The sequence below is a fragment of the Phodopus roborovskii genome, unplaced genomic scaffold (genome assembly GCF_943737965.1).
Source record: "Phodopus roborovskii unplaced genomic scaffold, PHOROB, whole genome shotgun sequence".
NCBI lineage: Eukaryota > Metazoa > Chordata > Mammalia > Rodentia > Cricetidae > Phodopus > Phodopus roborovskii.
Window position 1 is genome coordinate 3,318,197 of NW_026125264.1, and position 68,794 is coordinate 3,386,990.

At 46.5% G+C, this 68,794-nt stretch overlaps 3 protein-coding genes across 8 annotated transcripts; 2 read left to right on the forward strand and 1 right to left on the reverse strand.

Annotated features, from left to right (window-relative positions):
• The first annotated feature begins 6,633 nt into the window (after positions 1-6,633).
• Positions 6,634-17,018, forward strand: Trib3 (tribbles pseudokinase 3). 2 transcript variants are annotated; one of them, XM_051193305.1, is made up of 4 exons: positions 6,634-6,774; positions 10,988-11,275; positions 13,864-14,156; positions 15,768-17,018. In XM_051193305.1, exons 1-4 carry the CDS (start codon positions 6,676-6,678, stop codon positions 16,246-16,248), a joined length of 1,161 nt encoding a protein of 386 aa, XP_051049262.1. In that variant the 5' UTR covers positions 6,634-6,675; the 3' UTR covers positions 16,249-17,018. The 2 variants fall into 2 exon arrangements, with proteins under 2 accessions (XP_051049262.1, XP_051049271.1); XM_051193314.1 differs by lacking the exon at positions 6,634-6,774 and adding an exon at positions 10,252-10,511.
• Positions 17,019-22,259: 5,241 nt separating this feature from the next.
• Positions 22,260-36,255, forward strand: Rbck1 (RANBP2-type and C3HC4-type zinc finger containing 1). Of its 3 annotated transcripts, none has more exons than XM_051193209.1 (12): positions 22,260-22,562; positions 23,427-23,568; positions 26,150-26,243; positions 27,036-27,234; positions 28,206-28,321; positions 28,394-28,567; positions 29,492-29,652; positions 30,649-30,760; positions 33,210-33,389; positions 33,746-33,844; positions 34,111-34,254; positions 35,643-36,255. In XM_051193209.1, the coding sequence occupies exons 1-12, from the start codon at positions 22,541-22,543 to the stop codon at positions 35,721-35,723; spliced, it is 1,524 nt and encodes a 507-aa protein (XP_051049166.1). In that variant the 5' UTR covers positions 22,260-22,540; the 3' UTR covers positions 35,724-36,255. The 3 variants fall into 3 exon arrangements, with proteins under 3 accessions (XP_051049166.1, XP_051049157.1, XP_051049173.1); XM_051193200.1 differs by having other exon boundaries at positions 22,262-22,562; positions 23,424-23,568; XM_051193216.1 differs by lacking the exon at positions 34,111-34,254 and having other exon boundaries at positions 22,262-22,562; positions 23,424-23,568.
• A 2,324-nt stretch (positions 36,256-38,579) lies between these two features.
• Positions 38,580-58,133, reverse strand: Tbc1d20 (TBC1 domain family member 20). 3 transcript variants are annotated; one of them, XM_051193621.1, is made up of 8 exons: positions 57,945-58,133; positions 50,565-50,750; positions 48,041-48,121; positions 45,206-45,392; positions 44,949-45,050; positions 41,972-42,113; positions 41,066-41,253; positions 38,580-40,832 (listed from the first exon to the last, which is right to left on the reverse strand). In XM_051193621.1, exons 1-8 carry the CDS (start codon positions 58,009-58,011, stop codon positions 40,577-40,579), a joined length of 1,209 nt encoding a protein of 402 aa, XP_051049578.1. In that variant the 5' UTR covers positions 58,012-58,133; the 3' UTR covers positions 38,580-40,576. The 3 variants fall into 3 exon arrangements, with proteins under 3 accessions (XP_051049578.1, XP_051049570.1, XP_051049562.1); XM_051193613.1 differs by lacking the exon at positions 57,945-58,133 and adding an exon at positions 57,472-57,637 and having other exon boundaries at positions 41,066-41,178; XM_051193605.1 differs by lacking the exon at positions 57,945-58,133 and adding an exon at positions 57,472-57,637.
• Between the last annotated feature and the right edge of the window lie 10,661 nt (positions 58,134-68,794).

Consider the following 68,794-nt stretch of genomic DNA (forward strand, 5'->3'; position numbering starts at 1 on the left):
ATGCACACACACACCACATGCACACTAAAAAGAGAAAGACGCCATCTAAAGGACAGTAATATGTGTCCATTATGTGTAAAAATACAAAACAAATAGAACTTATGCCAGGGATGGTGGTGCATGCCTTTAACCCCAGCACTCAGGTGGATCTCCATGAGTTTAAGGCCAGCCTGGTTTGTATAGTGAGACCCTGCCTTGAATAGCTGAAACAAAGGAAAACAGACAGAATGTATGTCATGAAGGAAACAGAAAGATGGTTTGCTTCCAGAATGAGAAGTAGTAGGAGCTGGGGACAGGACTAAGGGGGAGATCTTACAAGTCTTAACATTAGAATTTTAACTAAACTACAAAATTAAAATAATAATTAATATGATATTACTGCTACTATAAGAAATTGTTTTGAAGTCTGTACTTTTTTTAATTTTAAGATTTATTTATTATGTATACAGTGTTCTGCCTATGTGTGTGCCTCCACACCAGAAGAGGGCACCAGATCTCATCATAGATGGTTGTGAGCCACCATGTGGTTGCTGGGAATTGAACTCTGGAAGAGCAGCCAGTGCTCTTAACTTCTGAGCCATCTCTCCAGCCCTGAAACCTATACTCTTGAAAGTGCCATAGCCCCACATGTTTCTTACCCCAGCTAAGCTGTGTTCCCATAGGCAGAACATCCTGGAAAAGAAAAACAGAGATTCGAGCCCAGATGTGGCCGAGTCCAGATGTGGCCAATCCAGATATGGGTCCTAGACTCTGATCAACCACTGATCTACAGTGACGCCTCCAGACAACTCCCTCTCTCATATGCCAGGACAGCCCCTCCTTCTGGATCTCCCAGCTCCACTGAGCTTCCAGGGGGTGGGCATTTGTCTTCTAGCCTCTCCCAATACTAAGTACATGTGTATTTATATGAGTGAGTTCATGTGTGTGTGCATAGTGTGGGAGTACATGAGTGTGTGTGAGTTCATAAGTGTGTGAATGCAGGTGTGCTTGAATATACTTACACATGACTGTGGAGACCAGAGGACAACCTTGAAGTTATCTAAGTTGTCCTATTATTAATAAAAACTTGGGAGTCCAATATCAGGGTAAAAACCCCATAGGTTAAAAAAGCAGTGGAGGAACAGTACCAGCTGACCCTCTTCCCACACTTCCCAGATCAAAGAGTGAGCGCCAATTCCAAGTCTCTCCCTTTTCCTTCCTGTCTGTCTTCCCTATCCTTATTCCTGGCTTCTCTATGGTTAATTGCAGTCGGCTAGTCCCTGACTCTACCTCCTGATTCAAGGTTAACTTTATTGACAGTCGCGGAGTATCAGAGTGTGGCGGAGTATCAGAGTGTGATCAAATATCCCACAACACAACCTCAGAGAGCCATCTTCTCTTCCTCTGCAAACCAATGGCATGAACTCCTATGCCAGGCACTGGGATAGGGTATGGACAGCAAGATGGTAATTGGTACCAGAAGTGAGATTGTTGTTGTGATAAATCTGACTGTGTGGTTCTTGTGCCTTTGAAACTGGTTTGTGGAAGGTCTGTTGAAGATTTCAGAACATCATACAAACCCCAGCTGCCAGTCATAGAGTTGCAGGATTTGGTGGATTCCCTGCTGTGTTTTGGTCTGATTATTCCTTGCTGCTCCTTGATCAGCATTTCAGGGTAAGAAAGCTTACTTTGTGGCATTGTATTGTGAGAATATCTAATGGTTTGGGTGTTTTGTTTTGTTTTGTTTTAGGAGCTCACAGGTGAAAACTTTGGATTTTGAAAGTAGCAAAATTATTAAAGACTTCAGTTTAAAGTTGGACTGAATGCATGTTACATTATAATATGGTTGTGAGCCTAGTCCCATAGGCCAAATCTCACCAGGTCTCATATGTGTGACTTTCATCCCTGGACCTTCAGCAAAGACATCCTGAGCTCCAGGCCATTCATTCATCTAACCAGACAGCACTGGCTTCCCCAAACAGCTTGCTTCATCATCAAATGGCAAAGCTCTTGACTTGCTATTGTGGAATAAATAAGGATCTGGAAAACAGGCTGATAGATGTTTATTTAGGGAGAAATCACTTAAAACAGAGGCAGATGACCTCCAGCAGGTTCCCGTCCCAAGGATGCCTCTGGATGCTATCTGTCTCCGACCAGGAAGCAGGAGAGCGCATCTCTCGGGTCACCGACCCCAGACCTAGTTCTCCCAGGGCTTTGTTCAGGCCAGGAAACTGTCCTTTTCTCTCTCACCCCAGGTTTAAAACATCCGCAGAACCTGTAATCCCACTGCTCAGAGCACAGAGCACACACTTCCCATGCACAAGACTCTGTATCAGCCTCTGAGCACAATAAATAAATAAATAAATAAATGAAAATAAAGCTGCCACCCTCTTGGCTCCACCTTTAAACACAGCAGACCTTCACATCTAGCACTTGGGAGCCAAAGGCAGAAAACTCTCTTCAGGACCAGGTCAGGCAGGTCTACATAGTGAGCTTTACATAGAGAAACCCTGTCTCAAACAAACAAACAAAACATATGACCCCTAACTGATGATGATTTGACTTGTACAGTGGACAAGAAAAGGACACATATTGAAAAGGATATAAATTTAGTGGAAACTGTACTCAGAATTTGGAATTTTAATTTTTTTCCCCTGAGGTAGTAAAATGTTGGTCAGCAGCAAAAAAAAAAAAAAAAAAAAAAAAAAACCACACACACACACACACACACACACACACAGCCCCAGTAAGCCACCCACGTGATTATCATAGCACAGTTCGTGTGTGTGTTTGTGTTTGTGTGTGTGTGTGTGTGTGTGTTTGTGTGTGTGTGTGTGTGTGTTTGTGTGTGTGTGATCAGGCTTGCATTGTTGGGTGACATGACTTTCACCCTCTGAGTCATCTCACAGAGCCTATTAAAGAGCTTTTGGAGAAGTAACCCCATCTAAATGGAGTGTCCCTGTGTTGCCAGAGTCCAACAGAAACAGATGGAAGCAGATGCAGAAATCCATGGCTAACCATTGAGCCAAGCCCCTGGAGTACAGTCGAAGTGAGGGAGGAGTGATAATATCAACAAAGGAGTCAAGGCCATGATGTGGAAACTCACAGAATCAGCTGACCCCAGCTAGTGTCAGGTCTGACAAATGGGGAACCTGCATAAGCCCAAACTAGACTCCCTTAATATAGGTGACAATGGTGCAGCTGGGACAATATATGAGGCCACTGGTAGTGGGTCCAAGATATAACACTAACCCACAAACTGACTTAGTGGAGCCCATTCTATATGGAGAGATGCTCAGCCTAGGGATTGGGAGGGGGCGTGGTCCTGTCTCAACAAGATGATGGGACAAACTTAGACTTCCTAGTGGAGGTCTTACCCTCTCTGAGGAGCAGGTGGGAGCAGGGGAAAGTAGCGGGTAGCAGGAGGAGAGGAGGGAGGGCAAACTGGGCTGGGAATGTAAAAAATAAATGAATGAATGGAAATAAACTCCAGTTCCAGAGGATCTGACACTTTCACACAGACATGCATGCAGGAAAAACACCAATGTACACAGAATAAATTTTATATTAAAGAAAAATAGTGTCATTGTGGAAAAGAACAGGAGACTCTGGGGCTCGAGGAGAGGACACTGTGGATGAGTAATAGGAAATTACTATAAATGGGCAGGGACGTGGAGGTGAACAACAGCTCTGCAAGGGAGGGATGCTCTACTTTTTAAAGTTCAGGTTAAGTAGCTGGTGCATCTCTGATCTGAGAACTCAGGAGTCAGAGGCAGGAGAATCCCTGTTAGTTCAAGGACAGCCTGGTCTACAGAGTGAGCTCCTGACTCAAAACAGACAAACAAACAAACAAACAAACAAAACAACAGCAATAACCACAAACCCAGGAGAAACCCTTCCAGATGACTGCACGGTGACACTTCTAGACCAGGACTTGCCACACTCACCCCTAGCTCAGAGCTCCAGACAGGGCCTCCTGAATTGACTCAGCACCTACGCAGCCATCCCAGGGCCTCTGCCCGATTCCCTGCCACTTGGGCTTTGTTTAGTCGGGAACAGGCAGTATGTTCAATGCATGAGCTGGCCTGCACTGTGGGGAGAGACCAGAACACAGCAGGGCAGGGAGCAAGTGCCAAGCTCTTGATGCCTGTTCCTATGCCCTCTTGTCTGTAAGGAGGGTGACTAGCACTAGAGTTGGGTTTGTTTGGGGTTCAGTCTATGACCAGAGTCAAGGATTAGGGCTCAATCAATTCCTAAGACACTGGCCTAATTCGCTTTCTCCAGAAAAAGCATGGAGTGGGCTCTGGCTTTCCTGAGGAGTATCTTGCAATCACCAGGAAGTCTATGTCATCTTAGCACCAGCCCCAAACCCAGGCATCCATCCCTTCTGAAGGACTAGATTTCCCTTGGTCACTCTCTGAAGGCCACCTTGTCTTGAGGTCTACCAAGGGAGCTTGTAGTTCTCACTGGGGTCCAAGGGCAGCAGGGTCAGGTAGAGGCTGGAGGCAGGGCTGTGTCTATCCAGGAGAGTGTCTTGTGCAAGGCTTTCTGATGCAACTGGCGGAACACTCATTCCCCTTCCCCCAGCTTTTCTCAGAAAGGGAAGGGCTGGGCAGTGGCCAGGACCCAACACAGAATCCCTTTGCTTTTCTGGCCTCCCATGGCCTCCAGATAGGAAGAAAGGCTGAACAGGAGTCAGATGACTCAGCAGTGTGTTAGTTTAGGCCTAGGAGGGGCAAATGGTGGATGTGGCTGAGGAAATTTGGAGATCCCAATGTGCCCCTTCCTCAAATACCCCCCCAGAAACACACACACATACACACACATTCACTCTCACTCACCACACACCACACACACACACACCACACACATACACACACCACACACACACACCACACACACACACATACACCACACACACACCACACATATACCACACATACACACACACACTACACACAACCACACACACACACCACACACACACCACACACACACACCACACACACACATTCACTCTCACTCACCACACACCACACACACACACACACACACACCACACACACTCACCACACACACACACACACACCACACACACTCACCACACACACACCACACATATACCACACATACACACACACTATACACAACCACACACACACACCACACACATCACACACACACACACCACACACATCACACACACACACACACACACACACACACCACGTACACCACACACACACACACACACACCACGTACACCACACACACACCACACATATACCACACATACACACACACACTACACACAACCACACACACATACCACACACACCACACACACACCACACACACACACCACACACACATTCACTCTCACCACACACCACACACACACACACACACCACACACACACCACACATATACCACACATACATACACACTATACACAACCACACACACACACCACACACCACACACACAGCACACACACACACCACATAACACACACACACACCACACACACCACACACACACACCACACACACACCACACACATCACACACACACACACACACACACACACACACCACGTACACCACACACATCACAGACCCAGGATATAAGAAATAGTGTAGCTGAGTCTAGGGAGGGATTGGTAGTAATTCCAGGTCACCCAAAGCCAGACAAAATCAGTCAGGATCAGCTCCTCCCTGCAGCCTTCTAGCTTCTTCTCCTGCAGGGAAGGAAGGCAAAGCCCTTCCTTCATGCTTGCTGAGGGATGGGAGCTTCCCGGGCATCTTTCCCCGCCTCACTAGGCTCCTGAAATGGAAGATGCTTGTGGCTCTGGGACACACTGTCCTGGGTTCAGTCTCATCTGTTTCTTGTGTTTCCCTAGGCAGTTCCTTCTGCTCTCTGACACCAGTTTCCTCCCAGGAACACGGAGAGGAGGTGGAGGAAGGGACCAGCAGAGGCGTGCTATGGTGTGTCCCATGCCCCCTTAATCACTCCATGTGGCCATTGGGTCACTGGTGGTCTGGTCCTTGTCCTCTCCTGGATACAGCCCGTGCAGGCTGTGGGTGGTGACAGACCTGTGGGAAGAGCACAGGAGTCCCCGGAGAAAGGAAGATCTGCTAAAATTAGCCAGTCATGGTGGCACACGCCTTTAATCCCAGCACTCTGGAGGCAGAGGCAGGCAGATCTCTGTGAGTTTGAGGCCAGCCTGGTCTACAGATTGAGTTCCAAGATGGCCAAGGCTATGCAGAGAAACCTTGCCTCGAAAAAGCTAATAATAATAAGTCCATTTTAAGCTAGGCTTGGTGAACATGTCTATAATCCTATCTACTCCAGAGGCTGAGGCAGAAGAATAGTACATTCACGGTTGGCTTTGTCTATACAGTTGAGTTAGAGGCCAGTGTAGACAATTTAGTGAGATTGTGTCTCAATTTTTTTTTTTTTAATGTAGGAAAAGAGAGGCCTAGGCATACAGCTCACTGGCAAGATCTTGCCTGGATGCAGTCTCCTGTGGTTAGTGAAGAGCTCATGGGTGGGGCTCAGTGATTGAGCCCCTGTCTAATACGAAAAAGGCCTCAGCTTGGCCTCCAGCACTACAGAAAACAAAACAAAACCCCAAAAACTGATGGAGAAAGAGGTCACCACAAAATTAAACAGCAGCAGAACAAAACAAGATTATGCAATCCCAGCTCAATCCAGTTCTGACTGAAGCCTCAGACCTGAGTTGTGCTCTCCAGTTCTTCAGAGAGAGATGTGAAACACAGAGAAACTCTGAGGTAAGACTTCCTCCCTAAGGCACCGGGAGAGCAAGAGTCTCACATGGGAGGAGATGCCACGCCTCTGTAGTGAATCAGTTTTCCCACACAGCGATGCTGTGCTAGCACCGGACAGAGAATACAGTGACCTATTCCAACCTCCTCTTATTTTTCAGAAAACTCATCAGCTTTCATGTATGTTGTACATTTATAGATTTCTTCTCTGTGGGTATGTGTGTGCCACAGTTTGCTGAAGAAGTTGGATGACTTCTGTTTTCATCAGATGGGTTTTGAGGATCCGACTCATGTTGTCAGCCTTGGTGACAGGCACCTTTTGCACACTGAGCTATCTTGCCAGCCCACAAATTTGTTTTGTTTGTTGAGATAAGGACTCACTCAATAGGCTAGGCTGAATTTATGTTATGACAATCCTCCTGTCTTAGCCTCCTAAAGCCTGGTATCACAGGCATGGGCCACCATACCTGGCAGAACCATTAATAGCTTAGTTCCCATGATCCTTTGGATTCAAAAGAGGTGTAAACCATACAGGAGAACTGGGGGTTGGTGCTGTATGCCAGTAATCTCAGCACTCCAGAGAGTTAGACACCAGCCTAGTTATACAATGAGACCTTTGAATCAGGCCAAGTATGGTGGCATGCACATGTAATTTCAGCGTGTAAAAATAAGGCAGGAGGGTCAAGAGTTCCAGGCCAGCCTTGGCAGAACTGTGAATTTGAAGACTGAAGAGGCTACGTACGATCCTATCTTGATACCTTGCTCAGCCTAGACACAGGTGTGGGGGTGGAGAGGTGCCTTGGTCCTGCCTCAACTAGATGATGGGACAGACTTAGTAGACTTCCTAGGGAGGCCTTACCCTCTCCAAGGAGCAAAAGGGAGGAGGGGGAGCGGGAAAAGAGGAGGGAGGGGGAACTGCGATTGGAATGTAAGGAATAAATTAAAAAGTGAAAAAAGGGGGTAAAAGATCCTATCTCAACATATGAAAAAAAAAAAAGATGGAGGCTGACATAGTGCTTACAGTAAGGTGACATGTGGTACACACTTGTCATCAGAGCATTGGAGGCAGAGGCAGGGGGATCAGAAATCCAAGGCCAACTTCTGCTATATAACTCTATCTCAACAACACAACAACAAAACCCAAACCATACAAAATATAAAACAAAAGCAAAACAAAAGCGAAAACAATAAAACAGACTCTGAGAGAGTTTAATGCTGCTGGCAATTTTGTTGATTATTTGTTGAGATAACATGTTCAGGCTATACTAAATATGATAGATGAATAAAGTGAATTTCTTTTTAATCCCAGCACTCGGGAGGCAGAGGCAGGCAGATCTCTATGAGTTCAAGACCAGCCTGGTCTACAGAGGGAGTTCCAGGACAGGCTCCACAGAGCTACACAGAGAAACCCTGTCTTGAAAAAAAAAAATTTAAAGTTTTTGAGACAGGCAGGGTCTATGTAGCTTCAAACTTGCAACGTAGCAGGAGATGACTTTGAGCTACCACCTCCACTCCTGCTGGGGTTACCCTGGCAATATCACATCTTGAAAAGTTTGTTGGGCTTTTTGTTTGTATTTTGTTTTTTGTTTGTTTGTTTGTTTGTTGAGAGAGGGTTTCACTGTGTAGCCTTAGCTGTCCTGGAACTCACTCTGTGGACCAGACTGGCCTTGCCTCCCAAGTGCTGGGACTAATGCTGTGTACCACCATCACCCAGCACTGTGATCTACTTTAAATTACTGTGGTTATTATTATTGTTTGTTATTTATAAGGTCTGTGAGCCAGAATGGCAAGTGTAGTTAGTTACCTTGAGTCCATAGCATTTGAACAAGGGCCGGCAGAGCCAGCAAGCACTAGCTCAGGCCTGATGCTACGTGGGTGCACAGAAAACAGCCATCCCACCCTTCGTCTCTCACAGCCCTGGGGTCTTCGGCCTGTCTTGGGCTCTGAAAATAAGTTCATTTATCCCTCTCCAGCTTCCGGATGGACAGAATCAAATTAGATCCCAGAATCCTCTACTGTATGTGGATTTGGGGGAGGGAGACACAAGAGAGCTGGTTCTCTGACTTCCAGAACTAGAGAGACAAAGATGTCCTGGCCTGCCTCCCTCTAGCTCTTCCTGGAGGGATTTTTTTTCTTTTTTCCTTCTTTGATAGGAGCACTGGGCCTTTGGGGCTTTGCCAGGGTGGCTGAGTGGGGGCAGGTGTCACCGCCATGTCTAGCTTCAGCTGTGGCTGCATCTTGTTACATCCTTCCACCTCCGGTGTCCAGTGGCAACATCCCATTTACTGAGTGCCTTCCTGTCCCACACACCACTCTACGTTTCGTTTTGTTGCTGTTTATTGTTTTGTTTTTATTATTTTGTGTTCATTGGTGTTTTGCCTGTATGTATGTCTGTGTGAGGGTGCTGGATCCTCTGGAACTACAGTTATAGACAGGTGTGAGCTGCCATGTGGGTGCTGGCCATTGAACCCGGAAGAGCAGCCAGTGCTCTTAACCTGTGAGCCATCTCCCCAGCCCCAAGTTTTGTTGTTGTTGTTTTCCAAGGGTTTCTCTGTGTAGCTCTGTCTGTCCTGGAACTCACTCTGTGGACCAGGTTGGCCTGGAACTCACAGAGAGTGGCCTGCCTCTCCCTCCTAAGTGCTGGGATTTAAGGAGTACACCTGGCTAACTATTCTACATTTTGTTTGGTGTTATAGGGAATTGAACTCACTGCCTTGTGCGTGCATGCTAGACAAAAGTGCTGTGGCTGAGCTACAGCCCTCCTGCCCTCCCCCATTTCCACCCTTAAATTTCTTTTAGCTTGAAGAAGGCCTTTAGTTCTAGTACTGGGGACAGAGGCAGGTGCATCTCTATGATTTCGAGTTCAGCCTGGTCAACAGAGTGAATTCCAGGCAAGCTAGAGCTACACCGGTAAACAGACCATCCTCCTGCCTCAGGCTTTCGAGTAACTGAGGTTCTAGGTGTGTAACACACCCAGCTGGTCTAAGCGTTTTGAATTCACGAACTTACCACCGCTCACAGCAACTATATGTATGAAGTGAGCTCCGTCCCATTTTTTTTTTTTTTTTTTTTTTTTTTTTTATGGAGACGGTAACTGACGCTGTGTTTTCTTTGGTTGTTTTTGGTTTTGTTACAGAGCAAGGCCTTCTGCGTGTGCTCTCACAACCACACATCCCCAGCCAGCCAGGGCGCTAAGTGGCTTTTCTGAACTGCACTACTAGTCTGAGTAGAGCGGGTGCACCCTTGATAAGGTTGTTTTGGAATGGAGGTTCCCAGGATTCAGAACATGGGGCTTTTAGCCCAGGTCAAGCTAGGAGCTTGGTAGGTAGCACGCGATTTTTTTTTTTTTTTTCACTAGGATCTCATTCCCATTTCATAGATAGGGAAATAGGTGCAAAGAACTACGGTAAGGAGAGTTGGTGGTTTCGGGGACTACTTCGGGGGCTAAGCGGGGGTGGGGGGGGCGAGTGGCCCCGAAGGCGCAGGCGGAGCGCGCTCGGCTACAGGGGCGGGTCATGGATGGTGCAATCCAGTGCCGCAGGGCGTCAGCCGGAGATTAGCTCAGGTTTACATCAGCCAGGCGAGGATGGGAGCCCGTGTCCCCGTGCCGCACCACTTTAGCAGCGGAAGCCACCACTGCTGAATACTCGGAGGCTGAGGTCTGGCGGAGATCCGCTGGGTGAAGTGAGCTGCGGTGCACGTGCGCAGGCGGCTCTGAGAGCCGTGAGGAACCCTAGGTCAAGGTACCCGGTGGGGAATTGCAAATGGGGGGGGGCGGTGTTTCGCTGAGTGTGGCAAGGATATTGGGAGTCCCGACATATTTATGAGTATTCATGTATATTTTCTCCTGACTCTTTCTTTCGTTCTCTGTCACTCTCGCTTTCTCGCTCTCTAACTCCAGCGTCTGGGAGCGCCCTGGAACTGAGAGGTTACAGTAGGCTTATTATGCAGCCCAGGCAGGCCAGGAACTCGCCACCCTCCTGCCTTTGCTTCTCCGATGCTGGCAGTGTATGGGTGTGTCCGTATGACCAGCTTTCCTTATTGCATTATTATTATTAAGTCTTTCATTCGTAGCGGGTTCCTTCCCTCCCCAGCTGTCCTTGCATTTGAGAGCGCCATGCCTAGGGAGCTTCGGAAAACCCACAGTGATGATTATCTCTGTCCAGAGGGTCCTAGCAGGGAAGATGGGGACTACCAGTCATTCTTCCCTTCTCTCTAGATGCGAGCCACCCCTCTGGCTGCTTCTACTGGTGTCCCTCGCCAGAAGAAACCGTTGGAGTTCAATGACAACATTGACGCCGAATGTACAGTCCTAAAACGAGTGAGAGGACCCGAGCCTGGGCCACCCCCCTGCCTGCTATCCCTGAGTCCACCTCCTGCCTCAGAGTTGTCACCGGCTGTGGCCCCTGCAACCCGGCTGGGACCTTATGTCCTCTTGGAACAAGAGCAAGGCAGCCGCACTTACCGGGCCCTGCATTGTCCCACAGGCACAGAGTACACCTGCAAGGTATGGTCTATGGGCTCTCCCCTCTAGCATCCCAGGACCCTGCAAAAGGACTGGGACCCAGAGGATGGCAGGGTTCTGGTTTTGCAGATTATCACTGGGCTCCTCAACTGACAAAACTTCATAGAGCATAGTACATGCAGTGTACCTACTGTGTCCAAAAAAAACAGACCCAAGCAGGGTGTGGTGGCACATGTCTGTAATCCCAACACTGGAGAGGTCGAGACAGGAGGATTGCCTCAAATTTCAGGCAAGCCTGGGGTACATACTGAGAACCTGTTTCAAAACCAAAACAAACCTAGTCCCAGTGCTCCTGCTATCAAACTGACATTCTAGTGAGAGGCATGGAGAGGTGTAAAGATATGAGCACAAGGCTGGGGGACAGCTCAGTTGGTGAACCTCAGAATTGAGGGGAGGGGGAGCTAGAGGGAGCGTGAGGGGGAGGGATGGAGAGAGAGCACACTTATACTCCTGCACTGAGAAGGTGAAGACAGGCAGACCTCCAGAGCTCACTGGTCAGCCAGCTAACCTATTTGGCTGAGGTCACTGAGAGACTATCTCAGGTAGACAGGAGAGAGAATGAATAAAAGGGCTAGAGACATGGTTCAGTGGTTAAGAGTGTTTGTAACTCTTGCAGAGACCAAGTTCTGTTCCTAGCATCTACCTGAGGCAAATCACCACCCCCTATACAACTCCAGCTCCCGGGAAATCCAGGGCTTCTGGCTTCCTCGGGCATCTGCACATACACAGACTCCCCCCCCCCCACACACACAGACACACACACTATTGAAAATAAATTTCAAGAAAAAAAAATTGCATGTCACCTGAGGAATGACACTAGAGGTTTTCCTCGGGCTCCCACAGGTGCACACACCAGAAGAGAACAGGCAGTGGTGAGCATCATGGGAATAAAGCTGGTGCCAGTGGGGATCAAGAAGCAAAGAGAGGAGGAGGCAGACATGTAGGAGTGCAGGGGAACATCCGGAAGTCTGGGAAGGTCTTCCTGATAACAAAAGACAGTGCATGTCAGAAGTTGAAGGAGGCATGGGGAGGAGGGGCCAAGCCTGACAACACATCTATAATCAGAACACTTGAGAGGCAGAGGCAAGTGTATCTCTGAGAGTTCGAGGCCAGCCTACATAGTGAGTTCCAGGACAGCCAGGGAGACATAGAAAGATGTCTCAAAAAGCTTACCCCTCCCTAAAAAAATAGATACAAAGGTATTAGGCAGGACCAGGCTTTGGGGGAGAAAGAAAAAGGAGTATGTGTATTTATTTCCTCCATGCTGTCCTAGCTATTTTTAAAATTATTTTTATTATTTTATATGTATGGGTATTTTGCTTGTGTGTATGTCTGGATCTCCTGGAACTGGGGTTAAGAGACAGTTGTGAGCTGGGCAGTGGTGGCACACTCAGAAGGCAGAGGCAGGAGGATTTCAGTGAGTTCGACGGCAGCTTTGATTGTTACACAGAGAAACTCTGTTTCAAAACAAAAGGTAGCTGTGAGCTACTGTGTGGGTGTTGGGACTTGAACCTGGGTCCTCTAGAAGAGCAATCAGTGCTCTTGACCACTGACTCATCTCTCTAGCCCCCCCACACTTTTTTTTTTTTAAAAATCATATGCTTTACATTTTTCATAGAATAAATATATTACAGTCAAACACAACAAAGTGGTCTATCAGCTCTGCATTAGCAGCTTCTAACAGGTTCTAGTGTGGCTTTGCACAAGTAACCTCCCTTAGTCTGAACTTCAGTTTCATTCTCCATTATACTGGAACCACCTTCCAGGTGTGTGCTTAATGCGAACAAACTCTGAGCACAGTTCCCAAATGCCCCATGGGAAGTTTTCCCCATGACTGTATTTGGATTATTCAGGTCTCTTCTGAGTCATGTGGAGTCCACCTTTTTTGGGATTTTTTTGTTTTTGTTTTTTGTTTTGGTCACAGTCTCACTGTGTAGCTCTGGCTAGCCTGGAACTTTGTAGATCAGGCTGGCCTCAAACTCACGGAGATCCACCCGGCTCTGCCTCCTGAGTGCTAAGATTAAAGACATGTATCGCCACGGCAGGCTGGAACTTTATAAAATAAGCACTCCCTTCCAAAATACTTGTCCATCAAAGACTGGCCCTGGGTTTGATCTTCAAGACTGAAAAACAAAGTATTCTGGATTCTAGCATCTTCTTGGTTCCTTTGGAAGATGTGGTCTGTGGGCTTCCATGTGCTGCACTGTGGACAAGTGACTGTAAGGAGGCTTTGGTGGTGGCCTGCCCCTAGGAGTGTCTGTCTATTTGGTTTACACCCTAGTTTCACTTCTTTGAGGTCTAAGGTCACACACAGGGTGGCAGTTTAGAGCACAGAGATGGGTGCACCAGCTCTAGTCCAAATGTGCTACTTGCTGGCCTTGTGGCCCCAGACCTCCTGACCCATGGCCTGTGGAGTGTTGGCTGATGTCAGACTATGAGTGACTTGCTAAGCAAGGCCCCCTATGTGTGTAGTTCACAGTGTGTCTAATGGTTGGCTATCCGTGCCCCTTTGCTAGGCCATCCTGGCTTCCCAGGTCCCTAGCTGTGCTTATACCTGGCTCTGTCCCCAGGTGTACCCGGCCTGTGAGGCCCAGGAGGTGCTGGCACCCTATGAACAGCTGCCTACCCATCAGCATGTGGCCCGTCCTGCAGACATCCTGCTGGGCTCTCAGTTCCTCTACATCTTCTTCTCGAAGACCCATGGAGACTTGCACAGTCTGGTGCGCAGCCGCCGTGGTATCCCTGAGCCTGAGGCTATTGTGCTTTTCCGGCAGATGGCTGCTATGGTGGCACACTGCCACCAACATGGGCTTGTCTTGCGTGACCTCAAACTGCGTCGCTTTGTCTTCAGCAATTGTGAGAGGTAAGTGTGACCCCAGAGGTACATTTGAGAAGTGGGCCACGGCAGGGAAGCTAAGATCCACGAGGGCAGAGTAACAGGCAGGAAGAGCTAAGGTGTAGCACAGTGGTAAAACACCAGCTTAATACTTGCAAATCTCTAGATTCCATTCTAGGCAGCAAAAAAATAGACAGGAAAAGAAATCCCCAGCACTGAGTGACAGTGGCCTGTGGTGTGGAGTCTGTAACCCTAATGCTGAGCATGGGGGAGAGGGACAGAGACAGGCAGATCCCCATAGATCTCTGACCAGCTAGCCTATCTAATTGGTGAGCTTCTAGTTTATGAGAGACTCCATCTCAAGTTAAGTAAGGAACAAAGGAATTGCTGGAGGGTGCTAGCACACACCTTTAAATCCTGGTAGAGGCAGAGATGGGTGGATCTCAGCGAGCTGGAGGTCAGCCTAGCATACATAGTGAATTCCATGCCAGTGAGATCCTGTCTCACACACACACTTGCGCGTGCACTCGCACACACGTTGTGTATTGGGGGAGGGGAGGGTTGGAGGGATGATTCAAAGGTTAAAATGCTTTTGCTCTTGCAGAGGACCCAGGATCAGTTCCCAGCACCCACACGGTGCTAACAACCATGATCTCTAGCTACAATTCCAGGGGAGCTGACAACCTCTTTTGGCCATTGTGGGCACTGCATGTTCATGGTCCCCAGACATACACACACACAGGAAAACATCCACTCAGAATAAAAAGTAATATATATATATATATATATATATATATATATTTTTTTTTTTTTTTTTTTTTTTTTTTTTAAAGAAAGAAGCTGGGCAGTGGTGGTACACACCTTTAATCCCAGCACTCCAGAGGTAGAGGCAGAAGGGTCTCTGAATTCAAGGCCATCTTGGTCTGTAGAGTGAGTTCCAGGACAGCTAGGACTGTTACACAAAGAAACCCTGTCTCAAAAAAACAAAAAAAGAATGAAAAGAAATGGAGAAAGATCAAGGAAGACACCTAAAATTGACCTCTGGCCTCCAAATGGGCACACCCTTGCCCCTACACACATACAGTACACACAAATCACACATTTTGAAAATTACAAAAATAAAATAAAAACTAAAAAGAGGAAAGGGATAGAACTTAGCATTCACAATCTAGTTCTCTAGTTTCTTTGTCAAATTTGACTCAGTGCTATGGAAGCCCCTTGGGGTGGAGGGCAGGCAAATCTCTGTAGGTTCGAGGCCAGCCTGGTACACACCTTTAATCCCAGCACTCCAGAGGGAGAGGCAGAAGGGTCTCTGAATTCAAGGCCATCTTGGTCTGCAGAGTGAGTTTCAGGACAGCCAGGGCTACACAGAGACCCATTGAAGACAAACAAACAAACAAAATTACTAAGACATTGTGGCTCAGCATGACAGCCCATTGCTATAAACCCAGCACTTAGGAGGTTAGTAAGTTAGTAAGTTAGAAGTTAGCCAGGACAATGTAGTGAAATCTTATCTCCAAAAAATACCCCCCAAAGAAAACCCTGATTAAAAAACAAAGACAGGGACTGGAGAGATTGTTTGGTGACTTCTATTCCAGAGGACTTAAGAAAGACCTGATCTTTCTGTCTGTGACCCAGGACAAAGCTGGTGCTGGAGAACCTGGAGGATGCTTGTGTGATGACTGGACCAGATGACTCTCTGTGGGACAAGCATGCATGCCCTGCCTACGTGGGGCCAGAGATACTCAGTTCCAAGCCCTCCTACTCTGGCAAAGCAGCTGATGTCTGGAGCCTGGGTGTGGCACTGTTCACTATGCTGGCTGGTCACTACCCATTCCAGGACTCTGAGCCAGCTTTGCTCTTTGGCAAGATCCGTAGAGGGACCTTTGCCCTGCCTGAAGGTCTATCAGCCCCAGCCCGATGCCTGATCCGCTGTCTCCTTCGCAAGGAACCTTCACAGCGTCTAGTGGCCCCAGGCATCCTTCTGCATCCGTGGTTGAAGGAGGACCACATCCTTGTCACCCCTCTACAGTCAGGCTGCCGGGAGACTGACCAGGTGGTCCCAGATGGACCAGGATTGGAGGAGACTGAGGAAGGGGACATGGGACTGTATGGCTAGGGCCACCCTACTGGCCCCTCAGTTGCAAGCTGTGAATCGAGTACCTGCCTCCAAGCTTTCTCCTGTCTCTTTGGGCCAAGCTAACCCTTAAGTGCCTTTCAGGAGGAAGAAACAGCCACTGTGCCTCATGCATTCCATGCTCTCTTACAGGCATTTTGGGGTGATGCTCCCTTAGTGCCAAGCCCTGTTATAGGTGCTATGAACAGCAAAGAGCTGGGGTGGAGTAGAGGATACCTTGCTGGCTGAGTTGCCACAGTGTCATATACTCCCAGGCCAGCATCTGCCCTGGCCACATTTCATACCAGGGTTGGCCTTCTCTGGGCTGGGACTAGGCTTCTGTTCACAGGACAGTCCCCATCATTGGTGCCCCAGATGCCTTGTATCTTGCACTTTAAACAAAGGGAGCATCTTTTGTGCCAAAGACCAAAGGCCTCACTCACCCTGTGCCTCAGGACCACAAGTCAGGCCAGGCTGGAATCCTGCTACCAGGATCTGCCCCCTAGGCAGGAAAGCCTGCTTGAAGGCTTGGCCCAAGATTCAAGCCAAAAGGATGAGACTCCATCAAAGAAGCAAGCATCCACCTCCAGCGTCGTGGCCTCTAACTGGAGCCCCACGGTTGGAGAGGAAAGGACAAGATAGGGACGGACTACTGCCAGAGAAAGTCTCAGACCCTGTCCTGGGGACTCGGTACCCAGGCCCACTGTCAGTATGTGGTTTTGTTGAGTTGATAGGTATTTTCACTATGTGCCTAATAAAAGAGAACTGTGAATAAGTTCTATGTGCTAGAGTTCTACCTTCTAACATCCTTTGTGATTTTCCCTGCCTTCAACACTGGCCCCAACACAAAAGCCAGATACATCTCAACCCCAACCACGTGGTTTGTGATAAGATTCCCTGCTGATATTCCTGCCCATGTTTCTTCTAGAAACCTCTGGTGTCATGTGGGGAGCTTTCCAAGCTGAGGGCAGGTGTAGCTCAGATGTAAGGGCACGTCTGACATGCTAATGGGGTGTGGGTTCGTTCCATCCTCAGCCCAATGGGAGGGGTCAGCTTAAACAGGAGGTAACATTTTGCATAAAGATGGGTCAGTGACCAGGGTGGTTTTAGGGCAGGTCAACCTGGCTCTCCCAGATGTTGGCAGGATGTCTGCTTTCTTCACTCCTTCAGTCCTTGGCTGTTTTCCATGGAGGCAGCTGGCACCGTGTCACATTACACAAAGAAAAGTGGCATTGTAGGTCTTAAGAACTCAGTACTTGAGAGTCAGGCTGCCCCAAATCCAGAACACACCAACTGTTGGGTCCTCAACAAATTTCTTAGCCAATATATACCTCAGGCTTTTCATCTTGGAAGGTGAAGGAACGTGTGTGTGTGTGTGTGTGTGTGTGTGTGTGTGTGTGATGTACATACGCATGCCTATACATGCAGGGGCTGGAGGTAGACATCTCGAATCACAGTTTTTTCTTTGCTTGTCTTGCTTTTCAAGACAGGGTTTCTTGGTGTAGCTCTTGCCATCCTGGAATTCACTCTGTAGACCAGGCTGGCCTTGAACTCAGAGATCCACCTGCCTCTGCCTTCTAAGTGTTGTTGGGAATAAAGGCGTGCACCACCACAGCCTGGCTGAGTAGGGTCTCTCAAGTAAACCCTGATCTCCCTGATATGGCTAGTCTTGTCAGCCAGCTTGCTATGGGATCCTGTCTCTATATTCCAAGACATTTGTGTGGGTTCTGGGGATGTGCATGAGGGTCCTCACAGTGAACAAACACTTTCAGCCCTGAGCCATCTCCCCAGTACCAAGAAAGTATTCAAAACAAGCAGGATCTGGCATCATCACCTTGCAGGAAGCATATGCTGTTTCCGCAGCTCCAGAAAGTGTGTCTAATTGTTCCCCACACTCCCAGAATGGTCCTATGGCTTCTCCCTGGCATTAGTCTGAAGGAAGTATGTGGGCACCAAATGATTCTACAGCCAACATCTTATACAGGCTCTGAGAATCCTTCACAGGCTCAGCCATCATGCCATGTGATGGTCTCCCGGTTTCAAAACATAAGGAAGTCTGGTGCCCACGATGTTCATGTCACACGGCTTAGTGTGGAAGGCACAAAAACAGATTTGTTATTGATGGGAGGAGCAGAAACTGTGTGGCTAATAATAAAAATATATTTCTATAAACACACACACATATGTATGTATGTATGTATATGCATATTGGAGCCACATGTGATATTATATGATCATAATCCCAACAGAGAGAGGCAGAAGAATTCCTATGACTTTGAGGTTAACTGAAATACATAGTGTGTTCCAGGCTGGGTAAGGCTGCATAGTAAAACCCTGTCTTTAAGATTTACTGTAACATGATTAATAAAAGACACAGAGACTGATGTTGGGGTTCAAGCTTCAAGCTGAAGATCAGAAAAGTAAAGCAGCCAGCCACAAACTCTTACCTCTAGCTGAGGCTAAAAGGTGACCCTGGCTCCACCAAACCTGACGGAAATCCCAGTCTGGCTCCTCATCATGACTGGAGAATCCTGAGACTTCAATGTCTTCCTATCTTGAATGTGGCTGGAGAATGAATGCCAGCTCCAAGATCTTGCTCCTGTCTTATATACCTCCCTAGTGCTAGGATTAAAGGTGTGTGATCCCAGGTGCTGAGATCATCTTTGTGTGAGCTGTTTCTCTTTAGGACTGGATCAATCTTGGATAGCTCGGTGACCTTGCACTCAGTCTACCTCTTAATCCTGAGTGTGTACCTTTAATCTCTATAGCTCAAGGCTGAATTTGCTTTCTGAATCTTCAGGCAAGCTTTAATAAATCATAAATAATACATCACCACATTTACTTTTATTTCTGTGTGTATGTGCTTTATTTTATGTGTGTGTGTGTGTGTGTGTGTGTGCATGTGTATACAGGCATGCAGGAACCCATGGAGGCCAGAGAGGGAGTAGGATCCCTTGGAACTGGAATCACTAACAGTTGTGAGTTGCCTAAGGTGGATGCCTAGAACAGAATTCTTTTTCTATAAGCTCTCTTAACTACCGAGTCATCATCCTAGCTCAGACTCTGTCTTAAAAAAAAAAAAAAAAAAAAAAAAAAAAAACATAACATGGTGAGTTTGAGTCCAACTTGGTCTACAGAGCTAGTTCCAGGACAGCTCTAAAGCTACACAGAGAAACCCTGTCTCAAAAAACAAAAACAAACAAACAAAAAAGCCCCAAAACATAACATGGGGACTAATAGGAGGAAAGAAGGGAGGGATGGAAGGAGAAAATATAGCTTGGCTATAAGTGCTTTCCTACAAGGCATTCATGAGGCTCTGGGTTTGCTTCTGCCTCTCTCTCCTGGGACACTGCACTGGGGACAGCCAGCTGCCATTTGATGAAGGCAAGTAATTAGCCCTGTGGAGACTTCTGTGTGTACACAGGCTCATGCTCACGAGGAATGGGGTTTGCCTGCAAAGCAGTCTGTAGCCCCAATCAAATCTCAGTCCAAGATCTAGCCAGAACCACCCAAGAAGTGGTTCTCTGTTCCTGACCCTCCGAAAGAAATGTTTATTGTTGGGTGTTTGTTTGAGACAGTGTCAAAATAAGTAGCTCAAATTGGCTCTAAGTCTGTGATCTTCTTGCCTCCACCTCCAGAGTCCTGGGATCACAATTGTGTGCCACCATGTTCTGTCTACTGTTTTTAGTTTTTCAAGACAGGGAGTCTCTGTATAGCAGCTGTGGTCCTGGAACTTGAGTTGTAGACCCGGCTGGCCTAGAAATTACAGAGGTCCATCTGCCTCTACTTCCCAAGTGCTGGGGTTAAAGGTGTGTGCCACCATGCCAGGCCCTGTCTACTGTATTTTAGCTAACTTTGGGGTAATATAATGTGATACATATCAATAACTGGTAATTTATATAGATTCTTACAATAGTAGGAAGAAACTGAGACCCAGAGGTAGGGAATCTCCTGTTTGGGGTCACACCGACATGGAAATGTTGCCCTGATTGGGAATTTGGGTTTCAGTCTACACACTGATTTCATAGGCATCCAAAGTGAATGCCAGCTTGCCCCTTAAAGGAAGAAGTCTAAGGCCAGAAAAAAATGAGGATTGCATCCCCCCCACCAACTAATTTTTGCAGATGATGTCAGGGCTGATGGGGACACCATTATACAAAAATCTACATGGTCCACAGTAGAAAAACAAGGCAAACCTCAGACACAGACACTCAGCACTCAACTGTCATCTGGCACAGAAACAAATGTGTTACTGTGTGTAAATGGATGAACAGTAAGCTAGGAACTATTGCAAGAGTAAGAGGAAATTTCACTAAGTGGCAATGATATGAAGAAAATCTACCAGATATTTTAGAATAAAAACACACAATTTCAAATGGCAGACAGTTATAATGGCAGGGGGTTACTGCTAGTTTGAGGCCGGACTAATCGATAGGTTACTTTCAGTCCAACTGAAGTTGTATCCCAAAATTAAAAAACAAAGCAATGGAACAAAAATTGAAGTCCAAATGATGAGTTAAACAACAGATTAAACGTGACTGAGGGGGAGTTAGGGAGAAATCAAATATCACAAATTCAAGAATATTTCACAGATACAGCCGAGTCAAAATATTAAAAAAAAAAAAAGGTTTAAAATATTCTTAAAAGCTCTCAGAGGAAAAGAAGCAGAGATTATTAAAACAAAAAACAAAAGACTGTGGTGGGCTCCTGTATCTCAGCACTTGGTAGGCTTACACAGTTTTTTTTTCTTTTTCTTTTTTTTTTTTTTTTTTTTTTTTTTGAGACAGTGTTTCTTGTGTAACAGCCCTAACTGTCCTGGAACTAGCTCTGTGGATCAGGTTGACCTTGAACTCACAGAGATCCACCTGCCTCTACCCCTGGAGTGCTGGCCCTTGAGGCCAGCCTGGTCTACAAGGCCTATTCCAAACTGTCCAGGTCTACACAGTGAGATCCTCAGGGATCTTCCTGTATGCCTTTTCAGGGTGAGATTACAAACTCCCACTACTATGTCCAGCTTTTTAGGAGGCACTGAGTATTGAACTCAGGTCCTAAAGCTTGCACAGCAAACAAGCATCTAATCCACTGGGCTGTCTCCTCTACTCTTATTACCTATATTTTTATATATATTTATTATTTTATCTTATTTTACATACCGACCCCAGTTCCCTCTCCCTTCCTCCCTCCCTCCCTCCGATATTACCTATATTTTACCATGATCCCCTAGGGCACCTGAAGGGAAATAGACAAGGGGCCGGCAGGATGAGATCTAGGTACAGGAGATGATGCGTTTGTTATCCATTCTGCAGGTGGGGCCCACTGTATCTGCTAATCTGTGGGATGAAAAGTGGGAGAAAATATAAAAAGAGTGGAGGCTGAAAAGATTTCCCAGCCTTTGCTAGTTGAATACAAGAGACAAGTTTCCAGGCTATCAAGGTGAGTTTCTCAAGATTGCCATGTTTGGATTCAAACCCCAGCAGTGTGGTTTTGGGCAAATCATAAACATTTTAACCCTGTGTTCCCTCAACTGAAAACGGGGCCAAAACCCTGGCTACGCATTGGTGTGTTGGAAATTCCATGAGCCTGCTGACTATGTACAAGTGGACGCGGCGCTAGCAAGGACAGGTCCTAAGGAAAGAGTGGAGAACCGCTGGCCCTGAGGAGCTCACCTGCTGAACCTCCAAACCCCGCCCTCCGCCCTCCAGCGCTAGGCATTGGCAGAAGTCCGTGATCGGCCAAGGGGCGATCGTGGCCACTTGGACCTAGTGTCCCTGGTCTGCGGGACCATGTGGCGGAGCCTAAGTGCCAGGAACAGTCCAGATACCTGCCCCAGCCGCTGAGCCTGCACAGTCTCGGTTAAGGGACAGTTTTCTGTTCCGTCTGCTACACTTCCGGGGCTGCCACTTTCACTTTCTCTTCCGGGGGATGCAGCCCTCTCTGTCTTCCGGGTAGCGCGAGCTGCGGGGCTGGGGTTCCCGACGCTGGGTCGCCCTCGCCGGGTGGGCTCCCTCTGTCCATCGCTTTTGGGACGTGGTGACCCATCGCCCACTGCGGACTTGGCTCGGGGCCTTCTTCGCTTTCTGAGTCCCTCTCGGGGCCCCACTGGTTCCCAATGCCGGCCCTTGGGCTCTGGGCAGTGTGATGCTGCCCGAGTGCAGCCCGAGACACCGCTTGGGCCACGCGCGAGGCCGGCTAGGGCTGAATCGCTGCTGTCCTCCCGCCCTCTCCCAGGTGACCCCAACGTAGCACTTCCCGGGAACAGCAGCCCTTTCCGAGGGGATGGGCGCAGCCAGGCCAGATGGACGAAAAAACCAAGAAAGGTAGGCACCGATTGGTGGAAATGGGCCCTGGGCTGGTCTGTGCTGGGAAGACTCAGTGGGGTTGTTAGGGAAACAGATTTCAGATCACCAGAGTAAGGCGGGTAAGGAACACTATAAGCCTCTATCCCTTGCCCTTCCACCCATATTTGGAGAAACACCAATAGTGTTAACTGTTCTGTTTGCTGGAAACCCTGCCCTCTTGTGTGACCTCTCCCATTTCCTTGCATTCACTCCCACCTGCCTCCTCTGTTCTGTCCCCTATTGGGAATTGAATCTGGGGCTTCATGCATGCTGGGCAAGTGCTCTACGACTGAGATATGCCTCCAGTCCTTGGCTTTTTTGTTTTGAATCAACCACTTCTTGCCCAAGGTCTTGAAACAGTCTTCCTTATTGGATATTGGAATGCCCAGCAACCCCTCATTCAGCCTCAGTTTCTCTTGCCTTCTAGAGGTTTCCCGTGACCTCCCTACTCAGTTGTTGCTAGAATGAACCACAGCCTGATTATCTTCTAAAACTTTAAAATGGAGGTTCATAAGAACCCTATTTGTCTTAACCACTGTTAGATTCCACTTTCTGGGCTAATGGCTGACACATAATAGAGTTCAAGAAATGCTTGTCAGATAAATGAATGGAAGTATGGGGGACTCTGTGGACATGAGGGGAAAAAGGGCACCCCATGAGTTCAGGGTGCAGGGGAGTGAAGACCGAAAGAGGACCACCTCCTCACCCAAAAAAGGTCTTAAAATAGCCAGGTGCCAGGTGCAGAAGATAACTTGCTAGACAAACAAGACAGAGCATGCGCCAAGGATCACCTCCCCAAGTAAACCGGTGCTAACCTGCTTGCTCTGTGCTGATCTTCAGCAGAGGAGATGGCCCTGAGCCTCGCCCGGGCAGTGGCTGGCGGAGATGAACAGGCTGCTATTAAGTATGCCACCTGGCTGGCAGAGCAGAGGGTGCCCCTCAGGGTGCAAGTAAAACCTGAGGCCTCCTCAACACAGGACATCAGGTAAGTGGGACTCACGTTAAAGGGGATGAAGGCATCCTGAACGTCTGTGGACAGATTATTTCTCCTGCAGTGCTGGTCTCAAATGCAGGGCCTCACTGGCAGGTTCTTATGTATAAGGTTGAGCTACAGGATAGACTGCTTCCTGTGCGGGGATTCATTTTTTTTTTTTTTTTTTCTTTTTTTAAAGGGAACCCTGCACAATGGGTGTCACCCTTGCCTCGGGATCATGCAGATCTTCCCTGTACCAATCAAGTGTTAGTGTCTGTGCTGCCAAAGCAAGCACAGGGTTCATTCTCTTAGATGTATAGAAGCCAGGAAACTTTCAGGAGACAGTTCTCTCCTTCCCACGATTGGGTCTGGGATCGGGTCAGCAGGCTTGCACAGCAAGGGCATTTACCTGTTGAGTTAACCTTCCAACCTTTATTTTTAAATTTATTTTTGTTTTAGAAACCAAGTCTTACTCTATACTCCAAGTTAGCCTATAAATCATGGTGTAGCCCAGGCTAGCCTTCAACTCAAGACAGTTTTGTCTTCAGAGTATTAGAGTTACAGGTGTATACTGCTAGACATGGGAAGATTGTAACTTTTAGATTTTGTTACTATAAGGCTTCCATAATTTACACCTCTTTGGTTCCAAACATGTCTAGCCCCTATGGCAGTGGCTCTCAACCTTCCTAATGCTGTGACTCTAATACAGTACCTCATGTTGTAGTAACCCCCAACTGTAAAATTATTTTTGTTGCTACTTCATAACTAATTTTGCTACTGTTCCGAATCATAATGTAAATATCTGTGTTTTCTGATGGTCTTAGGTGGCACAACCCCCCAAAGGGGTTGATTGAGATTGAGAACTGCTGCTGTATGGGATTCATAGTATTGTGGTTATGGAATGGTTCACTGTGCAATGAGTATTGCCGTTTAAAGCATGTGTACTTTTTTTTTTTTTTGGTTTTTCGAGACAGGGTTTCTCTGTGTAGCCCTGGCTGTCCTGGAACTCACTCTGTAGACCAGGCTGGCCTCGAACTCACAGAGATCCGCCTGCCTCTGTCTCCCTAGTGCTGGGATTAGAGGCGTGTGCCACTGTCACCCAGCAGCCACACCTGGCAGCATGTACACTTTTATGTTTCCAAATTCCTAAATAATTTGAAGACTAAGGTCTGTTCTGAGCTGGGTGGTGGTGGTGCATGCCTTTAATCCCGGCACTCAGGAGGCTAACCTAGTCTACAGAACAAGTTCCAGGACAGCCAGGGCTACACAAAGAACATGTGGCCTCCATGGTGGAGGGAGCCCTGGGGTGTGTGAGGCTCTCAGTTCAATCTCTGGCACGGAAAACAAAGTCAGACATTGTTTGGAATGACACAGTGTGGATTTAAGTCACCATGACGGTTATTGATTGCTACTGCAGCCCGCCTGCCACAGTATGTTTCTGTCTGGAAAAGAATGTGGCAGGGCCTGCCTCAGGTTGACAGAAAGGATTAAGTGGGTTAAACGATTTAGTGCCACCAGTATTCAGGTGCGTCTTCAACACCAGATACTGCTCATTTGGTAGAAGAGAGGAACAGATGGAGCCAGGGCAGACTCCCTGTAATCCCAGCACTGAGTGAGGGAAGAGGAGGGTCAGGAGTTCAAGGACATCTTCAGCTTCATCGGGATTTCCAGGCCAGCCTGATCTATGTGGGACCCTGCTTAAAAAAAAAAAAAAAAAAAAAAAATACCAGAAGAATCTTCTATTCCCTCACACACACACAAAAAAATTGCCAGGCTTGGTGACAGCTTCTTGGGAATTGAAACAGAGAGATGATAAGTTCAAGGCTTGCCTTGGCAATTTACAGACCCTGTCTCAAAATAAAATCAAGGACTGGGACACTTATGGAGGATGGGGACCCAGAGAGCCCCTCTTCTGGTAGGCTGTCCCTGCAGGTTGCTCTGGTTAGCTTGCTATGGGGAGGAAAGGGGGATTTTGGCTTATATATCCCAGGTTATAGTCCATCGCTGAGGGAAGTAAGATCGGGAACTCAAGATCCTGGAGGCAGGTCCTGAAGCAGAGACTATGGAGGGGTGCTGCTTGCTGGCTTGCTCCCCATTGCTCAGATTGCTTCTTAATACAACCCAGGACCACCTGCCCAGATAGCACCTCCCAGAGATGGCACTGCCCACAGTTGGGCAGGAGAGTTGTCTCAGCAGTTAAGCGTGTTTGCTGCTCTGGTGGAAGAACTAGGTTTAGTTCTCAGCACCTACATGGTGGCTCACTGCTCTTTGTAACTCTGGTTCCAGGGAATCTGACATCCCCTTCTGACTTGTACAGGTACCAGGCACACAAGTGGTATGCATATGCACATATAGCAAACCCTCATACATACATATGTCATATATACACGTGAAATGGATCTTTAAAAAATTAATTTTTAAAAAGGCTTGCTTATAGATCAATTTGATGGAGGCTATTTTCAATCAGTATTTCCTCTTCTAACTTGTATAAGTTGACAAAAAAAACTAATGAGCATATAGCACCTACACATGTAGAGGCATGAACAGTCCCGGGCTGGTAGCCCAAATCCCCGCCTACCCTTCTCTCCCACAGGCTGTGTGTGAGTGTGGAGGATGCTTACATGCACACCGTCACCATTTGGCTCACAGTGCGCCCTGATATGACAGTGGCCTCCCTCAAGGACATGGTGAGTGAGGGGCTGGAGGCAGGTGGGCTCCTCTCTGGCTTGTGTTTCCTCTCTGCTCTCCCCACCCCATTTTCTGTTGCTGGGATCAAATGCCTGCTAGAAACAACTTGAGAGGTTTGTTTTGGCTCACAGTTGAGGGGACACAGTGCATCATGGGAAGGGGTTGTGCTTGCAAGCCTCCATTGAGAGGACCGGGCTTACAGCTGTGGCTTTTCTTTCTTCTGCCCTCCTTTAAACTTCTTTTGGAGCTATTTATTTTACTTTGTGTATGAATGTTTGCCTGGTGTGTGTTTCATGTGTGTGCCTGCTGAGTCCTCTGGAACTGAGATTATGGGTGGATGTGAGCCACCATGTGGTGCCCTTAAGTGAGCCAGGTCCTCTGTACGAGTAACAAGGTCTCTCAGCCACTAGTCAGCCCTCCAGCCCTCCTGCCTCATTGTAAATAGAGGGTTTGACTCTGTAACCCTGGGTGATCTGGAACTCATTTTATAGACCAGGCTGACCAAGTTTACAGAGATCCATGTGCCTCTGCCTCCTGAGTTCTGGGATCAAAGGTGTGCGCCTGCCACCATGCCTGGCCTCAGTTGTGGCTTTTCATATGGCCAGTAGCAAAGAACTGAGGTAAAAGCAGGGTAGGTTCTAACCCTCAAAGCCAGCCTTCAATGGCCCACCTATGCCAGCCAGGACTTCCACAGTTTCTGGGAACGTCACCCCCAACTTGGTTCAAGTGTTCAAATGTGAGTGTGGCAGTAGGTATTTTACTCTCAAACTGTAACTGCCCCCCTTCCCCAGGTATTTCTAGATTATGGCTTTCCACCCAGCCTGCAGCAGTGGGTGGTTGGGCAGAGGCTGGCACGAGACCAGGAGACCCTGCATTCTCATGGTATTCGACAGAATGGAGACAGCGCCTACCTCTACCTGCTGTCTGCCCGCAACACCTCACTCAACCCTCAGGAGCTGCAACGGCAGCGGCAGCTTCGGATGTTGGAAGGTGAAGCTCTCTCTGTCAGGGATTTACTGGAGGGCCCTGTACACAGAAGAGAATGACAGATGGGGGACGGAGCTTTGTAGAACTCTTGAGCAGGTCTGACATGAGGAGAGAGGCTCTGTAATCCTGGCGTTTGCTAGCCATGTGACCTTGAGCTCGCTCATTTTGCCTGTCCCTCAGTGTCCCACGGTTCTCTTTGTGTGTATTGGTAGCATCCTCCTCCTTCAGCTTTACCCTGAGTGCAGAATCTTAGGGAATGAGATCTTCCTCCCTTGAATACTTGTGGTTTTTTTTTTTTAAGGGGCATTTTTCTGAACAACTCTCCAGGGCAGCAAATGAACATCTATGTAGTGCAGTCATTTTTTTTTTTTGTTTGTTTGTTTGTTTGTTTTTGTGGGGTTTTGTTTTTGAGACAGTGTTTCTTTGTTTGGCCTGGGTATTCTGAAACTCTCTCTAACCCTCCCAAGTGCTGGGACTAAAGGCATGCACCACTACTGCCCAGCTTTTTTGATTTTTAGATTATATTTATTGGGCTAGGCATAGTGGCACATTCCTTTAATCCCAGCACTTGAGAGGCAGAGAGGCTAGCCTGGTCTATAGAGTGAGTTCCAGGACAGCCAAAACTATATGAGAAACCCTGTCTTAAAAAAACAAACAAATCCCCACAAAGCAATTTCAGAGTTACATTTACTTATGCGTGTAGCTCCTGACTAAAGATGTTTAGGTCTTCTTCTTGGTGAACATTTCAGCATGATGGAGCCAGTATTAGGCAGCTCCTCCTCTTAAAAGGGATGGGGATCATGAAGGTGCAGTTATGGGTGAGGTAAAGCCATGGCCTTGTGTATCCTGGATGTCCACCTTCAGGAAGAGGCTAGAAATACTGCAGAGTCAGGAAATACCTCAAAGTAGTGTGCTGGGCTGGTTGAGCATGTGGATACCTGGGCAGCCTGGATCCACACATACTCCTTCTGCAGATTTGGGCTTCAAGGACCTTACCCTGCAGCCACGTGGCCTCCTGGAGCCTGTCCTTCCCAAGCCCAGGGCCCACCAGGAGCCGGGGCAGCCAGATGCAGCACCAGAGTCACCACCGGTGAGCACCTTACTTCATGTGCACCGTCTTCTCTGCTCAACCCAGCCGAGCTCACACCCCCTCTGCATCCAGGTGGGCTGGCAGTGCCCTGGCTGCACTTTCATCAACAAACCCACACGGCCTGGCTGTGAGATGTGCTGTCGTGCAAGGCCTGAGACCTACCAGATACCTGCCTCATACCAGCCCGATGAGGAAGAGCGAGCACGCCTGGCTGGTGAGGAGGAGGCGCTGCGCCAGTACCAGCAGGTGGGCACAGAGGTCCGGGGACAGGCATCTGCAGGCTGGTTAGTAAGGCCTGAGCCAGAAAGGGAACCACCTGCCTACTGCTGTGCCCCTGGCTGCTGTACTGCCACTGCCCTCATGAGCATACTGCTAAGCCGTAACCTTGCTCCTGACTAAGAGCTGCCTCTCTCTAAGGCCAGGTCTGTGGCTCAGACTCACTCTCTGAGTGTGACGTACAGCTCCTTGTTCCACATCCTCACTTTGACACCCCACCTCCCATGTATACAAGCATCCCTGGCTGAGCCAACAATACTTCATCTGTGACCCTAATTATGCTGTACTATACTATACTATCTGTCCCTCAGCCCAAACCTCAGCCCCTGGCCTGTAACCCCATCTTGGCTCCTACTATACTCCCTCTCTTCTCCCTCTCTCATGGACTGCCTTCCTGTGCTCCTTGGGAGTGAGTCTGTCCTCTCATTTCCCTAGAGTAGTCAGTTCCCACCACAAACTCTGATTCTACAGACACCCAACTGTGCTGGTCCCCACTCCAAGAGCCTGCTCCTACCCAGCCTGCACTCCCCTTAGACTCAGCACAGCCTAACCAGCCTTGACCATGACCCCAGGCCTAGCCAAGCCTTACCTGAGTCTGGCCCTGCCTTCAGCTTTGACCCTCTTAGCCCTGCTCCAGCCCCACCCTGCTTACCCACAGTTTGACCCCTGTGGACACTCCACTCCCTCCCTCTTGTACCCTGAACCTTTCCTTTCTCTACCAGCCTTGTCCCTTCACCTAGCTTCTTAATGTGCTGTAGCCCCAGCCATGGCCTGCCCATATTCCCAGCCCAGTACTGCCCTGCTGCCCCCGTACACCCCAGCCTTGCCCCACTTCCTATCTGAACAACTGAGACCCTGACCCACCTGGTGGCCCTGCCCTGCCCGTGTGCCCAGCGGAAACAGCAGCAGCAGGAGGGGAACTATCTGCAGCACGTGCAGCTGGAGCAGAGAAGCCTGGTGCTGAACACCGAGCCCGCTGAGTGCCCTGTGTGCTACTCAGTGCTGGCGCCCGGCGAGGCCGTGGTGCTGCGTGAGTGTCTGCACACCTTCTGCAGGTGCGGCCCAACCCCCACTAGCAACAGTGCTTACCAGAGCCACAGTGAAGTGTGTGCAGCCTTGTTCTTTATCTCATTGGATGCCCACAAGATACCATTTATGCAAAGGTGTTGTAGCTCATGCCTGGAATATCAGTACTCAGAAGGTAGAGGCAAGAGGATCAGAAATTCAGGATTAGCTTCGGCTGTATAGTGAGTTCAAGGCCAGCCAGGGCTACATGAGACTTTGTCTCAAAAATCCAAAGAAAAAGGATGGGAGACAGAGAATCCAAGCACCCATGTTGTGAAGGCTACACAACTTGCGAGAAGCTCAGAAATGAGACAAGTGTTCTGATTCCAGAGCCACTGTCCTTCCTCACTACCTGTTACTGCCTGGGCCTAGGTAAAGACATTAGGGCCAAGCTCTGACAGCCCATAGCAATCTGTCCTGTCGTGTGTGCATTTTCTCTTGGGTCTCCTGTACAGGCAGCTCTGGAAAAGTATGATCATTCACATGGTGGACCCTGGTGGAGTGCTCCCTTCTAGCTTATGTTCTAATGGGGAGTCTACGTTAATGTGTACAATGCTACATGCTTAGTGACTAGGTTGTGAGCCTTGCTCAGGTTGCAGGGGCCCAGGGCTGGCAGCACCTAAAGGAAGTCATGCTGGAACAGAGGATGGAAAACTGTCTGAAAAGATCAGGGAGCAGAGGGATGGTGGGTATGGTGGGACAGGGTAGTGTGTCTGTGCAGGTGACAAAAGCTTGAGCAGCTCTGGTCCTCTCTGGGTGGTTCCACTGCAGTGCTGGGAGTGGGCATTTGCACCAGTGAGAGACAGGGAACAAGGAGGTGACTGCAGTCACGTGGGGCAGGGATGGCGGGGTGGATAGAAGAGAGGCCTTGGTGATGGGTGGGAGAGGGATGGGAAGAAAAGGCCTTGGGATCAGACCCTGCCATCTGAGGGCTGGAGTCCCTGTGGAGGTTGAAATGAGCCTAACTATCACCTTCCCCTCTCCAGGGAGTGCCTGCAGGGCACCATCCGAAACAGCCAGGAGGCAGAGGTGTCCTGCCCTTTCATTGATAGCACCTACTCGTGCCCTGGCAAGCTGCTGGAGAGGGAGATCCGGGCGGTAAGACCTTGTGAGGGAAGGAATTTTGAGTCCTGGGGGCTGGCTGAGTTAGCAGCATCTGCGTCCCTCAGCAGACATTTCGCAAGAGTGTTCATTCAGAGTGCCTGGAGCCCAAGTAGGGCAACAATGGAGGGAGCAGATGAAACCTCAGATACTCAGCCTCTGCTCTTCCCTTGGCCAGCACTGAAGGTGGCATCTGCTAGTGCGTTCATGCTTGAGCAGCTGCTGTGTCAGCTGCTTTTGCTTTGTAACTGGTCACTCCAGATCTGGTGCCTTAGAACACTCTGGTTTGTGAACTGCAAGGCAGTGCTTCCACGTGGGTGGAGCTGGGGTTTCTGTGCTTCGGGATTGGCTCCTGGCTTGTCTGCTGTGGTATGAGATGGTTTGTGATGGCCTTGCCTGGGATAACTACTGCAGCCCTCTCCATAAGTAGGCTGTTCAGGCCTGTCTCCTGGCAGTGGTTAGTGAGCTTTCAGTGTTCCAAGCACAACTCTAATTATGTCGAGACTGCTTGGCTGGAACCCTGTTAATCAGTGCAAATGACATGCTCAGGCCCGTATTCCCTGTGGGGCCAGCATGACCCATGGTGTGACATCCTGTGGTAACTGGGAGCAGAAGTGGCATGGCAGTCCCCCGTCAGCCCGGCACTGCTGAAATTCAGCTGCAGGACGAAAGGCTTGAGGCTGGCCTAAGCTATAGCAAGGCTGTCTTACAAAGTCAAGGGCTCGCAAGCACAGTCCCTGGGTTTGACCATAGTCTGGAAAGCAGGCTCACAGTGGCCGCCATCCAGATGGCGACCCCAGGCGTGCACAGCCTCATCCCCCTTCTTCCCCTCACTCCTGCCTCCTCTGACCATGTTTCTTCTCCCAAAGTCTCCCAAAACTTTACCAAATGTTTCTCAAGCCCAAGGGGCTCTGCTGAGGTGGGAAGGGCATCAGAGTAGAATTTGGAGAATTTCAGTTATATTTTCAAAGCAACTTTTACCTTGTCCATGGGGCTTCTGAGCGGGTCAGCTCCTGGGCCTTGCTGAAGTATCCTTATTGTGCTCTGGAGATACTAGGACAGTGGCCCTCCTGGTCACTGGCTCAGAGGTTTCCTGAGAAGGTCATCCTGCCAATGGGCTGCTTACACAACACCCTACAAGTCCACAGGACCTCACTCAAGCTTCAGGAGGCAGTGCGAGGAGGCAGGTGTTAGCAGGGTGGCAGTGAATAGCGAGGAGGTGGTGGCACACATCTTTAATTCCAGCACTCAGGAGGCAGAGCAAAGTGAATCTCTGAGTTTGAAGCCAGCCTGGTCTACAGAGTGAGTACTGGACAACCAGGACTACATAGAGTAACCCCATCTCAAAAACACAACCAACAACAACAAAAAAAGTGGCAGAGAATAGGGAGAAATAAAACAGAAAAAGCGCCCCTAACTCTGCAGACCCTAGACATCCTCCAGTAGCATTTTGTCCTGTTTCCCTCTTTCTCAGCAGATAACATTTTTTTTTTTGAGACAGGGTCTCACTGTGTAGTTTTGGCTGGTTTGACTTACAGAGATCCACCTGACACAACCTCCTGAGTACAGAGGTTAAAGGCACGCACTACTGTTTCCAGGTGTGTGTGTGTGTGTGTGTGTGTGTGTGTGTGTGTGTGTGTGTTTGTGTGTATACATGCATACATTCATTTTTTTGTAATTTACTTTTTTATTTTGTGTGAATTGATGTTTTGCCTGCATGTATATGTGTGTGTGTGAGTGTGTCAGATCTTGGAGTTACAGTTATGAGCTGCTGTGTGGGAGCTGGAATTGAACCCAGGACCTCTGGAAGAGCAGCCAGTGCTCTCAACCTGAGTCATCTCTCCAGCCCTATGCACATTTTTTTTTTTTTTTAGTTACATTTACTTGTATAACGAAATGAGTGTGCAACATACAGCATGTGTATGGAGTTCGGAGGACAGCTGGTCAGAGTCAATCCTGTCCTTTCAAGGTTGTGGCTCTCAGATATCAAACTCAGGTTGGCAGGTTGTTCCCTGTCACTTGTGTCCACGTCTTTTCTCATAAAAGTGGCTCTGCTGGCTGTTTGTCCTCAATTAAAGTCCTTAGTTTACACTTCTGAAGCATTCATCACTGTCCCTTAGTGCTGTAGCCATCATGACCCTCCACTGTCAGAGCTTTGCCAACTTCCTGCCACAGTCTCCCAGGTGCTGGGGTGACAGGCTTTGTGCCATGACTGTTGTCTAAATGGAGTACAGAGCTTGAGCCATATGTAATAGCCCATCTGTAATGCCATTGGGAGAGACACACCAGGAATTAAAAGCTAGCCACCGTTACATGAAACCCTATCCCCCAAAACAAACAAAGCTCGGGACTGGGTTGAGGTACTGGGTTTACTGGGAGCATTTGATAGGAGGAGAGCATCTGCTGGGTGCTCTGAACTCCCAACAACAAAGCCATGTGTGTGCAGCTCCTGTCCCCTGAGGACTACCAGCGCTTCCTGGACCTGGGTGTGTCGATCGCAGAGAACCGTAGCACCTTGAGCTACCACTGCAAGACTCCTGACTGCAGGGGCTGGTGCTTCTTTGAGGATGATGTCAACGAGTTCACCTGTCCTGTGTGCTCCCGGGTCAACTGTCTGCTCTGCAAGGTGCGACAGGGCCCATGTGGCCTCACTGCCTTCATCTAGCTGGGGCTTGCTGTGACTGGCTGTGACAGCTGCAGAGGCTGCAGCCCAGGCATAGTGGAGAGCTGTTTTAGGGTTACAGTCCATATCAGCACCTAAAGCAAATAGGATTTATATTAGGTTCCTACTGATGGCTGTGGGTCCACTTCCCTGGGCCCCGTGTCTTCTATAAAATGGCTTCTGTAAAATGGGTCAGGTTTCCTAAGTGAGGGCTTTCACTGGTGACCCCAGAGACACTCAGTGCCAGTGATGGGCCTCTTCTGCCGCTCACAGCTGAAGCCTCTAGGGAAACGTCTAACTCAGAGCCCCTTGCCCTGCAGGCCATCCATGAGCGCATGAATTGCAGGGAGTATCAGGACGACTTGGCCCTTAGGGCTCAGAATGATGTGGCTGCCCGGCAGACAACGGAGATGCTGAGGGTAAGGCAGGGTCTTAGCAAGGGCCTGGGGGCTTATGGCTTCTTGGGACCGACTAAATTCAAATGTTTTTGGAAGCTTACCCAGTCTCCCTCTGGTTGCACTCCCATTTCAAGGTGTGTATTCCAGTAGGGTGTCAGGTGTGGAACTGCAGGAAGAGTCTGGGTTGGGGAGCCCTCAGGGACAGAGAAGCAGCTAGCCATGTCAGGCTCTGAGGGAGAGTACACTGCAGAGGGCAAGGCCAGGGCCTCAGACGCTGCCTTTCTCAGGTGATGTTGCAGCAAGGCGAGGCCATGCACTGCCCAAAGTGCCGGATTGTGGTCCAGAAGAAGGACGGCTGTGACTGGATCCGCTGCACTGTCTGCCACACTGAGATCTGCTGGGTCACCAAGGGTCCCCGCTGGGGCCCTGGGGTGAGTCTTCAGGGTACTGAAGAGCTGAGGGTGGTATAGTTCCTGGAATGGGGCTCAAAACTTCAGCTATCAACTGAGTCTAGCTACCATGTACACCTTAAGGGGAAGGATTGTTATTTTACTTTATTATGTAATTTTGAGGCAGGGTCTCATTATGTAGCACTGGCTGACCTGGAAAATTCACTGTAGACCAGGCTGTCCTCTAGCTTACGCGATCCTCCTGCTTTTGCCTCCCAAATTCTGGGATTAAAGGTGTGTGCCACAAGCCTGGCTTAATTTTGTTTTATTGTCTTTGCACCTGTATGTGGGGGAGAGGGGTGAGAAAGGAGAGAGTCCATGTGGAGGTCAGAGGACAGCTTGGAGTTCGTCCTCTCCCTCTCTTGATGTGTCTGCAGTCTTGTGTGACAAGACCTTTCATTGCTGAGCCATCTCACCAGCTCAGGGCACGATTTTCTTTTTTTCTTGTTTTTCAAGACAGGGTTTCTCTGTGTAGCCCTAGATGCCCCGGAACTCACTCTGTAGACCAGGCTGGCCTCAGAGATCTGCCTGTCTGCCTCCTGAGTGCTGGGATTAGAGGCGTGTGCCCCTAGCCTGGGCTGGTTTAGAATTTGTGGCAATCCTCCTGCCCTCAGCCTCCTGAGTGCTAGAGATTAAAGCATATGTCACCTTGCTGGGCTGGAGGGTTAAGAATTTTTACATCTTAAAAGTATCTTTGAAGTTATCAAAAGGTCACAGTAAATAGTCTTGGAGCCTTCCCATCACAGGCTTTTGCCTCTTACCTGCAGCCTTGCTCATGTGGAGGGCTCACCAAGGCCCAGACCTGCTGTTGTTCTGCTTTCAGGGAGAGCAAGTCAGGGTTAGTCTGGGGTTGGGAGGGGGATTGCAAGTCCCTTCCTTTGGCACATATTTGCCATCTCTCAGCTTTAGACTCTTCCTCCACAAAATGGAGACAGTCAGGGCCTGTCTTGAGTACAAGAGAACTCAGTGGGTGCTTGTCCCAGGCTGAGTGACCTGGATGTGGTGGCAGTTGTTATTAGAGGTGAGTTGCTGGAGTCAGCTGTCATCACTACTGGTGGACTTAGAGACAGCTGGTACAGAGGGAACTGTACTATTTCCCTCTGCCTGGGTGCTGATCCACCTGCAGCTGCAGTCCCTTCCGTCTCTGGCCTGGAGAGAAGACCATAGGTAGAGTTGAAGGTGCTGGAGGGATTGAGATGGGGTTGAAAGGCTTCTATGGCTGCCTCCTTCAGGTTACTGAGGCTGTTCTTTGCAGGAGGGCTTTTGGCAGCCACTCTCTACCTTCAGATAGGCTCTGCCTTGGACTGATGGAGTGACTTGTGGATAGCCTGTTTTTACCACCCTGATACCCTCTTTTCTCTATCCTTTAGGGCCCAGGGGACACCAGTGGGGGCTGCCGCTGCCGGGTCAATGGGATTCCTTGCCATCCTAGCTGTCAGAACTGCCACTAAGTTGAAGATGGTGGCCCTCAATGTTGACCCAGACCCACATGTGGTAGCAGCTAAACAGCAGGACTAGGCCAGGGGTTTTAACTCTGGTTTGGCCAGGGAGAAGGCCCTGAGCTGCACTGCCAGCCTGCCTGCTTGCTGTGTTACAAGAACCCCAGCTGAGCTAGTGTCATGTCGGTCCCACTGCCTATGTCCCTCCACTGGGTTGCTACCCAGACCTTATGGCCCTGAGCTATAGATATCCTACCCTTACTAGCCACCAGCCTTAATTAAACACAGCTGAGGCCTACTAGTGCTCTGAGCCTCCCAAATGACTGTTTTCCCTCAGCATGCTCCCTGAGGACCCACATCCTCATCCTTTGCCTTGCTGGCTTTCTGGGCACTTTTGCTGCTATTGCTGTTGAAGGCCTGTTGAAACCTCTCATGGCTGTGTTGACCCCAAGCAGGTAGACTGGTAGGTCAGGAAACATAGCTCATGGGGTCAGTCAGCTGTGCATCCCCTTTTGAATAAGTGAATTAAAGTTGTTTTCCAGAACGGAGGTGTGTTGTGCTTGAGGGAGCAAATGTCCTAGATTGAATGCCATGCAGGCAGGATGATGAGCTCTGGGGAGCTTGGACTAGCGCCAAGAGGGGATAAATCAGGCTAGCTCAGCTCTGGCACCACCATGCCTAACTCCTAGGACAAGCATTGCTAGGGCCAATATTAGTCCAGACTGGTGAAATTTACAGAGAAGAGCTTGAAGACTGGAGGGATGGTGGGAAGGGCGGCCACAGCAGCAGCTAGGGACTGGTGGAAAGGCTTGGTTATTCCCTTATCTCTAGGCAGATAAGGTAAGGAGCAGAGCAGTTTCAGGAACTGCTGCAACTGATTAGGAAGGTGGTCCATTCTGTTTTAACAGCCAGGCAAGAGGTAAGGTCTTGCTGTTCTGGCACTTTCCCTCCACTCTGTGACCCATCCAGTCCCTTCAGAGCTTGAATGTTGTTGTCATCCCACAATATGATCCTTAATGGCAAGCATAGCACTCGTCAAAATCTCACCCTAGATGCTAAGGCATGTAGCTTTTCCGGGATGAATGTTTTCCAGCCCCTGGAATGCAAAGCCTTGAGTGGGATCAAAACAGGAACCCAGAAAATGAGAATTTGATTTTAGAGATAAGGTCTATGTAGCTTAGGTTATCCTTGAATTCATGGCTCTTTTTTTCTGTCTTAGCCTCCAAAGTGTTGGATTACAGACATGTACCAGTTGTTTTACATGTGCCCTCCCTTCATTAACCAGTTACCTAAGTCCCAATTATCCTTTGTGTTCAGTTCTTAAGTCTGAGGCTGACTTAGGTCATCTGCTCCTCAGACTGCTCTTTAGTCCTCTGCTGTAAGATACCAGAGGTTGGACCCTATCCCTGTTAACCCTTTGAGGCTTGCAGTTGGCCTTATCAGAGGACATCCCAGGCTGGTGGCCTAATGTGATAGAGACAGAATCAACAAAGGTTGCCTACACCCAGCACTGACTCCACACTCTTGGCTGCTCCTCTGCAGGCAAAGGTAGAAAAGGAGGGACCCAGCTACTGTGTACTTTAATGCTCAGAGTGGGATTGTTTAGAGGATAGACCAGTGGTTCTCAACCTGCCTAATGTTTCGACCCTTTAGTACAGTTCCTGTGTTGTGGTGACCCTCAAACAAAGTTATTTTCATTGCTTCTTCGGAACTGTAATTTTACTAGTTATGAATCATAATGTAAATATTTTGGAGATAAGGTTTGCTGAAGGGGTCACAATTCAGATTCTGAACAGCTAGGCAAGAAGCTGAGTGAGGCAACTCTCAAATGTTCCTCAGATAGAAACTGGAGTCTCTTCTACAACAGGCTGTTAGGTTTTGTGTCCAAGCACTGCCCTTCTGAGTTGAAGGCCTGCAAAGCAAAAAAGGGTCAGAGCATATCCTGCACCTCTCACCTAGTTGTGATGGTGCCCACAGCAACTACAGTATGAAGGCCACACTTTCTGCATGAATGATACTTAACATGCTCTTCCAAGAGTACCCAAGTTCAGTTTCCAGCACCTGTATCAGGTGGCTTACAATCACTGTAACTCCAGCTGTTAACACTGACCTCTGAGGACACCTGCAATCACATGTACACATAATTGAAAACATCTTTTAAAAAAAAAAATCAAAATACTTTTGCCCACAGAGGAATTAAAGTTAGAATGGAACCCTGGAGTCTCAGCCTTGATTTTGGGTCAGTCCCTTGCTTGCCTCTGCTTGGGCCATGTTACATGAATGTCTGTCCACCTAACCTAGCTCATCTTGAGGGGCCCTTGTCATAAACATGTCCTAAACAAAGCCTTGAAGACATCTCTTCAAGATGAGAGCACTGTCCACGAATAGGAGGCTGTACCTTACAAAAGACCGAGGAGGTGGCACTGACCCTTTCATAGTGGGAAGGCCCAGACTGCCCTGGACTTGAGTTAGTACCAAGTCATACCCTCAACAGAACTGCTGCACTATTTGACTTCTTTTCCAAATTCTTACTCATGTCAATACCAGAGAGATGACTTGAGGTCACTGGACCTTTGTCTCTGCTGATTAAACTGCTTCTCTTGTCTAAGTTGGGTATCAATATAGGGAAGTGGCTTTCCTAGCCTTTGCTGGCCGCTAGAACTAGGACTTTTGCCCTTAACTGATTATACCTGTATGTGAAACAAAACTGGAAAGGCTATGTGCTGACAGCCAAGGTTGGCTAGTCTAGTCTACAGACCTCAGGCCCAGGCCCAGGCCCAGGCCCCCCCATGGGCCCAAGGTAGAAGTTGGTAGGTACCTGAGACCAGGTCCATTTCCAGGCAGCAGTAGAGGTACAACGACAAGTGATTAGGAACTACATATGGGTATTTATTTCATACAGGGCTCTGTACAAAACATCTACACATATCTTTACAGAATAAGTAAATACCTGAAGGTAAATTGACAATGCTTCTCAGTAGCGGGGAGTCCTGGTATGGGCACACACCACTCTCTTCAGCTAAGCACAAGCCAGTGCCACCTGCTTGTTTGGATGCAGAAATGTGGCTTGGACCCTGGGCCCATGCCCCTCCCTTAGCCAGCACACTTCCTACAGCTCTTCAAGTATGCTTGCTAGAGGCACAGATGACAAGCTCCTGTGGTAGATTACAGTATTTGTCACCTTATTATCACTCTGGATCCTGGAGAATCCTCCTTTGTCCTGAACTAATCCCTGTGAATCATTCACTCCAGGCAGGGCTCCTGTATGGAGAATGACTTAACCACCCCAGCTTGATTTGGTTAAAGTGCTTTGTGTAACTCAGCCTGGACATCTTCTATGTGCTCTGGCTTGTGGCTGCCCAGCACGCAGAGCGTCCCACTGCATGCAGTGAGCACAGGGACACTTTGGGTCTGGACATGGAAGGACTGGAGAAGAGTGCCCAGGAGAGATCAGGAAATGGAACCAGGTAGATGCTTCCCACCACACACTCTTTAAAGCAGCAAAAGGCACTTCTGTTTTCAAGCCAGAGTTTCTACAAAACAAACCTGGCTTTGCTTTTAACAAAGCCATCCTAGGAAGACCGAGTGATCCCATGGATCCCATGTACCCTCCTGGAGGAGCCCAGGGGTAAGTGGGGCTGGTGGTGTGGGATTCCTGCCAAAAACCTGTCTTACATGCTGGCAAGTTTCCATGGACATTCCCAGCCTGAGACCAGCAGCTGAGGAGATCAATACACAGACAGGCCAAGGGGGTGATTAGTGGAAAACAAGGAAAGGAGACAAGAAGTGATGCTGTGGGGTATGGGGCTGTTCACAAAGCAACTTTGGCTAAACTGAGCAGGGAATATATCTCAGGTGCAATCCTGTCATCCCGGATAATCAGGAGCTGAGGCAGGAGGATCAAAAGTTCAAGGCCAGCCTGGGTAATTTAGGTAGACCCTGTCTCAAAAATAAAAACTACTAAAAAGTTTGGTACTACTCAGTGGTAGAACACTTGCCTCACATGTACATGGCCCTGAGTTCTATTCCCCTCCAAAAAAGGAAACAAATGTTAGGCCAGTACGAGCTCATCATCATCTCCCATGAAGGAACTATGAGAGAGAGGCTGGAGATGGCTCAACAGTTGAGAGCACTTCCTGCTTGAGCTTTAGTAGAGGACTAGCACTCAGATACCAGCACCCACACAAGGCTCCAGGAAATCTCAAGTCCACTTCTGGCCTCTGTGGACACCTGTACACATACATAAGTAATAATTTTTCTTAAGTGAGAATACTCGCTATGTTTGGTGTAGTATACAATCATAAAAATAGTATTACAAATGTCTTTATAGGTAATGTCACGTGGCTTGTAGAGAAAGAAAAGGGAAACAAAGGCAACACCGTCCAGGGGTTTAACATTCCTCTGCAAGTGATCTCTAGGCTGGGATCATAAAATTTAACTAGAACCCAGCTCATGCCTGTCTCTGACCAGCTGGCTTCCAGGCTAGAGTCCCCTCCCCTAGCTTTCACCCCAAGGCTGGACTTTGTTGGCAGCTCCTGCCTGCTTTGTTCAGGATACAGACGACATGCGGTGCTGTAAGGAGGGCATCTTTGGGCCCAACTTTCTTCTAGGCAGTGAATTGAGTAGCCGGGTGCTCCAGAACCACTTCCAACAGTGGAGAAGCAGAGAGCACTCGGGTCCACTAAGCCCAGTGTCAGGCAGTGTTGCCATTAGCCACAAAGCCAAAAAAGACAAGCTGCCAAGGGTGGCAGAACAGAGCACCCCTGACAGGATCCCTTTAATTACAGCAATTCCACCCTCTAGTGCCTTCTGGAAATTGGGAGAGCTTGGTGCACTGGGTTAGGAAGTGGCTCCTTGGGCTGAGTTTAGGGGAACAGCTGCAGCTGGAACTTAGGGGCCCACTCCAGGGCACTCTTCACCACTGCGAGTGCCGCTGCTCCAAGTGCCACTGTTAGCCCCATCACTGCCAGTTTCACAAAGCGGTTGGTCCTTGGTTTGGTCAGGACATCTTTTGTTCGAGTCTCAGGCCGCAGAAGTCCCCGAAACCGCTGCCGCAGCACCATGTCTGGCCTCTGCTGGGCCGATGCCAGCTCAAAGTCTTTGAAAGTAGAAGCTGCCGTTCTGTGGATGGGAGCAGAAGGTGGCACAGAGAGGCAGAAGACACTGAGAGGGCTGCTGCCCAGCAGGCTACTGCTCAGCAGGCTCTGCCGGTGGAAGACTTATCTCCCTGTAGTACAGAATCTGCTACAGTGTCGACCTCTGCAAACACCTGGATCCCACACCCTCCAGACATGCCAGCCCTCCCTCTGCTGGTTCCCATTGCCCCAGCTGCAGCAGTGCATTGCCCACCTCACCTTTCAGCCTCTTGCTGTGCAGCTGCCTCCCTTGCAAGTTCAGAAGGGGGAAACTGAACAAAGAGGTCTCCGGCTCTGCTGATGAGTGTCTCATAGGGCAGGTCCTGAGGGATCTGGGACAATAGGTGGTGGACAGAGGCCATGTCACAGTCACAGTCCAGGACTTCCTGCTCCCGGTACAGCACAATCTGGCAAAGGCAGGCTTTGAATCAGACACCAGAAGCACAGGACCTGGCCACTTGCCTTTCTTTATACACAGACATAAGTCTTAGTAACAGACAGCGCTCAGCCCAAAGGTTCGACAGATGCTATATCCCACTTCACCTATATTGTAAAAGACTGGCCAACTGTAGCAAGTGCTCTTCTAGAACACTCAAGTTTCACCCTAAGTCTTGAGACAAACTGACATTCTTTCAGGAAGAAAAGGGCTACGGGAGACTCTGAGGAGCCTCAGAACAGGCTGACAGCCATCTTGCTTCCTTTAGGCGTCCTGACAAGAGTGCTCACATTCACAGCTGCTGACAGGCACTCTCCACTCCACTCAGCCCTCTTGGGAACAAGCCCAACACTTCCACAAGCCACTCCTCTTTCAAACCTAATACCATGCCTCTCCCTTTCTGAAGCCTGGTACCGGCAGGCAGACTTAACTGTCACTTGTGCCCATTATGATCCATTAGCTAAAAAGTTCCAAGAGGTGTCAGCAAGGTCACTGACAGTCGCATGGCACTCTGGTACTCTGAAGGGTCAGAAGTCATAAAGTGAGAACAGTTGCTTAACCAATATTTCCTAACACTTCTCCATTTGGGGAGTGGGCCACCAGCTGGGAGCTACTGTCCCTTTCAAGAATACTGATCAAACTGGATGGGTAACATTGAACCTAGTCACGGCTTCCCAGTGTGTACCTACCACAGCTGCAAAGTAAATGGGCATGAGCGGGTGGCAGGCCAGGAAGAAGTCGTATAACCGCACAACGTGCCTGAAGTCGGACAGGACATGCCCAAACCAGGTGATAAGCCAGCTGAGGGCAAAGATGGTCCCCACCTCAGCACTAGGAGCAAAGGAAATCCAGATGTTAAGTGCCCTGCCAGCTCATCCCCTTCCCTTTCTCTAAGCTGTCTTTGTTCTCAAGAGTTGATGAGGAAGACATATATGGAAAATATACTTCTTGAAAAATTATGCCACCTAGGAACTCAGCATCATTTTCTTTCTTCGTCCTTCCTATCTATCCATCCATCTATCTCCTTTTTCTTTCTCTTTCTGTCTTTTTCCTCTCTCTCTCCCCTCTTTCTTTTTCACTCTCTCCCTGTCTTTCTTTCTCAGTGAGACAAGGTTTCTCTGTGGAGCCCTGTAGGCCAGGCAAGGGCTCAAACTCAAGAGATAACCCTGTGTGTCACACCCCACTCCATGCTGGGATTAAAGGTGTTAGTCACATTAGCATCTTCTTAAAAAGACACAACATCTCAGGGCTAGAGGGATGTACTAGTGGTTAAGAACACTGGCTGCTCTTCCAGAGGATCTGGTTCAATTCCCAGCACCCATATGACAGCTCACAATTGTCTGTAACTTCAGTTCCAAGGATCTGACACCCTCACAGACATGAATGTAGACAAAACACCAATGCATATAACATTAAATAAAACCTTGAAAAAAACCCCACAAAATCTTAATTGTACAACATGGTGATACACACCTTTAATTCTAGCACTGAGGGTAGGGAGGAAGAGGCAGGTGGATCTCTCTGACTTTGATGTCAGCCTGGTCTACAGAGCTAGGACCAGGACAGCCAGGGATATGCAGAGAAACCCTGTCCCCCCAAAACAAAAGCAACAACAACAACAAAAAAAGTACGATGATGGCTGGGGAAGGAGCTCACTGGCAGAGTGCTTGCCTAGCATGCAAAGGTTCTGGGTTCAGTCCTCAGGACCAGGAAAACAGACAGCACGTGACAGCAAAACTGATGTGTTCCAGCTGCCTCACCTCCCTGGGTGTTCTTCTAATGTGCACGAAACCTCCACCTCAGAACAAGGGCAGCCACTCTCAGAGAACTACACTGTGGTTTCCTGATGACACAGGCATATATTCTCAGGCCTAAAAAACCCAACTGTCAGTCAGACATGGTGGCAGACAGGAGGCAGAGGCAGGCAGGAGGATCTCTCCTGTGAGTTCAAGGCCAGCCTGATCTACATAGTGAGTTCTAGGACAGCCTAGCTAAACAGTGAGACCATATTTCAACAAGAAGAAGAAGGAGGGGGAGGGGAAGAGGAGGAGGAAAAGGAGAAGATGACCCCCAGAGCACATAGAGATGGCACAGCAGATAGAAGTACTTGCTGCCTGTCACAGAGGATCTAGGCTCAGTTGCCAACAGACACATTAAGCAATTCACACCTATCCATTCAGAGCCATCTGTGAGCACAGTTCCAGCAATTCAGGGCTCTCTTTCTGGTCTCCTTGAGTACCAGGCACGGAGGCAATGAACTTACATGTGTACAGGCAAAGCACACATACACATTAAAGTAAATCTTAAAGAAAGATTTATTAGCTGGGTGGTGGTGGCACATACCTTTAATCCCAGCACTCGGGAAACAGAACTCACTGTGAGTTCAAGGCTAGCCTAGTCTACAAAGCAATTTCCAGGATAGCCAGGGCTGTTATACAGAGAAACCCTATCTCAAAAAACAAAAACACAACAAACAAGAAAACAGTTGTGAGCTACCTGATATGGTGCTGTGAACGGAACCCGGGTCCTATAAAAGAGCAGTAAGCACTGTGAGCCATTTCTCCAGGCCCTTCTGTTTGTTTTATGTTTGTTTGTTTGTTTTGTTTTTTTGAGACAGCATTATCACTATGTAGCCTTGACCTACTTGGAAATCACTATGCAGATCAGATTGGCCTTGAACTTAAAGAGATTTGCCTGCCTCTGTTATTTATGTGCACCATCACCTGACTTCCTTTTAAAATATAGGTTATTGTGTTTCTCATTACATAGCCAAGAAAGGCTGGCCTAGAATTCTTTGTAATATTTTGTAAAGATTTATTTTTACCACTGGGTTATGGTAGCACATGCCTTGAATCCCAGCAGTTAGGAAGCAGAGGATCATTATATGTGTTCTAGGCCAGCCTGGTCTACATAATGAGTTCCAGGCTGGCCAAGACTCCATAGTAAGACACTGTTTCAAGAAATAATAAAGCCTGGTGGTAGTGGCTCATGCCTTTAATCCCAGCACACAGAGGCAGAGGCAGGAGGATCTCTATGAGTTTGAGGCCTGCCTGGTCTACAAAGCTGGTTCTTGGACAGCCAAGGCTACACAAAGAAATAAATACTTCAGTAAAAATAAAATTTTACTTTCATGTGTTTGTATGTGTCTATGTGTTACTATGTACATGTGTGTGTAGTTGCCTATGGAAGCCAGTGTTGGGATTCCCTGGAGCTGGAGTTACAGGCAGTTATGAGCCACCTAAGGTGGGTGTTGGGAATTGAACTCTGGTTCTCTTCAAGAGCAACATGGGTTCTTAACCACTGAACCATCTCTTTAGCCCCAGCCCTGATTCTTTTATCCTTCTGTCTTTGCCTTCCTAGTGCCGCACTACAGTCATGTGGCTTCACAGGTAGCTTTTGCCTTTCTCGTCTAAGAATTGTGACATACCCACCAGATGCAAGCTCCTTAGTCCATGACCCAAAACGCAGTATCCAGTAAGTTCTCCAAGACTGTGGACAGACCTGAATTATTCAGACCTCTAATGGACAGAAAGAAGCTTGAAGAATTTAACACTAACCATTAATATGATGATGTAAATAAGTTAGATTTGTGAAGGAACAAAAAACCAAAAGAGCATGGTGCTGGGCTGCCATGTGTGTTTAGTATATACACAAATATAGACTCACCTCTGCATGAAGTCATGGAGCTCTGGGTTCACTTGGTCAATAATGGGCATCAGATAATTTAGGATGTGCTTGGTATTGTCCATTGTGGGATCCATGAAATCCCTATGGGAAGATAATCCAGTCAATGTACTTGGTTAGGTCCAATATTCAGGTTAGGATAGTGAATATAGTGGGCTCAAACTATTTAGACAGCTGACTATCCTGAGGAGCCTGGGGGAGTGACACCCATCTTGGCATGAAACCAGATGCATAGGTACCTGAGGTGATGGGTAGACAATTTTTCTACCAAGGATGTTGCCAGCCTTTCACCCACCACCAGCAGAAAAGTGACCACAATGTCATGGTAGCCCTGGTAGTAGTGAAGCTGAGGGTTTCGATCCAAGATGAGGAGGATAATGTCGATTAGTTCTTCTTGAAGCCCTTCTCTCTGCTCATCTGGCATGCCTGGGGAGAGGAGATGCATCTGAATTGGCAAGGGGCCTAGGGACAGGAGTTTAGGGCAGCAATGATTTTCAGAGAAAAGTGTCCAGTAACAGACAATGAATTACAAACAAGTTGGCAATCCCTTGAAAAATCTACATACTGCTGATGGCGCCTGACACAGGAAAAGCCACACAGTAAGGAGCCTGGCAAAATCAAGAACTAAAACCATACAGTCAGCATGGCCAACCATGGGGAAAGAGTGCACATGCCTCTAAGATGCCATACTGCCATGAGTTCTGCATTTCAGTACATCTCCTGTCACCAGTATCACAGACATGACCTTGAAACTTATGAGGAAACACCCCACAAAGCAAAATAAGCAGAAAGTGACAGAGTAACTGGCCTGCCATGCACACAAAAGAACTGTTAACTTTAAAGGAGGCTCCAAAGAGGACTCGAGTAGCAAATCCATGAATCTGTTCTTCCTTTTGTGATAAAAATAAATGGTGAAAGATGAACTATTCTGTGGATTAGATATTTTGGACAAAAGGGAACTATTATGGCCGCTTACCCCTAAATGGTTCAGAAGCAAAATTATGTGTGTATGTATCAAAAGAAAGAAACAGACAATGTGGCAAATTGTGACTATAAGATCATCAGGAAAGGATCTTGAGACTTCTTTGCCCTACTTCTTGGAATGAAATTATGTAAGGAATTATATGAACATTAAAACTGTTGTACTCTCTAAACCAAAGCCAATGTTCTAAGAAGATCTCAATTTCCAGCTGCAACTGGAAGCAGAGGCACCAGATCAAGGCACCTCTAGAGTATAGAGCCAGTAAGCCATGACTGTGTGGTTCTTTGGTGCATTTATTTTGGTAAAGAATTATGAAACTGTTCTTCCTACAGTCAGAGCTCTAAGGATCAGTCTACGTACTAAAATCAGGACAACCAAGGTCAAGAAGGCTGACACCCCAGGATCTGAAAATGACCTTGAACCTCAAGGCTTTGTTATAAGGGAGTTAAAAACCACAGCACCAAAGAAACCAAAGCTGCTGTTGCTTGGAAGGCTGTCACAATCTGTTCCAATTCCTCTACTTAAAAAAAAAAAAATTCAACCCAGAAAACTCCAACTTTTGTTACTGTATAAACTGAAGAAAATGGTCACTGAGAAGCAGGTAATTTTGCTGCTCAGCAGAGTCCAGCCTTAGCCAGTTTGAAAAAGCCACATGAAAAATAAACAAATGCACCCAGGAGCTGCACAGTGACTGACATGCACATGTGGCCCTGTGGAAAACTGACAGGAGAGGGTGGGTGGCCTGCCACAAAGGTTTCCACAAGGATGGTGCATAGGAGATCAGTATAAACTGGAAGGCTGAACTGCCTGGTGTCTGTGAGAGCCCACAGGCAATGATAATGAATTTTCAGTTCTAAGAATGAGTTGTAAATGAAAATAACTGAAGTCATCACTTGGGGGAGGTAGAGGATATCAAGCCTTGATCTCATGAAACATTTTAGAACAATGTCACCAAGCACAGCTTTCTTATACTCTTAGCTTAGCTTTCAGTTACAAGCAGGATTTGTGAGCAAAAACAAGGTAAGGGCCCACATTAAACTGAACAATAAAGGTTCAAGGTAGGAACATATTAATTCCATCGTCTCAAAAGAGGTACACTGTAAAGATAAATGAAGACAAAGAAAACCAAGAACTAAGTGAAACCATGAAAGCAGTGAGAGCAAGAACCATCGCCTGATTAAATTTCTCGTTTATGATTGGTCAAGCTAGTCCAGAAGACATGAATGGAAAGGGTTTAAAATAACAAGGAGTATCCAGTGTGCAAGAAGATTGCCACAGACTGGTGACATAAAAACAATGAGTAAAGGATGCAGAGGAAAATATGGAGGCACCTGCCCTATAGTGCCTCAACTGGACCAGCAGGGTAGGAAAAGAGGACTGGGACACAGGATATGTTTTATCATAAACATGCTGACTGGCTACCAGCCTGTGGGAGCCTCATGAACCTCCCAGGAAGAAAAGATCCAAATAGGACAGAAGTCCTGTAACACATGTGTCCCAACCAGAGCTTGCTTCAGCTAAGTGTGGCAAGCAAGTTAGAGGCCATCTCTCTTCAAAAGTCAAGGTAAAGTTACATGGGAAGAAAGCTAGATTATGCAAATGAGGTTTGCTACCTAGTTCGCTCTGTTATGAAATACAAAGTATAGTCATTTTCTTGTCTTGGAAAGCAAGAGGCAATTTCAGGAATATACTCTATGAACATGCAAGGAAAGGCTCCCTTCATCACAAGGGACCCAGGAACCATACATGAGGTAACACTCACCAAATGAAGATATTCATAGTTCCCATTAGAGTATAATTCCAAACCAACCCACTCTCTCAAGCCAGACTCCTTGCCCTAGAGTCAATCCCTACAAAGCTCCTCCAGGGCACAAGGACACAAGGATGCAAGAGCTGCTTCTCTTACTCGCCACCTCTGGGCCACAAGGAGTCCACAGTGAGGGCACCCACTCAAGTGCCTGAGAGCAGGGTTCTACATGTGTGTTTCTGGTTGCTGGAAAGGAAACACCCCAACTATGGCAAGCTTCAACACAAGAAGATAAAGAGACAGAAAGCCTCACTCCAGATGTGGCAAGTCAGGCAATTTGCTCACCAGGAGGGAAGCGCCGAAGAGACCGCCTGACATCCAGCAGCACTTGCTGGTAATCCTTGCTCAACTGTCGAAGATCCTTCCCTATCAGAGAAAGAAGAATGTGGTATTATTGCAAAGAGGTCTGGGAAACTAGATAAGGAGTTAATTCTTCTGGGGCTTCCAGTATAGTTCAGTGGTAGAGAGCTAATCTAGCACCACAAAGCAAGCAAACAGTAACAGAAACTGCTTTCTAGAATGACAGAGCAGCCTTTTCCTTGAAAGGACATGACTTAAGATATAACACCCGATCTAAGCAGCAGGTACAGGTAGACTCCCAGCTACTCAGTCAGGTGCAGTGCTGGTTCACACTTTTGTTTAATGTGCATTGGTATTTTGCCTGCATGAGGGTGTAGTATTCCCTGGAACTGGAGCTACAAACAGTTGTGAGCTGACACAGGGTGCTGGCAATTGAACCTGGGTCCTCTGGAAGAGCCCTTAATGCTCTTAACCAATGAGCCATCTCTCCAGCTGGCTCACACTTGTAATCCCCATCTCAGGGGATTGATTGGCTCAGGTTTGAAGCCAACCTAAGCTACCCACAGCAAAACCCCAACCAAAATAATTAAAAAAAAAAAAAAAACAAACAAAAACAAAACAAAACAAAAAAAAAAAACAAAAAAACGGAAAATCAAAAAAAGGATGGGGAATACTAAAAGGGAGGAAGCCAGGGATACAGCTTAATAGTAGAGTACTTGCCTAGCACATGCAAGGCCATGGATTTGATGCCCACTGCCACTAAAAACAAAATAACCAATAAAGACACATTTGACAGACAGGTAATCCCTAGTTTAGTTCTAAATACAGCTGTTTCATGTAAGTCTGATGAGCACAGAGGAGGGAAAAGACTGACTGTCCTGAGCAATGAGGAAGGATGGGGGGGGGGCAAAAAAGTCAAGAGGTCTGGGCTACTGTGTACTGCCACTGTCCACATCTGTTCAGTGAGGCTGTTCCTGTCCATATCTACCTCTCAGGTCACCATGAGGACTGAGGAGCATTAGGAATGTGGCACAGTATGTGCTTAGCATTCAAGCACTGTAACTCTGCATACAGAGCCTTGGGCATCTGGTGATATGGGCATGGAAATGGCTCTAGAGTTAAACTGCACTGAATGCTAACAAAGAACTGCACACTTAACTTTAAAAGTATGTGTGCATTTTTTTTTTTTTAAAGAATTTACTTTTGGCTGGGTGGTAGTGACATATACCTTTAATTGCAACATTCAAATGGCAAAGGCAAGTAGATCTCTGTGAGTTCAAAACCAGCCTGGTCTACAGAGTGAATTCCAAGACAGCCAAGGCTACACAGTGAAACCCTAACCCATAAAACAAACAAACAGGATTTATTTTTATTTTAAGTGCATGGGTGTTTTGCCTATACCTATGTCTGTACATTGCATCTATGTAATGCCCAAGGTCAAAAGAGGCTGTTAGATCCCCTGGAACTGGAGTTAGAGACAGTGGTTAGCTGTGATATGAGTGCTAAGAATCACACCTGAATCACCTGGAAGAACAGCTAGTGCTCTTAACCACTGAGCCATCTCTCCAGCCTTGACCTTGAACTCTTTTATTTATTATTAATTAATTAATTAATTAATTGACAGGATTTCTGTGTGGCCCTGGCTGGCCTTGAACTCACCTGTCTCTGTCTCTTGGTTGCTGAGATTAAAAGTATGATTTTGAACTCTTGATTCTCCTGATGTTACCACCCAATACTAGGATTACAGGCATGTGCCAGCACAAGTAGTTTAATACAACGGTAGGATTGAATTTGTGAATGCTAGGCAAATGCTCTTATTGACTGAGCTAGAGAGATGGTTTACAGATACATTGGTATATTTCCCTCATCCCAAGCCAAATTTTGTGTAAGTGTTGATTTTCCTCACAATCCACACAGAAAGCTAGAATGACAATCCAGGACAAAGTACCTGACCATCCTACTAACGCAAAGCCCATTGCTCCCAGGCAGCCAGTTTTAAACATCTGTAACATCTGTAACAAGTGGCAAACCAGCATCCACTTGGTACCCAATTATCAAACTTCTTAGCTCCAGTATCAAACTCCAGTATGGCATACACCAGAGCACCAAAATTTGCCAAACGATCGAGAGAAGTCCCTGAACACCCAACATACAGAGGTGGCAGGGTAGGCATGGGCTGTAGTACTTGTTCTCAAGTGCTTTCTCAGGACTCCCTTCATTGCATGGCTTACAGATTAGTTAAGTAACAGCTTCTAGCAGAATTAAAGAATTCTGGAACTCCAAAGAATGTTAGCATTTCTGCAGTGCCCCCAGGAACTGGAGTTACAGATGGTTGTGAGCCACTACATTTGTGATGGGAACTGAACTCATCTGTATAAGCAACAAGTGTTCTTAACTGCTGAGGCATCATTCCAGCCACCTAAGATAGGCATTTTTAATAAACTCTCCTAGCCAGACAATATTTCAATCCCTGGTCGAAACTCCCCATCCCAAGCTTTTGCTCCCTTACTTGACACAGGCGGTGGCTCACTGGTGTTGACATTGAGGAGCTTGGGCCACACTTGGCACCTGATCTCATCAGTCAGGAGCCCTCCCTCACTGATTGCCATTCGTCGAAGAGCAGCCACGTCGGTGGGATCACTGTTCAGGGCCTGGTGTATCTCTGCCACCTTCTTCTTCCTTTTGGCATTAAAGTCTGGGGAAACAAACAGATAAACAGTGTGCATACAGAGGATGGAACACACACTTGGTATGTGCCCTTTTTTGCTGCTTTATAGTCCCCACTGCCTAACTTGGTTCGAGGTGAATCTGATCCTCATGCTTGCTCCTTACACGACCCACACATTTGTCACACAGTGTGGGAAACACTACAGCCATACCTCATATAAGTAACAAGGAATTATAGTTTTAGGAAGTATTCAGGAAGTACCAGTGGATCTAGCAGCTGCTGTCAATGTTTTCCTATCCAAACATCACAGAATAGAGGTATCTTTATACAAGTGTTTTTCTTGAGTTGGGGAGTACAGTGGTAGAGGACCTGCCTAGCATACTAGAAGTCCTCGATTCAACTCCTAGCACTGGAAAAAAAAAAATTAACTCTACATTTTAACAAAACCATATGCAAGTCTCCAACCACTGGCTAACAGAACTAGTAAAATGCTAGAATGCAGGGAGACATTTCCAAAAGCCAAATGACAGAGGAATGTGGGTTTCTATTGTGTCTGATGGTTCAAGAAGCTGTGACATTGTATGAAAGTCACCAGTTTCCCAAAAGCTACATCCAGGGCTGGAGAGATGGATGGCTCAGCAGTTAAAGTGTACAATGCATTCCAGAGGGCCCAACTCAGTTCCTAGTACCACACCAGGCAGCTCACATGACTACCTATAACTCCAGTTTTGGGGGAATCCAACATCCTCTTCTGGCCTCTGCAGGTACCAGAAACACATACATGTAGATAAACACTCATACACATAAAATAAAAATTAAAAAAAAAAAAATAAAGTCACACACATCTCTGGCAATCAGAAAGTGGTATGCTATTATTATTTTCTCTCTGTGTTTGTGTTTTGCCTGCATGTCTGTGTGAACACCTCATCAAAACCTGGGGCCAGTGGACTTGGAAATAGAAAGTTTCGGATTCCCTCAACTGTTGTTAAGGATGACTGTGAGCAGCCATCTGTACGCTGGTAACCAAATCCAGGCCCTCTGCATGAGCAGTAAGTGCTCTTAACTCATGTGCAATCTTTCTAGTCCCTGTTTTTTGCTCTTCATGTAGCCAAGAATAACCATGAACTTCTGACCCTCCTCCCCTGCCTCTGCCTCCCAAGTGCTGCAATAGAAGCCTGTGTTGCCAAGCCTGACTTTATGCAGCGCAGGGGATTGAACCTAGGGCTTCCTAGTATCCTACCAACTGATCTGCATCCCAGCCACAAAGCACCTCACATTCATATGTAAGAGTCTGTTATTTACAGCCAGTTTATAATGCTGAAATATTCTTTTAGAAACTAGGCACAATAGAGTATGCCTTTATTCCCAGCAGTTAGGAAGTAGACTCAGGAGTATCCCAAGTTCAAAGCCAGCCCCTTTCTTCTACTTAGCATGTTCAAGGCTAGCCTGGGCTATAAGAGCCTATTTCAAAAAACAAAACAACAAAAATAAGTTTTATCTGGTGGAGAGGAGGGTGGGGTTTAAGACAGAGTTTCTTTGTAAAGCCCTGGCTGTCTTGGAACTCACTTTATAGGACCAGGCTGGCCTTGAATTCACAGAGATCTATCTGCCACCCAAGTGCTGAGATTAAAGGTGTGTTATCACCATGCCAGGCTAAGGATCTCAGTGTATTGCAAGTTGGCTGGGAACTTGCTATGTAGACTAGGCTGGCCACAGAGATCTGCCTACCTCTACCTCAAAAATTAGTTTGTTTAGAAAGCAGGGATGAGTATCTGAGACTGCTATCTGTCTTAGTTCTTCTATTTCAATAGTACAAAGCCTCTTGGTTTTCAAGTGGAACATATACTTTTATGATACAAGAATTTCAACACAAAAGCACCAAATGTCACAAGGCAGTATACCATCTAACTGTCAAGGAACCCTGAATGTAGATAGTAAGGCCAAGAGTACAAAGAGACTACAGTGGTCAGGCCAACCTACACATGCATACACACATCTATAGAACAAATACTAGACACTAGGGTTAATGTAAGGTGGATGCCACCAGAAGGTAGGTTAGACTTAAGTGACAATATCACATGGTATTTTAGATTCTGGACAAGGTATTGAACAGATGACCTCAATAATACCCTATTCCGAGACAACAGTCTACAACTGTGTTCATGACAAAGGTAACATTAACACAAACTTGACTTGTTAAGAGTCCTAGTGACCTACCTGAATGAGCTATGACATATGAACCACACAAACTGAGCTTTGGAGTCACATGCAATTGGAGGTCAGACAGGAAGATAACAGTGATTTCTGGCCTAGGTAAACCTTTTACTAGGCTGTTGTTATTGTGCCTAGTGACATAAGAGGGTGGCCAGTATCTGAGATGTTCCTAGTGTAAGTCTAGCCTCTGAGGATAACTTCTCAGAGTAAATTCACACTGTTCTCTTCACTCGCAAGACTGGCCCAGGCTGGGTGTTATATTAAATGGCTCCTTTACCTTGAAATAAAAATTAAAAAGAAAAAAACCAGGATCTTCTCCCAAGAAAGAACCTCAGCCAAATGGCCAAATGCTTCTGAGTTATGTCAAGCTCTTTCCTGGTTGTGCCTCCCTCTCCGGCTCCCATTCACTAGGAGGCCCATCAGTTAATGTACTGAGGTGAAGGATGAACAATGGCTTCTTTACAGCTCCAGAAAAGCTCACAGCAGGAAGGGACACAATTATTAATTACACAGGGTATTTGAGAACCCTGAGGATGAAGAGGATAGAGTATTTCTAAGGTAATGAGGAAAGGCTTTGCCAGGAATTAATTCTGAAACCCCTGAAAACTGCCACACAAAAGAGTGTGTCAAAGGCAAAGCATTCCTGGCAGAGGAAAGGGTGTGAGCAAAGAAAGACATGTCATGTAAGCAAAACACTGTGGCCAAGAAACCAGCACAAGGAGAGAACAGAAGGAAGTTACCACTGGAATGGGGGAGCCGAAACTCTGGATTCTTTCAGCAGGCAGTCTGGGTTTTCCCTGCAGGACTACAGTTGATCCAAGAGGATCAAGAAGGGTAAGCAATGTTTTTGTTGTTTAAATTTTTTTTTTCCCCCTTGGGGATGAACTCAGGGCTTATGTGTATTTCACAAATATCTCCACCTACCATGGGAGCTACACAAGCTATGTACCCTCAGCAGCACAGACTGAGCAGAGAACTGAATTAGTTTCCAATGGTGAGTACAATATAAGTGCCATGTAAACTTTGGCTCAGTAAGTATCCTTGCACATTCCACACACCACAGAGAATAGGACTCAGGTGGCAGTCCCAAAGTCACTTCCAACTTTCACTGACCTTTCACCAAGAGTATGGAAAACCTTGTTTCTGCCCATTCCCAGTAAGCTATTCAGCAATATGGAGAAAGAACATAGTTTGTAATCTTCTGGATTCCCATGAGGTCTAGACAAAGACACAACCTTGAGTTAACTAATTCTGGACCAAACCACAGCTCCAACACTTAAATCTCCCTGATGTTCTCAGCTTTTTGATGTTTTTGTTTTTTAAGACAGGGTCTCTCTTTGTAGTACTGGATGTTCTGGAACTTGCTCTGTAGACCAGACTGGCTTGGAACTCAGAGTTCTGACTGCCTCTACCTTCTGAGTGCTGGGATTAAAGGTGTGCACACTGAACCTGGTTAAAACTTGATTTTGACTATGTGGAACTCAAAAAGTTCATGTGCAGTAGAATAATTATTGAGCTTACTTAGTTTCTGCTCATCTGGAAAAAAACTGCCCCATAGTAAATAGTGTTACTTTACCCATACTATTGTGTGGCTCACTGCAGAATTTTGAACAGCTTTGTAGATTTTCGTGGTTTCCTTACAACTCTGGGTGCTTCCCTGAAGAGGGTACTCAATGTGGACTTGGAGTGCTGTCTGGCCACTTGGACACTCTCTTCCTTAACTTTACCCTCACAGTAGGTAAGGTTGGCAGGACCAGTGAGCTCAGTAGGAAAGGGTGCTTGCATACAAGCCAGATGATCCAAGTTCTATCCTCAGGTCTCACAAGGTAGCAGGAGAACTGACTCATGGGAGATGCCCTCTGAGCTCCACACATACTCAGGAGTCATGAGCTTAAAGCTTAGTGGCAGATGAGGAAGTCACTCCTACATATGCCACCCATACATACACATACTTCCCTGAGTCTAATGTAGCGTGTTATTGTAATACAGAAAAAGAAAAAACTCAGAGAACTCAAGTGAGCTAGTGGTGCATAAACTCTACAGTGAGGCCAAGGGCCAGCCTACAGAATAGAGCATCAGAGTCACCAATGAACAGCTAATTCACAAACATCCTATTTATCCTACAAGGAGAAAAGTCATAGTTACCCTTTTTTTTTTTTTTTAATCAGAGAAAGATTAAAATGCATGTCTGCTATGTTTTATTTTAAGGTAAATTCAACTAACGATTTATTTATGCTTCAATTAGGAGTGGCACATCATCTACTCCTAAACCGAGAGCTTCCAAATTCCTTTGTGGAAGAGGACTTGGCAATCATCATCATGATGAAATGATTGCCCTACATATTTCACAAAATATTAAAACAGCTATAAATAAACCCTAGATGCCTGAAAAGTAACTGACTCAACAAAAGAAAAAAATGATAATGGCACTACTTTGGCCTGCTCTCCAATGATTTTTTTCATAGCACTGGGGCTGGAGCCTAGGGCCTTGTACGTGGCAGATAAGCATGTGCTAGTACTGAGCTAACCCTCTAGCCCTAACATGCTTATTTTAATAAGCACAACATCTTTTTCTTCTCCCTTCCTGGTATCCTGAAGAATGAACCATGAGCCTCACATATTATTACAGGCAAGTGATTGCCTACTGAGTAATAGCCCTAGCCTCTATTCCATTTTATTTTTGAGTCAGGGTCTCACTCTGTAGCTTAGATGACCTAGAACTCTCTAGGTAGATTATTAGGCTGGCCTCAAACTCATAGAGACCTACCTATCTCTGCCTCCTGAGTGCTGGGTGCTGGAATTAAAGGTGCCGACTACTATGCCTAGGCAGTGCTAACATTTTGTAGGAATATTATTCTGGTTTGGGTTTTGTGGTTTGGGAAAATATTAGTATTTTAAAATCTATTCTATAACTTCTGCTTAAAGCCTAAAGCTTTTTTTTTTTTTTTTTTTTTTTTTTTTTTTTTTGAGGACAGCAGTCTGGTCTATATAGGGAGCTCCAGGCCAGTCAAGGCTACATATTGAGACCCTGTTTCCCAAATCTAACCAAACAAAAATGTTAGCATTGTGAAAATGCTAGCAAAAATAACAGCACTAACAGGTGTAGCAGTTCATGCCTGTACCAAACACCACGGAGGTGGAGAAAATACAAAGTTATCCTCTGCAACAAAGTGAATTCAAGGCCAGCATGAGAGCCATGAGACCTGAACTCAAAAGAAACATTATAAATAAAGAGCCAGGCAGTCTGGGAGGTGGTGTCAAATGCCTTTAGTCCCAACAGAGGCAGGCTGGTCTGAGTGGGAGTTCCAGGACAGCCAGAACTAAAGTGAGACCCTGTCTTGAAAAACCTACCCCGTAACAAAATAAAAAAGGAAAAGGAAAAATACATTTGAGGATCATGTGTGTATAAGACATAGACAGTTGCCTATAAAAATCTTATATTCATGATAAAAGTCCTGTTAAAGGAAAATAAACCAAGTGTCCTTTTTCTTTGCTAGTACTAATTCATCTTTATAAAATGTAATCAACTAGAAGGAATTCATTAAGTACTAACTTAGGGATAGATCAAAGCAGGAAGATGTTAAATTCAAGGATAAAGTATCAAGATCCTGTCTGAAAGTAACAGTAAAGGGGCCCTGGCAATGTAGCTTGGGGTCCTTGGTCCAGCTTCCAGCACTTCCTGCCCTCTTCAAAGAAAGAATACTTTACTGAATGGAGAAAAACAGAGCACACCAATCTGGCCACCAGCTCTAAAAGGAGAGCTTTTGGCATTAGTGTTAGTATTCAGGCATCTGTTCTGGCCTGTCCTTGGGGTTCTGACAGGATACGCTCTCAGCTGCAGCCACTAAGAGCACCACCTGTGCACATTCACTCTGTTCCCCTTTAAAAGGGCCCTGCCCACCTCCCATCCTTCTCTCTCTCCACTACCCCCGTCGTCTGTCCTCTGTGTCTGTGTCTGTCTCTGTCTCCCTCTGGCCCTCTTTCCTCTCTCCTGCTGCTCTTGTCCCCAGAGGCCAGTCTCCCCTTTCCCCGTTATGATCCCCTTTCCTAATAAAAACCCCTCTGCTTGAACCCTGTCGAATGTTGTCTTTCTTAAATTATAATAATTAGTAATTTGGTCACCAATATATTTAAAACCAATCTAAACTAAGAAAGAGCCCCTGAATTCCCTTTCCATCCAGACAAGCTGAACAGCCCAAAGTTTTGCAACCAAGACATTGCTGCAATGCAACAGGTCACACGATCCATGTCACAGGGACACTTACTATTATGCCATAAAGACAGATGTCACACAGACACAAGCAAGGGGTGTTACAAATACCGAAGAGCCTAGGAAAGTAGCTCACAGGCTGATCCTAACTTGCAGCCAGTTATCAGATGAGAAAAAGAGAATTAACGGAAAATGAGCCCGGAGAACCAAGACGCGGACTCTAGGAGCATCATCCAAACATGTGGGTGGTATAACAGGGTCAGTTCTAACATGCAAACCACCTGTCGGGGCGCGAAGTGGAACAGAGCCTTTGGATTAGCTCACCTGGTACGGGAATCCTCACCAACAAGTAGCCACCATATGGGAAATGTATTCCAGAACACCGGCACAACAAAACCAAGATTTCACAGAAATGGTTTAGACGGGAAAGGGTACAGAAAACATCACTGCTTTGTGCACAACACAAAACTAACATAAGTGGCCCAAGGAAGGACCAGAAAGTAGCTGAGCAGGGAGTGAGTGTGGGGTGGAGAGCTCACCGACTGGAGTTTCTGGAATTGGACAGTGGCGACTTTGCGTGAGTTTTTGTGGGTGAGCATGCAGAAGAGAATTTTAGGGTCACAAGGGCAGAGTGAGGGCCGGAGTTCCAGCAGCCGCCTAGCACAGCGGCCGGCTCTGCGGACGTGGCGGGCGGCGGCCAGGGCGAGGCCCGGTTCCTCCTCATCCGTCGCCGCCCCCCTCAGGCCCCGGCCGCTGCGCGGCCCTCGCTCGTCGCCCTAGCCCGCTGCCCTCCGTACCTGCCTTTCCCGAGCCGCGGTTCCAGCGGCCCGCGGAGCCGTCGCCCTGTGAGGGCTGGAAGGCCATCCCCGGGGGCCCGGGCCCCAGCCCGAGCCCCGGCTGGCGGCGGAGCCTGAGGCGCGGCTCCCACCGCGGATGTAACCCCAGTGCGGCCGGGGCAGGCTGGTCTCTGTCGGCCTGCGACGCGCAGGCGCGCAGATAGCCACGCCCCCACGTGACCCGCGTCTGTGTGAGGGCGGGGCAGCGGCGCGCGCATGCGGCTTGACAATGGAAACAGGCGCGGAAGGTGAGCTCTGAGAACTTTGTTGTGCATGTGTGCGTGCGTGTTGGACCGAATTTTGTCACTGCTTCTGTGTTCATTATTTGTGAAATAGTTGTGAAAATAAGTTACTGAACTCGCGAGGCTGGACACTGCCAAGCTCTGAGGTTATGCGCAGACTTTGACTTACCAAGGGATTTACCCCCTGTCAAAACCCGGCTTCCCTAGTTTAGCAGGGTCACAGTATGCAGCTCCGCCAGCTGTTCCTGCACAACGCTGGGGTGGCCCTACCCCAGCCACCGTTCACGCAGATGGCTATGGAGCACTGCGCCCTCTGAGTTGTGCGAAGCAGTGATCCTTTGGTCGAAATACGGGACAAATCAGACCTTTGAGCTCCTTCTCACCTACGGTGTTTCTAACTGGACACACACTCAGACCCAAGCTCAGTGACACCCGAGAGTCCTCCCTCAGATAGGTCATCCCCGTAGACTGCCTCATCTCTCAGATCTGTAGTGAGAACGCCCTCATTAGTTGTTTGATGAGCTTCTCCAGCCTCACTGCTACTATCTGCCTCCTCACCTCTCCCCAGTTAGGGTCATCCCCAAACATTGCCTCACCTCCTAGATATCCAGTGAAGATGCTCACATTCAGTTGTTTGATGAGCATCTCTAGTCTCACTGTAACTATTTTTTTTTTTTTTAATAAGTATTGGCCCCTCCTGGTTCTATATTCTTCTCTCTAGCCCTGATTCCATGGTTCACACCTTTATTCTGCAAGACTTTTCTTTCTTCCTTTTCCTTCTCCTCCGTGGATGAACATTCCTGAGGTTGTCCTCTGTTTTCATGCAAACACACAAACACAGGTGTCTCCTGGGGGATTTTCATGAGCAAGAGTGATTACTCTGAATTTATTTTGATTTTTAAAATTAATATTTAATAAATGTAGAAATGCCCTAATTTTAATTCTTCCTTAATTTCAACTGACTGAATTGTAAAAAAAAAAAAAAAAAAAAAAAAAAAAATTAAATGTCATTCCTCATCTCACAGGTTACAATAATCATTTCCTTGATCCCGTTAATAAATTCAATTAAAATTACGTGAACATTTAAAACATCATTTGTAAATTTAACAATTCCTTTTTCTAGGCTGTGGTCTAGCATGTGAGACCAGACTGAGTTTAACATAGTGTTCTGCAGATGAAAACACTTCTGTTAAGTGTCCTGAATTTCTAACAAAGCCTTTCAAACACACTTTTGTTGTTGTTTTGTTACTTTGTTGCTTGCTTGTTTTGTGTGGTTTTTAAAATTATATTTTTATATACAGGGTCTCCTGTGACCAAGACTAATTTCAGTTTGCTATGTTGCTAAGGATGACCTTGACCTTTTGACTTTCTTGCATCCACTTCTGGAGTGCTCTATCAACTCTTTGGTGCTGAGTTGTATGAGTTAGTGAAGCACTTTATTAACTCTATCCCCACCTGTAATTACTGTAAATATAAAAAGCACTTATACTGAGTCATGAAGCTTTCCCCTAAACAACGGACTTTCTTTGTTTCATACCTTAAACCACACCTCTATCTTTTCAGCAAGAAAAAGAAAGTGAAGTGGAACACATTTGTTTTGACAGTTGCTTTGGGGGCTGGTGAGACAACTAGACAGCTAAGAGCACATACCACTCTTGCAGAGAACCCAAGTTTGGTTCTCAGCACCCACATGGAACCATTCCTAACTCAGAACTCCAGCTCCAGGACTCCAATTCCCTCTCGTGGTCTCCAAAAATACATGCACATATCCATGTTGTCTGATATTTTGTGTTCTGACAAATAAAATTTGCCTGGCTATAAGAGGGTGGAGCTAGCCACTCGTTAACCACAGAAGCTGGGCAGTGGTTGCTCATGCCATTTTAACCAAAGCATTTGGGAAGTGGAGACAGGAAGTAATAAGGTGGGGTGGAGAGAGGATTTCAACATTTTTGGGATGGTGAAAGGAGACAGGTAGGAAGCAACTGGCTCCAGTTATCTGATCTTTCAGAGACCCCCACACATAGTATTTGATTTCTGATTCTTTATTAAGATTAATTAGATCAACACTTCATACCCACACAAAGACATATATTTTTTTTTTTTTCTCTTTTGAGACAGGGTTTCTTTGTAACTGCCCTGGATATCTTGGAACTCACTCTGTAGACCAGGCTGGCCTCAAATTTACAGAGATCCATCTGCCTCTTACTCTGAGTGGGATTAAAGATGTGTATCACCGCTACCAAGCTACCTAATTTAAAAGAAAGTAAATATTAAAAAACAATCAAAACAAACAAAACCCCCACAAGCTCGGCGGTGGTGGCACATGTCTTTAGTCCCAGCATTTGGGAGGCAGAAGCAAGCAGATCTCTGTGAGTTCGAGACCAGCCTGATCTACAAGAGTTAGTTCCAAGGCAGGCTCCAAAGCTACACAGGGAAACCCTGTCTTGGAAAATCAAAATAAAAAAACAAAACAAAACACCAACCAACAAACAAAACAAAAACTGTTTCTTTAAAAATTTATTTTTATTACATATACAGTGTTCTGTCTGCATATCTACCTGCATGCCAGAAAAAGGCATCACATCTCACAATAGATGGTTGTGAGCCACCATGTGGTTTCTAGGAATTGAACTCAGGACCTTTGGAAAAGCAGCCAGTGCTCTTAACCTCTGAGCCATCTCTCCAGCCCAAGAAATGTTTCTTTTAGAGTCAAGACACCATATGCTTCTATGCACTTGAAAGAACATTTTAGGTCTGGAAGCCTTTTATTTTTCTACCCTTACTAAGCTGTGAATTAATTCTCAGGGGTTGTGCTCCAGCTGCTCAGGTTCTTTTGTGTTTCCACTAAGTGGGCTTCTTGGGTGGAATGGATTGGTGATGCAACTGAACAGGTTCCCTTCTCTCTGATGTCCTTTGTCTAATCATTTCTTTCACTCACTTAAGAGAATGCTTAAGACACTAGACACACTCTCAGTAAATATTTATTGTTGTCTGCAACATTGCCAACAGGTAACAGTGTAGACTCACCCAGTTTTGTAATGGTGACATTTTGGGGCCATTCTCTTTTGAGCAGGACGCATTCCACTGTTTTCTAAAGGTCCTATCGACCATGTATCAGGTATCTTTTGTGTTTGTTAATTCGTTGAATCACTAAAAATAGGTTCTGGCCAAAAGGGAATGAGGTTGGTTGGTTATTTACTTCTTTTTTGTATGAAGGATAAATTCAGGGCCTTGCCCAAGCCAAGCCCAAGTTCAGGGACTTCATTAAGTCTTTTAAATGCATTAATATAAGTTTAAAGTTACAACTTAAAAATCACAAGTCTAAATTATTTAAATACACATTTATCACTGAAATACAAGTATAATCTGTTGATGGCCAGGCATGGCAGCACAATCCATTAATCCCAACACTCTCAAAGAAGAGACAAGTAGATCTCTGTGACTTCTAGGTCAACCAGAGTCATATGGTATAACTGTCAAATAAATAATATTGTGTGTGTGTGTGTGTGTACAAACAGCTCAGCAGCTTTAGAGTACCTACTTGTTGCTTTTGCAGAGGATTCAATTCCTAGCATCTACATGTGACTCATAACTGTCTATAAAGTTCCAGAGGATCTGCTGCTCTCTTCTGGACTCCAAGTATGCATGTGGTTCACATACATAGATGCAAGCAAAATATTCATGCTCAAAATAGTTATTACATATATTTATTGGGGGGCACAGTAAAGATTGTGTGGAGGCCGGAGGACTTTTGGGAGTTGGTCCTTTTCTTCCATCACATGAGTCCTGGGAATCAAATCCAACTCAAGCACCCACTGAGCCATTCCTCCTCCCGATTTCCTTAAGTTTGGAGAGACATGTTGGCCTTGAGCAAGTCATCTTCTTATGAAGATGACTTTGAACTTCTGATCTTCGTGAGTGCTGGAGTTACAAGCATTGCTACCATGCCCAGTTTAAGAGGTGCTAGGAAAAAACCCAGGATTCTACATGCATGCTAAGTAGGCACCGTACCAACGGAACTAAATCTCTAGCTCTAAAATCTTACAAAACATCCTAAGAATCTACAAGTATTTCATTTACATAGGTTCCATAATGCAAGGACATTAACATCCAAGGTCTGGAGATGTAGCCCAGTGTTAAAGCATATGAAGACCCTAGATTTGAGTATCCCTATTGCAAAGAAATACTAACATTGGAGGTTCAGCCCAACTCATCTTATTCTAAATCACCACCAAAGATAAAAGATGCTTTGTACTCACAGAGAATTAAGTCATCCCACTTGGAAATTTGGAGAATGAGATCATCCCACTTGGGAATAACCTGCTCAGGCAATTTGGGTCATAGTATTCATGACTGTGCTGGTCAGTGAGCCAGCTGATATTGGATTCCTGCCTACAGTGGTGATGAGTTATCCTAACTGGAAAGCCAAACTTTGTGGTCATTCTGAGGTTAAAGCCAGCTCTCCACCACTATAACACTAGAAAAAGCTGGGTATTGGTAACACACGCCTTTAATCCCAGCACTCAGGTGGCAGAGGCAGCAGGATCTCCGAGTTTGAGGCCAGCCTGGTCTACAGAGCGAGTTCCAGGACAAGCTCCAAAGCTACACAGAAAAACCCTGTCTTGAAAGACCAAAAAAATAAATAAAATAGAGTGTCTATTCACAGTGACTGGCTGTTGCATAGCTATTTCCTCCAAAGTGGAACTTTCCCTCCTGGAGACAGGATTCTTAAGATTCAGGAAGGAGGGTTGAGGATGGTTCTGTGGGTAAGAAAAGCACTTGCCATCATGTACTAAACTAGGAAAGAAATGTAATGTATCTCAGCAACTTAAATGTGATCCACCTAGTATCTATGTATAAACTTCTCTTTAGTGCTCTCAATCTTTTAGTGCTTTTATAAATCATCCCTTTATATATTTGCCTGCCTACGTGCTTATATGCACCACATGTGCAGGAGCCCTAACAGGCCAAGAGGGTCTCTGATGCCATGGACTAGAGGTTGTGAGCTGCCACATGGGTGCTGGGAACCAGTCTGGTCCACTGCAGTAGTAGCAAGTGTGCTCTTAACCAGTCATCTTTTCAACCCTTAGTGTATTTACCAGGACAGGGTCTCATTCTATAGCCTGTTTCGCCTGTCTCTGCCTCCCAAGTGCTGGAATTAAAGGGGTGTGCCACCACATCTAGCTTGTTACTGTAGGGTGTGTGGACATATCATAGAGGTCAGATGACAATTTGTAAAGTTGGTTCTCTGCTCCCTTCACGTGGACCCAGGGATAAAACTTTGGCTATTAGTCTTGCACAATACCCACTTTACAGGGTGGACCATCTCAATGCCCCTATTTTTCTTTCTTTAAACTCAGAAACTGATAAATTTTATTTGTGGGTATGCATGTCAGGCAGTAAGTGGAGCTGGTTTTCTTTCCACCTTGAGCCTTGGGGATGGGACTCAATTTAGGCAACAGGTGTGCTGAGTCATCTTACCTGTCTCCAGGAAAAACCTTAAGTGTCCTGGTAGTCATGAGTTTGGGGGCGGGGATGTCTACAACCACCGAGTTAATTCCTCTCTATCATATCACCCCCTACATTTGTTATTTACCAGCTCCAGCATGTGATATCATAGTCTAATTGTGCAAGGCTGCTACTCACTCAGAAGTTTGCCACATTATCTATTGTCTAAAAAGTGTTTAAGTGGAAGTTTGTTATCTTACCCAGGACAGCAGAAACTCAAAGAAAAGGGTTTTTAGGCATGGAATTAGACATGAATGCCTTTCCTTCTAATAGGCCTTTACTGCAGGAGTTGAGTTGGGCCAGGTCAGTTCACTGTTGCTGAGGTCAAACCTCATGCACAAGCCTCAAATTCTTGCGACGATGGCGACTTAGGAGTGCAGTGATTCTTCTCTTGCTGTGCTTATCTTCTGTTGGCATCTTCCTCAGAGGCTTTCTATGGCCTTATCCTCAGTATTGCTATTAGTACATATCATTCCATGCTCATTTGCTTAGTACTGACAGGCTCTAGAGGCCACCTCAGTCAGTCTTCCTCAGGCACTGTGTCCCTGGGACTTGGTGTGTCTTCCTTAGTGCTCCTGCCTCTCTGCAGCTGGAGTTCTGAACACAATATGCATTTCTGTCCTTACTGAAGGGTGGTTTTGTTTTCTTCCAGTTGAGTACTTGGTACCCTACCTCCCACTTTTGGACTGTTTGGTAGGAGACAAAGGATGGTGACCTGTCTCACATTAGCTGTTGCTCTCTTCTAACAGACTTAAGGAGACATTCTGGATTCGGTGTGATTGTAGTGAAAACATCAACAGAGGGATAACCCTTGCAGTGCCCATCTTTCACCTGTATTCACATTAGCTGTTAATCACTGGCTATCTCTGCTTCTACATCATGCTTGTGTCTCTTTACCTTTGACCTCTGCTCTCCATAAGACTTGTCCTCATGTGCCTGTCTCTCAGTCACAATTACTCAAATCCCAGAAGAGAAAGCTGGTCATCACCCCCACCCTTCAAGTGGGGCACTGTGTACAAGAAGGGGGATATATCGGCAGATAGCAGAAATGGGGTGCAATTGGGAAACTTTGATAAGCTTTGAAGCAAGAATCAAAAGACATGTTTCTGAATGAGTTCTCTGACTGCAAAGTTTAGGAAAAATCTGGAGCTGAGAGAATGGCATAAAAGAGTGTTAGTGTGATGACTGAAGCTCCAGGATGGTGGCCTGCACAAGAAATTTGGCATTTGGAATGGTGGAAAAGAATGTATTCAAAATAAATATCCATTTATTAAAATTTAGTTTGTTTTAAGCAGAGCAATACAGTGTTACAAGTACATAGTTCTACTATATTAACAATAAAAATATCAAAACAACATGCATAAAGAACTAATTGTTGATTTTTCAATTTTAGCTATTATTTACTTACTTCCCACAAAAAAAGTGTTGAGTGCATCTAAACTGCTTATCCTGTTACAGATGCTAACACACCCACACTTCCATTACTAGCTCTTTATCATGACATTCCAGTTCTGGTCAGACCAGTCTTCACTGTCTCAATGATGGCTACAAATTCTCCTCACAGCTGACCCGGTGATGGATTTATGTTAACCTCCCCCCATTCTCTGAAGAGTTGGTTCATTTCTGGATTTCTTTTGGTTTTCCCATTTTATTTTTAAAACCTTTAAACATTTGAACCCCTTACAATTTTGCCAATCATAATGTACTATTTAATAAATACAAAGTGAAAACATTTGTGAACATTTCCCCCAAGCACAACACTCCTAGACTGCAGAAACTCTCTGTGCAGCAGGACTTCATGTTGCTCTGGTCAGGAAGCCTCAAACTTGGAACTTATTTCAATTGTTGGGAAACAAGAATTATGTCAGGTGTGGAGGCTCACACTTGTAATCCTTGCACTCAGGAGGCTGATGCAGGATTGCTGCAAGGGCTAAAACCCTGTCAAAAAACAAACACACAAACAAAAGGCTGGAGATGGTTCAATAGTCAAAGAGCTCTCATACTGCTCCTCTAGAGGACCTGAGTTCAATTTCTAGGATCCACATTGGGTGGCTCACAACCCTCTGCAGTGCCAGCTCAAGAGGACTCAATGCTTCTGTAGGCACCCATTCATGTGCACATACCCAAACATAATTAAAAACATTTTTTAAACAAAAAGCACAAGGAGTTCTCTGATAAATACATATATAATGGTCCTCTGTGATTGTTTTATACCCACTCAGCTGAGAATTGAAAATCTCCTAAAAGAAAAATATTAGTTTTGATTGAACAAGGACAACTTTTGTCATTTTTCCCCTAAGTAAGAGTACAGTAACTATCCATATAACATTTACATTGTGTTTAGACATTATACAGAGGTGACTTACAAGTATGTGGGAAATGTATGAGATTAACTACAGGCCATTTTGCAGAAGGAACTCAAGGTTAGTTGAATTCTGATAGGGGAAGGTTCTAGAACCAATCCTTCATGGATAAAAGGGTTGATTACAGGTGGAAGTTATATATGATTTAGGATACTTCAAATGGTTAAAATTACCCACAATGCTCACTCCTCAGTGATCAGCGGTTAGACAGCCTTCAGTTTCTGCTGAGATAGCATGATTGATTGTGTTACTGGTCTTAATTCTTCACTGTCTTATAAAACTATATCATATCCTTTGCCATATTACTTCCAACAGTTCTCTCAACATGAGGTATGTCCTTGTCTCACCGATGATGGGCTTGACGACTTGTGGCCAACAAGGTGGCACATACCTGTGTGACTTCATCTGGCCTCTGTGCTTCAGCAGCCCACCATGGATAACATGTCCCAGGCAGCTAGTTTCAGCATGTGACTCAGAAGGAACCACCTGGAACAAATGTGAATCTGATCCAAAAGGCGATGCCCAATCCAGCAGAGGCTAAACCTGAAGCACAGCTGCTTGGCTGTACCTAGTCTAGTCCAATTGCCCTAGAAATCTATGTGGATGGAAGACTAAAGAGGGAGCAAAAACAAAAGAGTTTGTTGTGACAGAAAGCAGAAAGGAGCTCAGAGACTCCTTGAAAGCATAGCTATACACGATGCTCAGGAAACAGAAGCCAAGAATACTTCTGATCCTTATAGTTCAGGGCCTTTTCCTAGTAGTGTTTCCTGTGCTATCATAACCCCATTTTCCAGAGGCAATTATAGTTAATACTTTTTTTTTTCTTCCAGATGTTTCCCCAGAGGCAGCCTCTACAAGCATAAGGGGTTGTTTCAGTTACTACCTCTCTCTTTCTCTGCCAACACTAACTCCTATCCTCTGAGGCTCATTTGTATCTAGTTTTCAGTATGTACTTATTCTTCAGTGTAAATTCTAACTTCCCTTGAAAAGTGGCCTTCTATTTTAAAATAAATTGTGTCTGTATGCATTAGGAGTAATAAGTGAGTTCCTACACAAATTAGTTCCTTCTATGATGTTGACTAGAAATCTTTACTTTTCATATGTAACTAATCAATTGGTAATTTTACTGCAGTGCTAGAGAGAGAAGAATGCTAGACTTGAATACTGAGCCACAACCCACTAGCAGTTTCTAGGAAATTAAAAAAACAGACCAGCTATTATTCCACATATATAACTTTGATTCTCAATTTCCTATTTGGATATTTCTACACAGCTTGTATCTAATCTCTTGCTCCAAATGTTTAGGATAGGCCCAGGCTCATGAACATCAACACATTTGTTGAATGACATCTCATATAGAAATAAGCTCAGGCCAGGTATACACCTGTAAACCAAGCACTGGGAAGTTGAGAAAAGATTATCGGCAAGTTCAAGGTCTGTATGAGCTACATATTAAGTTTCAGGCCAATCTGAGCTAAAGTGTGAGGCCTTATCTCAAAAAAAAAAAAAAAAAAAAAAAAAAAAAATAAGGAAAAATAAATGTTTTAAATTATATAAACTTCGGGAAGACAGTCAAAGCAGGAGAGAAAGATGAACCCCTGCTGGGAAGCAGGGAAAGGCAGGGGCATGAATATAAAGAATGGCATATGAAGAAGGCAAGGGGATTAACACCAGCATTGTGTGAATATATGTTGCTGTGATTGATTTAATAAAGAAGCTGACTGGCCAATAGCTGGACAGGATAAGGTTAGGCAGGAGAACCACACTAAGGACACTGGGAAGAAGGGTAGACTCAGGAGTTACCAGTCAGACATGGAAAGGAGACAGGAGGTTCAAGATGAAAAAGAGGTAATGCCACTTGGCAAAATGGCTTAAAGAGTTAGCTAGTAACATGCTTGAGCTATTGATGGAGCATTTACAATTAATATTAAATCTCTGTGTTGGTTATTTGGGAACTCGCAGGTAGGAAAGAAAAGCCCACCTTCAAGTACCAGGGAGGTAGAAGCAGGAAGATCATGAGTTCAAGGCCAACCCAGGTACACAAAGAGTATATAGGCCAGCCTGGGCTGACTACATGGGATATATGAAGAGTTTAGGCCTTTTCGTAAGAAGTTCAACATCCACTTTCCAGGTTTCTGCTTCAAGTATTTTATGTATGGCTGAGAATCAGAGCGGTTTTGGAAGCTACTATTGTTCCCTTCCCCCCTTCTTTAGGCAAAGAAAATTCTGGTCAAAGCAGTGAAGCAAAAATGCTGCTGCCTGAGAAATCCTCAATCCCTGTAGTCATTCCTATAAAAAATGGACTAGCCATTCTGGAAGAGCCTTTGTGGAGGGCAGGGCTAGTTCATGGTGGTCAAAAAGAATGCTACTACTGACTATGGCTAGAGGCAAAGTGAAGAGTGGGAGGAGCAGCAGACGGCAGTGCTAGGCTTTGGGAAAATCAGGATGCTGGCTGATTTGGTGGATGCCCGCCCTGCTTAACTGGTACTTTCTCTTTTCTAGTGAAGATGTTGCTTCCATTTTCTGAAAACTCAGTTTTTCAGATGCACAGACCTACAGCCTTTCCATACATGCCTTCCTATACATAACTGTACAAAATAGTAAAAAGCCACCATCTGCTTCAAATCTACTACAGCCTAAAACTTGGTGCACACTCACACTTAACATCTAATCTGAAAATATAAGGTATACAGCAGGT

What these genes read in the sequence shown, in the direction of transcription:
- Trib3 (XM_051193305.1), top strand. Translation starts at nt 6,676, where the DNA reads ATGCAATCCCAGCTCAATCCAGTTCTGACTGAAGCCTCAGACCTGAGT. An exon ending in GCACAGAGTACACCTGCAAG is followed by an intron (nt 11,276 to 13,863) that starts GTATGGTCTATG and finishes CTCTGTCCCCAG; the next exon opens with GTGTACCCGGCCTGTGAGGC. An exon ending in GTCTTCAGCAATTGTGAGAG is followed by an intron (nt 14,157 to 15,767) that starts GTAAGTGTGACC and finishes TCTGTGACCCAG; the next exon opens with GACAAAGCTGGTGCTGGAGA.
- Rbck1 (XM_051193200.1), top strand. Translation starts at nt 22,541, where the DNA reads ATGGACGAAAAAACCAAGAAAG. An exon ending in TCCTCAACACAGGACATCAG is followed by an intron (nt 23,569 to 26,149) that starts GTAAGTGGGACT and finishes TCTCTCCCACAG; the next exon opens with GCTGTGTGTGAGTGTGGAGG. An exon ending in TCAACTGTCTGCTCTGCAAG is followed by an intron (nt 33,390 to 33,745) that starts GTGCGACAGGGC and finishes CTTGCCCTGCAG; the next exon opens with GCCATCCATGAGCGCATGAA.
- Tbc1d20 (XM_051193605.1), bottom strand. Translation starts at nt 57,622, where the DNA reads ATGTTAGTTTTGTGTTGTGCACAAAGCAGTGATGTTTTCTGTACCCTT. An exon ending in TGAGCCACCGCCTGTGTCAA is followed by an intron (nt 48,122 to 50,564) that starts GTAAGGGAGCAA and finishes TTTCTCTGATAG; the next exon opens with GGAAGGATCTTCGACAGTTG. An exon ending in TTGTCTACCCATCACCTCAG is followed by an intron (nt 45,051 to 45,205) that starts GTACCTATGCAT and finishes ATCTTCCCATAG; the next exon opens with GGATTTCATGGATCCCACAA.